Source organism: Haliotis cracherodii, unplaced genomic scaffold, assembly GCF_022045235.1.
Source record: "Haliotis cracherodii isolate W230 unplaced genomic scaffold, xgHalCrac1.p SCAF_2, whole genome shotgun sequence".
NCBI classification, from domain to species: domain Eukaryota; kingdom Metazoa; phylum Mollusca; class Gastropoda; order Lepetellida; family Haliotidae; genus Haliotis; species Haliotis cracherodii.
In genome coordinates this window covers 5,415,265-5,487,353 of record NW_027266275.1, presented here as the reverse complement: position 1 = coordinate 5,487,353, position 72,089 = coordinate 5,415,265, and the positions used below count along the sequence as shown (strand labels likewise).

General features: G+C 38.8%; 1 protein-coding gene across 1 annotated transcript; it reads right to left on the bottom strand.

The window, feature by feature from the left end:
* Positions 1–27,809: 27,809 nt before the first annotated feature.
* Positions 27,810–70,169, bottom strand: LOC139468669 (voltage-dependent calcium channel gamma-7 subunit-like). Its single transcript, XM_071250795.1, has 5 exons — positions 70,082–70,169; positions 68,500–69,373; positions 54,368–54,457; positions 40,617–40,751; positions 27,810–29,755 (listed from the first exon to the last, which is right to left on the bottom strand). The coding sequence occupies exons 2-5, from the start codon at positions 68,723–68,725 to the stop codon at positions 29,448–29,450; spliced, it is 759 nt and encodes a 252-aa protein (XP_071106896.1). The 5' UTR covers positions 68,726–69,373; positions 70,082–70,169; the 3' UTR covers positions 27,810–29,447.
* Between the last annotated feature and the right edge of the window lie 1,920 nt (positions 70,170–72,089).

Here is a 72,089-nt window from a genome sequence, read left to right as displayed (position 1 = left end):
AGGAAGCTTATTGCCGGGAAGCGTGTTTTCAACCATCTAACTAATACCCTACACCACTGACATGTTCCCCAGCTACACAACCTGACATAAACCAAACATCCGCGTCATATGTCAACACTATAACCTCCCTGGAATCATTCCACCATCTGCCAAATCACATTGATGTTTCCAATGGATTACTATCACAGCTTTACTTAACGTTACAGTCTGACGTTAGGATCTTGTCGCATGCTAAACACGTCTCGGGGGTTTGCTGATGTCTACAGCACACAGGAGGTCATGATCGCAGTGATGGATGTAGCCTGATCTGTCACAAACCTTGACAGGGGAGGAATGTTGCAGATTCTGTGCAGCTTACAAATGCAACGCACTCATAGCTGTGGTGGGCTGATGTGTCTCGTTGAAATAGGATCTCAGGAAAAAGTGTGATACATTTTACCATTGTAAGAACCCCTGGGTCTTTTTGAGTGATATCAGTTGTCCGCCTTCCCGACTACTCAGTTAACAGAAGAGGGAAGAGATTCATTAACCTGTTTATAATCTTAATCAATAATGAAAGTATGCGTGTGTATGGATTCAAAAAGGAACTTCAACAGCTGTTATATTAATATTTAGAATGTAGTGTTTCGTGCCATAGGCCTGTGCCCATTTACGCAATAAACATTTTCAACTTCGTCGGGCAGTTAATGGAAGACCTCGGGCTTCTGCTAATGATAATGCCCTGAAAAATAGCGTTACCCTTATATTTACTTTACACATACTCGTGGGTGGGTGTTCTGGAGAGTACCGCTTACTGTTAGGTCTGTTACTTCTTGATAGGAACACAAATATACCTAAGGCGGGTCTAAATGATTGTCAGTAACATACCAATATGTTTCGTTGAAATATATCTCTATTTTTCTGGGCGCTGATAAGCTTATATAATGACAATGCCATGTGGGGATATCAGATTTTGCCACTTCGCACAACCACTGACCGCACTTGAAATGTAAACTGTTATAATGTCATCAAATGAGAGCTTGCATTTGTTTCATGAAAAGGGTAATAGAGGTCCTAAATTTACTGTTTCCTAGCATTAATATTCAAATACATGGGTTGTGCAATCACAGCGGTCAGACACGTTGAGGCAGCGTATATCAAATTCTCTATTTTTGTTAGATCATCATCGAAGTATTTGGTGAACGTGCAACATAATATTGCCAAACACGTGCAATCAGAAACCTTAGTTCTTTATTTTCATGTCATCTTCTTTGTTTTCTTTTAATCGAAATTCACGAACTTGCTGCTGTTTACCACAGTCGTCATTCTACAAATCAAACATCTCTATAAGACTTAAACAGTCAGCGCTCACACAGATCGGGAGGTTCATTATCGACAGTCAAGCACTGGGTAAAATGTAGGCTACAGTGGTTGCTTCTAAATATACTTCCCTATAGTCTCCTTATTTCATTGTGTCGACATGTGGGACTTTAGTCAAGTTGTTAGTGTCCTATACGACGAATTAATTCCCTGTATTAGAATACACAGATATATACACACCGCCAAAAGAAACATATTGAGAAGTATGTACATTAAGAAAAGATGTTTCCAATGTGTTCCACTTACTGACAAAACTAACGATCAAGCAAGTGTTACTACACAGTGACTTTATTCTTATCACGATGTGTTGCACGATATTTCAAAACTATACAAGCTATCCTGCACGGGAGAAATGGTTCATCTCGAGTCATGGATCTGTGACTTCACATGTGATTCGTTCATAAGCGTCCTTTATGTTCGAACCAATCTAATGTCGCTTGAATCTGAGTAATTTTTCATAGAATAACCAATAAGTATGGTATTCGCGTTTGTTTAGTCGGTGATTATATATAGCGTAACGAGATAACTATAACTGAAAATCACATGCGTGAAACCGGTTGAGTAAATTATACAGCCCATATTTGGACTTTTGTATATATAATATACAGACATATGGACAGATAGATAAATGTTTCGATATACAAGCTATATCATTTTTATATCTTCCATTTCTCTCAAAAAAGCAAGGTGTACAAAGGAAAGCACTTTCTCAACACTGTAAAGCCTAGGAAAACAGTAGGGAGTGTGTAATAACTCGAAAATAAATAGTAGATGACATCTAAACGTGTGTCTGTTTGCGTATTGCTTATTTCAATCAACAGTTGCACCCTTCAGTCGTCAGTCATGCTGCACAAATAGCTACAAACATACATTATCATGCGGCAGGACATATGATCAACAGTGCAGGTATCTACATGTGTGATAAAGAATTATAGATACAATTATTGTAATAGTTCACACTTTGTAGAAGGAAACTTTCTTGGGTGGAAAATTGATTATACTGCCATCTCTTTTATAAGGTTATTGTATGAAAGCACAACATTTCCTATTAAGCACAACATTTGAAAGCATTACTGAGGTATTGCATATGTTAACCCTGATCAAACAATTTAGGAGCAAGAGTCGTATGACGCTCTGTGAAATCTTCGAAGGAGAAGCGTACCTCAAAAGTTGTGAAATGTAGACATTAAAGGTTGGAGCGGCTGGAATATTGCTCGACATGAAGGTTGGTTGGTTGGTCTGTTGTTTTACGCCGCACTCAGCAATATTCCAGCTATACGACGGCGGTCTGTAAATAATCGAGTCTGGACCAGACAATCCAGTGATTAATATCATGAGCATCGATCCACGCAATTGGGATTGATGGCATGACCACGAGCCTGACCACCCGATCCCGTGAGTCGCCTTTTACGACAAGTATGGGTTGCTGAAGACCTATTCTACCCTGGAACGACATGAAGGGAAAGTTCACTTTTGGAAAGTTGAAAAAATACCCCTTGTCATTCAGTTTTGTGGAGAGTCAAATCAAAATAAGGGACGAATTCCTGTTATTCTAAAGCAACATTAATAAAATACATTACATATAAACATCATAAAATTTAAAAAATGTGCGAGTGAGTAAGTGAGTGAGTGATTGAGTGACCCTCGCCTATACTATTTGTCAGGATGTGTCCAGCTAATATCATGTCCATGGTGTATCATGGAACCAGAACAACGGGCTATTGTATCGTCATACACTGTGCGACCTCATTAATCGAATATCGTTTACCTTGAAAACGTCAGATTCCGTTCAGTCACAGTTGAGAACCAGGTGTTCAATTTCAGATGATACTGCCAGAAATCTGTTAGTCTCGGATATATTTGACACATATTTGATCAATAAGTTGGAGAAAGTCACATCCTAACACTCGCGATGTCGTGTCCTAATCACCATTATTTCTGGGAAAGATATTGGGCGATGACCACAGAAAACGATGAAATTGTGTCTGTTATTCTTACTTCACGAGCATAATAATACTGTAACAGTAAACTACGGTTATAACGAACTCAAAAGGACCACTTATTTTAGTTCTTAATAACCGTAGTCCGTTATAAGCTTATATACAGCATATACACAACAAATAGTCGGGACTACAAATAAGTTCGTTATATCGTTCAGTTCGTTATAAGCGTGTTCGTTATAAACGTAGTTTACTGTAATTGAATAAAGCAAGAATCTGATCGAACTAAGATTGGTCTTCACTCGAAATGAAAATCTCATCGTAAAGTCGAAAGATGTTTACCTGTTCACATCAACATCAAAACAGATTCTGATCTGGAATCCTATCAGCCAAAACTTCCTGGAAAATACTAACACGACCATACCAGGAAAGAAGCGAAATGTTATATTGTAACGATAACACGACTTTCAACTTGCATCCATTGTAGATTGCAGTTTGTCGTCCACTGTACATTACAGTTTCATACTTCAGTGGCGTCCACTTAATACTTAATTATCATAAATGGCATCAAATGTAAATTACAGTATACAAGAAAGTTTATATTACGTCGGTTAGTACCGGTAAATATATAACATTTGTTCTTTATTATTATATTATTCCGACATTGCTCCGTATTTTTCCCTTGGCAGAAATGGTATCGTCTGTACCCGTGTACATATATTTGCCTTTCGCTCCCAATTCTGCCTTTGCCGGTCTGTTGCAAGTTAACGTTGAAATATCATCAGGCGAAGAGGAGCTCATTTATCACCCAGAGTCGCACCTCTATCCACCGACCCCCACCCCCACCCCCTCCCCCACCCCCTCCCGTGCACATTTCAAATTTGTGAGAATTATATTAGGGTAAAGTGATAACGGTGCTTTCTACAGTCACACGTTACACCCCCAATACCTTGTCAGCTCACTAACTGTCCTGAATGACATCGATGTACTTGGGTGCAGAATGTTTTTGTTTACAGTGCCATGGCTAATATTGGATGGTCAGTTAAGAGTTTTAAGATACGACCCGTGATGAAATGAACTACGAGTACATGTTCTTGGTCTCCCGTTTTATATTTTAGGTGAAGAAGCTAAACGTTTCGGATTATCCTCCAGATACACCCTATAGTCTTGTCATCTGCATCCAGCTGAACTTGGATACGCTGGACAAGTGTACTCAACTACCGACTCGCTTTCCCAGATAAGGACTACTGTGGATAATGTGATGAAAATCAGTAGCAACACCTGCAAGCAGAAGAAACAAGCGCAGATTATTACGCTGGAAGTGATTGGTGCACTATGTGGTGGACAGACACATCGACACTGGCGTAAAGGACCATCTTCACAATTTGATGTCTGAAAGGCAACATGGATGTCATTATGTACAGTGAGCAAACTTCGAAAACAATGGAGCACTGAAAAATCGCAAACTGTACAACAAACGTGTTGTTGCGTACTCGAATGTGGACAATCCTAGATGAGGTGATATCTTGTTTGAAAGGTTTTGCTCACTGTGCAAATCGTCTTCGAAAACTGATAACTATATTATGAGGAATGGACGAACAGTTAAGACGGGTAGTGATCTGTTCATAGATCAACGTCTGTGCGTAACGATAAGCGTAGAAAAGAATCTCAGAAGAAAGGAGTGTGTCATTCAGGATTCGACGGAGATGGCTACCAGCAGGGTTCTTACTGGTAGAGTCTGTCTTGAAAGGAAAGATTGAACATTGCCATAAATGGGAATGTGCATTAAACTATAATGTATCGGGAGTGTAGGTGTCCAGAAAACACTTTCAGTCTTTAGAGGTTGTTGTTTTGTTCCTAATCTTCTCTTCAGGTGTTTTTTCGTTTTCAAAGATTTTGCAATCGAATCCCACTATATAATAATCCAAGAGTACTGGAATCTAGATACTGATAGGACACGTGAAGATCCGGGTAGAGGATAGGTCTTCAGCAACCAATGCTTGCCGTAAGAGGCGACAAACGGGTTCGGGTGGTCAGGCTAGCTGACGTGGTTGATGCATGTCATCGTATCCCAATTCCGCAGATCGATGCTCATGATGTCAATGACTAAATTGTCTGGTCCAGACTTGATTATTAACAGATCTCCGTCATAGAGCTGAAATATTGCCGAGTGCGCCGTTAAACAAAAAAACAAACGCACGAACAAGATGTTGACAGCTTTGTTGTATCGAAATCTGTTCGTTTCACATACTGGAGTGCTCAAACATCAGATTGACGTCACGAATGTAATTAATGATTGTGTCGTGGATCTGTAACTCAATTATTACATACACGTGCCTAAGACACATGTGACAAATTCCATACCTGCTCGTGAAAAAATGTTTTTGAAAATAGTCTTACATGAGCGATTCTGTAGTTTTGATAGTATAAAGACATGTATATCGTATTTTATCATATAATGGGTAGGTTTCTCGACAGGATAAAGCCAACGGATAAAAACGATATCCGTTGGGGTCATATGCGGATAGAGATGCAAATATCAAAGGTCAAGTAGGGACTACTTTCACTGTTTATAAACAAACATGGCGTCGCCCTCGTCATTTGGCGATCGAGTCAAAATTAACCATCGGGAATCTGGATAAACTACAGGGATAATTGCTATCATTATCAAAAGAACAGTCTAATATACTGAAAATCAGTGTCTAAGTGTGACGTAGCTAAGGCATTTTATAAGTTTTGGCAACTTTCGAGATATAAATTTCGAAACAATTTTGCGAGGGCACGAGGCCTAGCCAAGTGGGATCAGTATCCATATCTGTGCTTGTAGACCTCTGCGGCTTGAAACCTTCTCCACAAATTAAAATAGTTTGATTTGGAACCAAATATGTTTGAATTGTTACCTTGTTTCGTTTTGTCGCTGTGTGTACATCTGACTACACTTCTCAACGTTATGACAGACCGACGGTCAACAACGTCTGACCGTGGCCGTAACGTTTCATAGACTAGGGTTAGAGTAACTTCCCTTTGACAAAGGGCAGTTACTCTAACGGACAGACCGATGGATTGCCGCGAAAGGCAAATAAAAACAATAGTTGTTTTGCGTATATGTTGCTTCGCCACTGTATAAGAAACAGATTTCAGTTGGAACTATATTGGCTACTGTCACTGTCCGACTGACACATCACTTACCCTGTGACGTAATAAATATTAATGCGCGCATTCCAGGAAAACTCGCAATGTTTCGGTAATGTTTGTGAAAGAGGGAAAGTGATTTTGAAGCACAGAATTAAAGAATGACATTATATGATAAAGAGGTTATCACGCTTGTGTGTTTGGGGATGGTAAATATCCTGTATTAGGAATAAACACTATGTATTTAGCTCGCCAAGGCTCGCTAAATACAATGTTTATTCCTAATGCAGGATATTTACCATCCCCAAACACACTCGCGTGATAACCTCTATGTATTAATCTAATATCAAATGATGTCTCTGGTACCGAATAGGGACTTTTAGTTTCTGCATGATTGTGCATTAAGGTTTTCAAAATATATGCTTTATAAGTTCATTTACCATCTATGTCACCTTAAATACAACCAGTGACTCACCAACAAGTTCAAACATTTGATTCTTCGTAATGCAGCATTTTGAGAATATGTCATCAGTGCAGACACGTATATTCATATTCCCATTAGTTTCCCTGTACAATTCGTGATGGCCCTCCATAACAGTTCAGTGTTCAAGTTAGCATTATGCATATGAGATGAAACCATGCATCTGAAACCTACACATACAGTTGCATCTGTCCACGATATATCCCCATCATCCCACCGCATCACATTGACGTATCTAATTGATTACTATTACAGCTTTACTTCACATTACGAACTGATGTTAAGATCTTGTCACAAGCTAATAAAAGCAACAACTCCATTTCAATAATCATGCGAAAACTCTTCTACGAGTTGTGTCTGTCGTACGATTCCGAGTATATAACAAGCATGTGTGTATGAATGATTATCAAATTGTGTTCGCAAAAAGGTGAGCGTATCCTGCCACGTCCCGGTGGCACCCGTAACAAATACATGCAAAGGCAAGTCAACTGTTCAAATGTAACAACACGGGAACAGATGGTACAAGTCGAAATAGGAACATTTGGAAATACCTTCCACATGTCTACCATAACCCCGATAAAAATACTTTGAAAAATATTCTTCGAAGAAACGGTATGCCTGATTGTACATCCAAAGTTGTGAAATGTGCACAACAATGGTTAGAGCTGCTAGACAGATTGCTCGTTATATGTGAAAGGTGACGTTTATAAATAGTCAACACCAGAGAATATCAAGTCTCGATTATCCCACGAAACAAATTTCATTGGACACAACGGGCAAAATTGCAGAGAACATTAGATGAATGGATCATTGACAATCAGTGATGACACCAGGTGCGACAAGGGTGAGCATGTTCTTCCTTCCCGGCACAACTTGTATAAAACCGTATGTGTTAGTTGTCTGACATCGCACAGCAGTACTCCTGCCATCCCTCGTGCCATACAATCTTGTGGAGAGTATTTTGGAAGTTGTATGCATAGATCTAAACAGGAAACAGATGAGGCGTCCGCACAGATCTCATTTATTTCTAAGATGGATAAATCAGGGAATGTGCTTGTCATAAGAGGCGGCAAACGGGATAGGGTGGTCAGGCTCGCTGACTTGGTTGATGTATGTCATCGTGTCCCAATTGCGTGGATCGATGCTCATAACGTCAATAACTAGATTGTCTGGTCCAGACTCGATTATTGACAGACTACCGTCATATAGCTGGAATATTGCTGAATGCGACGTTAAATAACAAACAAACAAAAAAACATGAAGCTTAAGTTAATCTTCTTGACCAAAATACCTTCTAAGCCTTTGCCATTCCAATCAGAAATTCCGACTGAAATACATAAAGAAAACAGATCAGGTAAAAGAGCAGCACAATTTGTGCCAATGGGAATACCTACTTCTTGCCTAAACATCTTTATCCTAAATTTTAAATATATGTTATCAAACTATATCTATGGTCACAACTTTTAGTACGGAATGCCCCATGGATCAGGGAATTAAGTTTTGTCCTCTAGTTTGATATGTGGGATAGTGGTGTACAAAGTTACAATAACAAATGTTTTGACAGACTGGACTTTAATTCGTTCTTGAGATTGCAAAAAAAACAAGCAAATACTTTGATTTCTTTAGAAGCCACATGGTATTAATTTATCTTGTCTCAAATACTTTCTGTGAATATACACAACGTCCTTCCTAGATTGTATTGAGAAGTATGGTTTATCTTTGTGACAAGGATTTGGTAGTACATTTGCTGGAAGTCCGGATTTTTATTGAGCTTTGGAATTCAGTACATAAGAGGAAGGGTCTTCAGGTTTTATGATCAAGCCAAACGTTGATAGTACTGATGCATGGTTTGGGCATTAATTGATTTGACACTTTTTCCAAGTTCTTTGGTGCTTCCATATAATGTTTATGTTATACAAGGCCTTGTCAGTAGGAACAGCAACCATGTCGGACAGCCAAACTTTGAATGACAACTGGATGGGACAGAATGGGTTTACTCTAATTCAGTTTCCTTCTTTTCATTTTGGGCATTTTACATCACCCACTGACATAACCCACCTCTTTTTGGCATATGCCTCGAAGGCATCCATTATGATTTACAAGTTGTCATTCCATTTGGTAAGAGGTTGGTGCCACGGGTGGGGCAGGATACGCTCACCTTTTCGTGAACACCTGGTATTATTACTTTTCGATAGTGATTCATTTACACATGCACATGATATTGTCGGAATCGTACAATTGACTGCTTTATGCTGAGATTTATATTGGATGTGGAAAGAGGGCCTACATTTAGAATACAGTACTACAAACTGTTCAAACACGTGATCATACCCTATGACGTAATTTGTAGTATTTTGTTGCCAGTCACACCGGCAAAACAATGCCCTGTGACGTCAGGGGTCATCGAGTGTGCATAAGCTCCTCCCAGTGATTAATCATCTCTCCACGCAATGTCATTGAATACGCTCTGCGGTGTTGAGAGTTTTGAGTATTTGTTTACTAATTATAGCCTGCAGCGGCGCATTTTAGAGCAAGCGCTAGTTTACGAAAGCACTTTTATTTTCTATATATTTTATTTTACGTTTTTCTCGTAATTGAAGTGGATAAAATGGTTATGAATGGGAACTAATATATATATAATTATTATTTTTTCGGTTCATTAATTTTCATTATTATGCACAAGAATGCAGTTTATTGGGGATATTATATTGGCGCTGAACACATCCAAATGTCGCCAGTGTTAGGGTAGGTTACCCCAAACTCTATCCTTAGCCCTTGCATCCCTTTACGATCAATCACCCCTTTACGATAATTAGGAACCCGTTTAGTGGCTATTAGATTACCCGAACTCTATCCTTAGCCCTTGGATCCCCTTTACGATCATTAGGGTTAGGTACTCGTTTAGTGGCTATTTTAGATTATATAGCGGCTCCTTATAATCTTCACACAAAAACGTCGAGTAAAAAGGATGAAATGGTTTTGTGTCGAATATTTTGGCTACTTGAAACTGTCCTGGAACATTCACACAAGCCACTTTAACCGGCTACATTTTTTCAGTACTGATTCAAAAGCGAACTCACCGTTGTGTCGTCACTATAGTCATGCTTATTCCTCCATCGTTCCTTACTATTATCATCATCATCCTTACAGTGTTCCCTACCACACTTTTCTGTCACAAAAATCACCCGACGAATGATTAAATACCATATCATTCATGCGTACTCGCGAGTTCGACGTCTGGCGTCTGACGCCTGGAGCCGTTTTCAGTTCGCCGCATATGGGCTCATCCCTCACCACTCGGTATCTTGTAGATTACGGAATGGGACGAGTGTGCCAAATGGCATCGGGATCATTCGTAAGTGTCCGTGGGCTAAAGTCACGAGACACCATGCCTACACGTAACCTTCGTGAGTGTCCGTCACCTATTCGACCTATTCTTTCAGTTCCGTAACGTCATAAGCATGACTACGTTTAACAGTGTGGACGTAGCTCAGTCGGTTAGCTGTCGGGCTAACAATTCGAAGGTCGCGGGTTCGCACAAAAACTGGTTGCTTGTCTTGAGACTTATGACCTACGGCAGAGATCGTCCTCACGAGAAGTTGTGGTACTGTATTCCAAAGGTGCTCCGGAAAGGGTTTTGTTTTACTTTATTAGCAATATTTTTGTTCATACTTGAATAACTGACGAAGCTATAGATGACGTTGTCAGTTTGATCTACACACGGATTTATGCAGTAGGATTAAGCTGTAAAGTTAGATTTGAATACAACAATATATCAAGATTGGATAATATTTTGGAACAAATACTGCAACTTTACTTTAAATTGGGTGATGATGTTAGTAAATGATTCTTTGTTTTTGAAATAGAAGTTGTAATTCTATCATGCTGTACGTAAGTAGAGTTCATGATATCCCGGAGGACCACCTATGGACTGCAATTCAAACCACATGTTGCGGCAGTCCCGTCTGCCACATAGTCTCCGGGGTCATCAGAGCACAGGGAATCATGATGTCAATGATGGCCGTAGTCATATGTGCCACAATCCTTGACAGGGAAAGAATGTTGCTCCACTCAACTTTCAAATGAAGTTGTGACTTTCGCTGGCATGATGGACTAATGTGTCTTGTTGAAATTGCGTTTCAGGAACTGGTGTGATGCCTTTTTCGGTTAAATAATTAGAATCCCCAAGTGGTTTGTGAGTGATGCCAGTTGTCTATATTCCTGACTAGCCACTTAAGAGAAAAGGGAAGAGATTCATTAACAAGTCTAGATCTAATATTTCAGAATAAAGCACAGAGTATATATGTGCGTAGATGAAAAAATGCTTTATTCAACGTTTTCTGTTATTTAGCAGTTACATATTACTTTGTTTGCACGACGGGGCATGGGTCCAGATTTAATTAAGCCTACCAAGAGCCACACATTAAGGAAGTCACCATTAACAAATCGCTTGAACATTTTAAATGGTCAACTCAATGTCGACATCGACCTTCACAGACGACAGGTACTACCGGGATTGAAGGACATGCTCACCCGTTTTCCAAACATCTAATGTAATTATTTGTTTTTAATTTTTCAACCAAGAGTAGGTTCTGGAAACTACCGTTCTGACTTTGTTTCCTGCAACCAACAATACATTTTGTAAATCTATTGTTGGAAGAATGGACAATTGTTTGTCATTTATTTATGACTATTTAATCTAACCCACATTTCTAACCCACATTTCAATTCACGTACACTGACCGGATTATGATAGCAAACTTTGTCAGAAACAAGTATCCCCAGTGGGGCTTAACGATTTGCTTATTTGTTGATGTGTAATAGTTGTAATTAACCATTAATCAGACTTAAATTTTGTCCTTAGAGGCTTAGAAAATAATGTATTTAGTGTGATATGATGCTACTTATATATATGTTCATGTTCAAGTCATCAGATAACCCTTTTCTAAGAATAACGGAAGAACAGGAGCAACATATCCATCCTTCTTCTTAATTAATAATAATCTCGGGCAGCATGTTCTCAAACTGTGCACGTTTAGGGCCCTAAGAAATTGTAAAGAGCATTGTACAATGCATTGTAAAGATAAACCCTCGACAGAGCCCGCGCACATGCATCAGCAGCAGTAAACACGCCCCATGTGTAACACGCTGGCGCAACTCACATAGTAAACAGTGTACAAAGATTTCATGGTTACTTTTCAAATATTATCTCCAACCCCACCTCCCCCAAAAAGCTTTATCAAAGTCCCAAAGTCCCAATTCGTTGTAACTTAAAGAAGATATGACTAATCATCAGCTCCAGAAACACGAAGGCCAAATCGTAGTCAATGTTGATAAGGCTGGTTTACAATCGCCAATTGATATTCAAATACATAGGTTGTGCAATCATGTCATTCCGTTTTATCCCGTCAGACGTGATGGTGCATGTTATACGTTCTTCCTTGCTATCCAATCTTTTCTGTCCTTTTTTTCTGCTGTAAGCATTCCGAAAATATCTATTTGATGAACGTGCTACATAAGATTGCTCTACACTTCCAACCCGTGATATACCTTTCACACAGACATGACATCTCGGTGTTTCTTTGAAACCAAATCTCGTGAACCCGCCGCTGTTTACCACAGTCTACAGATCAAAGATGCTTTATATTACAGAAACAGTTATCGCTCACATAGATCGACAAGTTCCCTATCCTCGGTCTAGCACCGAATTACAGTCCAATTCACAGTCACGTGGCATGTTGTAAGCATTAGGGAGGCAGTGCGGTCATGATGTAGGATCATACGGGGGCTGCAGTTATTGCTTCTAAATCGGTTGCCCTGTGGTCTCCTAATGTCATTGTGTCGAGACTCTCACAGCATGTGATATTAAGTAGCATCGATTTTAGACGTGGATGAGGTTTTCGGCAAATAGATCGTGTCCGATACGATAGATTAATCCACTGCATTAGGACAAGAGCTTCGGGATATCGAACTTGGACTATCGACTATTGAATGATGGTGACAGTCTTCCTAAATTAGTTTCGCATCGAGTTTAGGATTCCTTTAGTAGTATTGATCGCGAAAAACTTTAAAATCAATTACAGCCTGCGGGATTTCTTTTTCTTGAAACGCCTTCCCTGCCCGCGAACATGCGTTTATTGAAACTGAAAACACGCTACATTTTTGAATTAACATCTCCTGTTCGCCGGTAGGAAACTATTCTGCTTAATATTAGTGTATATGAAATGCTGAAAGCACAATATAGTCTACATCAAAATAGTAATGGATTTCAAGAAATTACAGTTACCTTTGTCTAAAGAGTGTCTAATGAATGAATCAATATCAAATATTGATAATACCGATAAGATCAACTGAGTTTACACTTCTTGGCCAAAGTACCTTCTTTTGACTTTGCCATCCGAGCATGAATTCCGATTAATTATGCATAACGAAACAGATCCGCAGGAAGAGGAGCTCAATTGGTGCCCATGGGGATGCTTACGTTGTGCCTAAATGTCTTACCCCAACGTTGTACATAGATATTATCCAAGTAGGTCCGGCATTTCACATATTGTTTAAGGTAAATCTTCTTTCCTTGATCCATGGGTCTTTTGTTACAAAAGGCGGTGACCATAAATACCGTTTCATATCTATCTCCTTATTCGTCAAAATTTGAAAGCCAATGCCATCTGCAGTCATCTCATTGATAACATCTGTATAAAATGTGGGAGGAAAATACGAGTAGGCATCCCGCTGGGCACATATTATGTCTCCTTCTTGCTGTTCTGTTTCTTTATGCAATAAGAGTCGGAGTTACTGCTCGGAATGGCAAAGTCACACCAAGGTAATTTGGCAAAGACATTTAACTAAAACTTCAGGTATATTGATGATTTGACATCGTTCAATAATCATCACATAGCCAATTCCCTTCCACTGATTTACCCACCTGAACTAGACACAAAGGAGTCCAGTGAGACCGCCTAATCTGTTTGATATTTAGATCTATGCATAAAGATTCAGAGTGACAAAACACTCTCCACAGGACTGTATGACACAAGGGATGACTTCAACTTTCCAATAGTCAAACTCTCCTTTTATGTCGAGCAATATTAGTGCAGCTTTGGTGGTAATATTTCACAACTATTAAGGTACAATCGAGCATCATCTTTCCACCAAGATTCTAAAGAGCGTTAAAAGACTCTTGCTCAGAAGTTGTTTGATCAAGGTTACAATATTCAAGGACTAAATAAAGCTTTCAAAACGCTTTATGGTAGACATGTGGAGGACACTGCCAAATTTGATGCTTCACTGACAATAATGATATCCGATGAAGTTCCCTATTTTAACTAGTTCCCGTGCTTTTCTTATGTGAACAAGTGACATGCCTTTGTACGTGTTTGTGACGGGTGTCACCGGCGGGGCAGGATACGTTCACCTTTTTGCGAACACCTGGTATCATCACCATTGGATAGTGATTCATAAACGCATGTTCATGATATATTCGGAATCGTATAATGGACACTGCTTCGGGCAGACCTTTCTTATCAATATGGTACAGATTTTCTCGCTTTTAATTATCAGTAAACTTCAAAGGGCATTTGCTTTCATTTTTGACAAATTGTCCTGAATCTCAGAAGATAAAGGTGTAGCTATATATCTCAGGCGTACAAAGTTGAAAAATCAAAATGTTTTGACAGAATTGAACTTGTTCTTTTCTGAGATTGCAAAACCTGAAGCAAATCCTTTTGGAAATCAATATACAGAAAAAGAAAGTCCTACCTTGTTAGTATTTAAGATTATGGTAAATCACTGAGACAGAGGCTTGGCGGTACGTTTCCTGGGTCCAGATATCTATCTCTGCAATAAGGACCAAAATTATCTACAATAATAATAATATAATACATATCCTGCCCCACCGGGGGTACCCGTCATAAACACATGAAAGGGCAAGTCAATTGTGCACCTGAAAAACACGGAACATTATGGTACAAGTCAAGATAGGGGATTGCATCGGACAAATGTTTTGACACTAATGCGCCACATTTGGACATGTCCTCTAAATGTAATGAGAGCTCTACTAAGGCCTTGAATGGTGTAACCCTAAAAACAACAACTTTTGAGCAATTGCTGAATGACGTGTGAAGGCATTCAGCCATACTCAGCCAGATCTGATATTTACAGTTTCAACACAACAGCAAGCCTGGCATGGAAACCGACATATTCCCCCAAGCGTGCAAACACAATCATCCTATGATTGTGTGCAAACGTATTCTATGGATGCAGAACGAAAACGATGCTGGAGCTTCCTTAGTTTTACCGAACAATACAGAGTGAAGTCATTGTCAGTTCAAATAACGAAATTTGATCTAATGCTAGGAACAAACACACTTCTGAAATGAACAGAAATTAGCCCCACTGTGAAGAGTTTTCAGTCTGTAAGGCCGTCAAAACGAATAAAAACACCTGACTATCAAACAACCCTGGCAATTATAATATTTCTTGACACCATTTCTGAAGCCTTTTGTGCCTGTTAACCCGAGTTATATATATAATGTCAACGCCAGTCTCGACTATCTGCCGAAACGGATCCATCGGGCGTAAATAAGTGTGAGGAACAGTATATAAATGGATCACTAAAAATCAGTGTTGACACCAGGTGTTTGGGAAAGGGTAAGCACTACCTGCTCTACCACTTGCACCCTCAATTCACACATGTAACAAGCATGTGTTTTTGATAGTAATACCTAACGCCGCACCAAGCAATACTCCTGCAATAGAACGGCAGGCCGCAGACAATCGAGTCCGGACCAGGCAATCCAGTGACGAGACGTGGTGATGTGAGAACAACGTCATCTAGTCACAGCTGAGAGGATCCATGTAGTCTGCTCCTTATAATTATAGAGAACCTTATGTTCACCATTGTCACGCCATGAGGGGTATCTTTAGGATTATTATTTATCGGTTCTACAATCCTGTGATAGTGGGGCCCTTTAACTCTAGAAATCATATTTTCACTGTTGAATAAATAATATATCACAATGTATAATCAAATATAACAATGTATGCACGTTTAATAAAACAAGGGGTTCCATGCTCGTTATCGCGTCACAAAATCACACCCAACACTCGATTTCCCATGCAATTCCATAATTTGGCTTGATCTTATGATAATGGATATAGTATTTTCGTTTCAATTTTCGTGAACCATTGGAAAATTACAAATATTACACTGAGGGACATTAATGGCCCATCATGTTACACCAGTAGTACCCGTTGCGCATGAAGGTCAATGTCGCTATAGAGATAACCATTCAAGATAAGTAAGTGAGTCTTTTTACGCCGCTTTAAACAGTTTGTGAGTCATGTCATGGTGTGTCATGTCATGGTGTGTCATGTCATGGTGTGTCATGTCATGGTGTGTCATGTCATGGTGTGTCATGTCATGGTGTGTCACGTACATGTGGCAGGAAATCCTTGAGTGATGTTTAGCACTCTTGCGAATCCCAGGACCTCGGCTGTGGTGCTTACAAACCAACCTTCACAGTTAAGGCGTATCTGACATTCGAAATAACATCATAGCTTCCCGGAAACTTTGCACAGCAAATTTCGGCTTCTCGGATGACAGGGCAACAGTGTTCCCAATTACCCTCGTAATAAAGCAAAATTACATAATTCTCAAATGATACGCAGGTGACGGCATCTTAAAGTGATGCAAGTTGCCGAGTGGTTAAAGCGTTCGCTCGTCACGCCGAAGACCCGGGTTCGATTCCCGACATCGGTACAATGTGTGAAGCCCATTTCTGGTGTCCCCTGCCGTAATATTGCTGGAATTTTGCTAAAACCGGCATCAAACCATACTCACTCCCTCACTTTTTGGGAGGGTGTTGATTGTTGCCATTGAGAAAAATGTAGGGTTGAAGCTCACAAGGAGCAATTTCATTGTATCATTATTTCAATGGCACGACGTATAAAAGCTTGCTTTCCCATGGTGACTGTATGTTGTGAAATCATCGACAGCGTTTTGCATGAGGTTTTAAAGGTTGTGTTTGGGTGACCCGCATCCCTTTAATGTACACTGAACTCTTTTGGGGTTTTAATGCACTCTCATTGGGATCTAGGTATGTAAAACAAAACAAATGAGTGCTTCCAATGTATCATGTATACATGAGGCCATGATCAAATTCTACAGTATTCATGTCTACATAATAATAAATAAAAAGGACACAAAACATTTCCATAATAAGAAATCTGTACGAAAATGAGTCTCTTGTACATGTCATAAGAATCTCCATTCATGAATTTAATCCCCGTGGGGATTCCTTGGCTAGAATATTTACCCAGCAACCTAATAATGCTGGTCGTAAGAGGCGACAAATTGGATCCTATGGTTAGAATCGGCTACTTGGTTGGTTGCGTGTCAGCGAACGTCGGCGGCGTCGCTGACAATATCAATGGTGTAAACAACACGGAAACAATAAATTAATATCAGTGTGATCATCTTTATATCACTCTTCATTTATCGATTTTTCCATCTTTGGCTTTTAAGATCAAGAACAGGCACGCTTTTTTCAGTTTTCAATTTTGTCAACTCTCACTCTGAACCATAAGCACAATCCACTTTGCTGCTTGGTGCAACAGGAGGTCGAGATAACTGTATCCAATGATTCGTGCTGTTTACCAGAATCATCATCCAGCATGACGAAAACAAGGGATTGAATTGGAACAATGGCATTTACAGTTAATTATTGTCATTTTGAAGAAAGACGTTATATTCACCAAACTCAAAATGGAAATTACAATAAATACTGATCTGCTTTAAATCAGTCTGTATCAACGGAATCCTAAAACAATGTCTGTAAATGCAAGAAATACTATCAGTTCTCTTCGATACTTGGTGTAACCACTTTGCAGACGGAAGACTGCCGTCAGGCGCCTCCCCATTCCATGAATCAAACGTTGCACTTGACGTTGATGTATTCTATCCCATTCCGCATGCAAAGCAGCAAGTTTACGTCAATGTGAGGTCTAGCATTATCATCCATGAAGACATGTCTGGAGGCCAAAGCATGATTGTCAAAATAGGGGATAACTGCTGTCTTCAGGATGTCATGCTGATATTGAGGTTATGTCAGATTACCCTGCACAGTAGTCCAGTCAAGGTTGCAACTGAATGAAACATATGCCCATATCACTACCGATATCCCACCAAATGGATGGGTTTTTATAATGCTGCGTGTAGCCACGACTGTATTTGCCTACCTCTAGACACGTCTACCATGTGTTACAAACCGTTTTTCATCAGAAGAATGGACATCCGTCATGATTGACTTTTCCAGTTTCGATGTTGATTAGACCATTCCATACGAGCCCCTTTATGGGGATGAGTTATTGCTCTTCTGGCTCTGTTTCCAGCTTTTCAGAAGGTTTGTTATGCTTCTGGTTGAAATCGCTGTGGCTGGTAGCCACTGTGCTTTTAAAACTGTACTGTTGTCAAATGGACTTCGTCCAACGAGCGTTGGTAATGCTGCATCTTCTTTGCCGGATGTCTTGCGATGCTGACCTGGGCGTGACCTGTCCTTAACTTCATTTGTCGTTCGGGATTTCTGCACTAACCTTGAAATTACAGTATGGTAACGTCCAAGTTTACGTCCTGGATTTTTCATTACAATAATGTGTCGTCTTAAGGTTTCAGACAATCTACCACGTGCCATGCTTTGTAATGAGCAAGCATACTATGTTGAGAAAGGTGTACCTGCAATTGTCACGACCAGTATAATATGTTCTTAGACATTTCATTGATAATGTGCTCCACGTGCAGTGTGTGCAACATCAAGCGCGTTGCCACTGGTATTGGCAATGGTATGGTGTGGGAAATGGCCCACAATATCTAATATATGAATACAACTAACACATTTTCAAAACGGATCATTCTCAGTCATTTTGATTTTGGTGGTGTTTAATTAATTTCCACGTGAATATATGCACAATTTTCGAATGATACCTGACTGACGTGTTATACACATAGAGAAAGTGATCTCTGAGGGATTCTGCGTGGAAGCAATGAAAGGAAAAGCAGCGTATGCTTCCTCCAGTCAAACAGTGCAACAAGTTCGCGTGAAGATGAAATCAATACGTCACGCTATCAAACCATTTGCCACGCACCTGTTGCGCATCAAATTGCAACATGGGTCAACAGTTTTCCAAATTGTGCTGTAGTTTTTTTTTGGCTTCATTAATAATTCATTTATTCATATCTGAAGGGTATCCTATCAAAGCCATGTTAAATGTGTCTGTGAATGACCATTTAGTCAATATAATCGTGATCTCGTTGGCAATAGATTGATGGTTTCTAAAATGGAACTTTCTTATTGAATAAGAATATATACGTTTAAGGATATAGAAGTTATTTACATCACAACATTGAAACATACAGATTACCTTTCTGAAAATAACGTTTATATATTCACATCATAATTCTCTCCAGGGACTTCAACAGTATCTTCTTACATACGGAAGGTATATTTTTGTATCAATCACACGTTAACCTTTTCATCTGGAGTAACGATGTATAAATAAAACCATGCAGGTGTCACAAATATCCATTCAGTCGGGAATCAAATCGGTAAATCCGATAGCACGTTTGTTATTATGATACTCATTTCCATTTTCAGAATATTTTCAGACTTACATGTATCCGATGTGTCACAAGCTGATGCCTCTCCTTTCACCGGACCCGGCCACAGATTGGCGGATACTGCCTTCGGCTGCAAACCGTGTAATGACCCCGTGGGGAGCGCGGGGCCCCCAGAATAGGACCCCAGTACGTTGATCGTGCTGTCAGCCTCAGGCTTGGAAGGCTAAGGCTTAAACAATTTAGTCAATATCTTCTTCTTCTCTACATCTTCATATTCTTCTTATTGTGTACAGATTAAACAGTGCAGCAAAGAGGGTTTGGGTGATCCTGGCACAGTCAGGCTGGTTAGGCTCATCATCAGCTCGGGGCCCTTGTGCCCTCTACACTCACCCTAGACAGCAAATGGGACTTCCCCCAGGAAGCGCTGGCTAGTCAAACCCACCCAGAACTTTTCGAAGAATGTGATGACTCCCCAACACTACAGCCTTCTGCATTACACAGATTGTCAGAAGCCTGTATTCCTGGTAGCAAAACCGGGTACTCCCAATGTCAGTCAACAGATTGGGGGGTACCAAACCTAAGGCACCGAGAACAATGGTGAGTCGGACAACTTGATACTTGGGATGCAAACGTGACATTTCGAAAGCGAGGTCTGCATATTTGCCATATTTATGCTGAATCTTGTCAATCGCATTGGTGCCAAAGGGGACAGAAACGTCAATGATATAAATGATTTCATTGGATTTATCAAAAAGGACAAAATCAGGTTTGTTGGCCTGGATACGCCTGAGGCTGTAAATGGGCCTATTCCAAAAACAATATCATTACTATTTATCATTTCCCATGAGACCCTCTACATATTCCGGGTCGTACCATGGGACGACCTCTGTTTGAAAACCACAAGCATGACGAAGACGGTAATAAAATGATCGAGCTACACCATCATGTCGCTTAAGATACTGTGTTTGTGCCAAAGCTGGGCATCAACTGACCATGTGTTGGGCAGTCTCATTAAATTCATTACATAATCTACATTTCATATTTACATTTTGGTGTAAACTCACGCATTGACGATTTCGAGTGGTAAGTGACTAGTCCTGAGCACCAAACAGAAAGCCTTCTGTTTCACTTTTCAGGCCAGACGACTTCATCCAAGTGAAGGACTCTGCAGGATTGCTGATCTGCTCAACACACTGCACATAAACTTGATGCAGTTGTAGTTCAGATAGCCTCTCCTTTAAAAACTGAGTCTGGGCCGTCTTGATATGGCACTTCGATGGGTTAACACTCATTACCGTCCAGCAGATCAGAACCATTATTATAATTTATTGTTGTTTGTATTTATTATTATTGTTGTTGTTGCTGTTGTTATTATTATTATTGTTGTTATTATTATCATTATTGTTGTTGTTGTTGTTGTTTTATTGTTGTTTGTATTTTTTATTATTATTGTTGTTGTTGTTGCTGTTATTATTATTGTTGTTATAATTATTTAATATTATTATTACGTGTACAATTACGTTCGAGTGAATATATAAACATCCTGTTTTGGAATATATGTGTATATAGACTTATGAAAATTATTGTCAAATAGCTAGTTCTTCTGATCTTGTAATCTGATAAAGTTGACAATTTCAATTTAACGGGATTAATCGATGAAATAAACATGATATAAACATGATATGAAAATAGTAAATATGTTGCATGTATTCAATAACCTCAGACGTTATATTCTGTCTGAAATGACAGAATATATTAATCAATCGGAGCCGAGCCGAATAGTGATGACGAGTTCGAGTCCCTATGGCAGTCCGGATCCATTGGAATTAATAATTCAATGGGCATGTCACCCTGTGTGATCATTATATTAAGGGGCAGGGTGTCCCACAAGGCAGCATTTTGTATGTCATTCTGTTTGGTACAAAGATCGATAGTCTTTCTAAGGTTTTAAATGATCAATAGACGTATCCCTTTTTGGGAATGATTTTAATGTTTCATGTCGTGGCACAAATATGTATCCCATCGAGAGACAGTTGCAGATATGTCTCAACAAAATCCAAAACCGGTCCAAGACCAAATGCATTCATTTTTGCAGGAAGTACACGCGCCATAAAAGATCCTGAACTATTTTGAAATGGCACTCCTGTCGAGGTTGTAGAGAAGGCCAAGATCCCAATACTCATTTTCGATAACCATTTGACTTTTCGGACACATATAATTATCATCTTAAAACTAAATGCCTGAAGGCTCTGGATTTTGTGAAAGTGGTTGCTAATACAGAGTGGGGTGGTGATCAGACAACCCTGCTCCACTTGTATTGGTCTCAGATTCGCTCTAAATTAGACTATGGCTCCGTCGTTTATGGTTGAGCCTGAAAGAGCAATTTACAAAAATTAGATTCCATTCACCACCAGTGCCTAAGACTATATCTTGGCGCATTTCGATCATCTCCTGTTGATAGACTATATTTTGAAGCTGAAGAACCTTCTTTGAAGCAACGACGTATCAAATTACCGCTACAATGCATTACTTAATTACATTCTAAGCCATTAAACCCTGCATACAACTGTGTTTTCCAACCCCTTTACGAAGAACTGTTTCACAGTAAGCCTAAGCTGGTCCCACCATTAGGCATTCGGATTAAACCTCACATTACAGCAGCCAATATTGATTTAGATAAAACTTCTCCTTTCAGGCTTTTGTCTTCCCCCCATGGCAGTTGGCAAAGCCAGAGGTAAACCTAACATTAACTAGAAAGAAATTTGAAACAAATCAACTAAGTTATCAACAAGAATATAATCAGTTAAGAAGCACATATGGCATTTACAATTCTATAATTACAGACGAATACAAGGATGATGACACAGTTGCCAGCGCCTACAGACCCAGGACTATATCTTCACGATTACCAGACAATAGTCCAATTTTTACAGCCGAATTAACATACCATTTCATTAGCTCTAAAGTATATTTGTTAACAATATAAGCAATTTATATTATTCTCAAACTCTCTGTCGTGTCTTCAGGCTATCAAAAATATATCACGTAAGCGTCCACTTTTAATCGAAATTATTGAATTATAAAATGAACTTGCTTCTGGCCAATACGATATCGGTTTTTTGGGGTTACCCAGTCATGTTGGAATCACTGGTAACATAATGGCTGATGCTGCTGCTGCTGCTAAAGCAGCGCTCAACAATTCTGTGACACCTCTTCTGATTACAAACAGTGATTATAAACCTGACATTAGATTTGAGATCTCACGCAAACGAAGTTGGACACTCAAATAGGTATGCATAAATTAAATCCAATAAAACCTACTTCGGTTTCACAAACTTGGGTTGTCAGTCCAGATTTGAAGAGGACATTATGCGACGATGTCGTATTGACCATTGCAGATATACTCATATGTGAAGTGAAGATCCTCCAATCTGTGTCCCTTGTGATGAAAGAATCACGGGTCAAGCATGTCCTGCTCAACTGCATTGATTTTTCCATCACAAGGGATACTTATTTCCAGGTTTCATCCGTAAAGGATCTTTTTAATGTAAGTTGTCGTTAAATATTTGTTAAATGATAAATAATGTTAACCTTTATGGTAAAAAGTGAGTTTAATTTGGTAGAATGAATTAATAACCGAGTTTCTTAGCGGCTGGACCTTCAAAGAGGTTGGAGTGAGTGAGTGTGTTTGGTTTAGCGCCACTCTTAACAGTATTCTAGTCATATCACGGCCTGATGCAGGTCTTAGACGTTTACCACTTCGGTGAAACCCACGGGCACGGGTATATGGTGCTGGCAAACCTAGAAACATAATCGGAGCGAATCGGAATTCGAACCAACAATCATAGGTTAAGGTCACTTAAGCCCCGACATTGCCTTCAAACTTTTTCACTGCCAATCTGCTTTTTACTCATATTGAAATGGAAAAATGCAGAATTGTATAGGCAAAGGTTTGCCAAAACTATTAATTTTGTTTCAGTATTTTGCATTTTGCACCATTTTCGAAAATGACTAAATGCCTTGACAGTGGTCCTGTAATGTATGTCCTCAGTAACAGTTTCTTCTAGTTTCTGATGTAGTTCGGAAAGTTCGGAATCACTAGCAGAGAAATCCTCATCAAAATCCAACAAATCGCTTTTATTCAAATGAAAAAATGGCAAATCGATCTCACTGAAGCTAACGTCAGATCTAATCAGCGTTTCAAAATCGGAGTTTATTTCGAAATGAAACGGATAAAACATCCTTGTTGGGGTCTGCCATACCGACCGCTCAGCTCTGCACGTGCGTTCGCGTTCTTATAAGAGAACACCACCTATAGTTTTACTGGGACTCAGTTACTATTAGTTTTCAGTGACGAGAACAGCCCTCCAGCACATGTACACGTGCATATGTGAACGACATTGTTATGATTGGATATGGTCTTCAAAGTCACGATTAAATTTGTACGGGGCTCGAACTCGAAGGAGCCCAGAGTACAAAACTATTCGTGACTCTATGGACCAAAATTATCCCACACTTATTTGCCAACTTTACTGGAAACGTTTTCGGACTGAAATAGTTTATCACAGAACTTAACGAATTCATGTTTATATTAACACAAAAAAGTACGTCAGCAACTTAAAGATATTTAAACATAAAGATATTTTACGATGCAGGCAGCATCCTGTCAATAATCGGGTCAGACAAACCATAATAGTCGTCGGGTAATATGACACATTATTCTATCTTTCACACGAATATATAAATTTTTAGATTGCATTTATGTTCACACATTGTATTTAACTACACTCTTCTGTTTGACAAAACATTCTGTCTTACATCAAGTGGGTTTTCACCACTCACACATCAATGCCAAGCGGCCAATGCACAGTTCCCAATCCTACAGTTCCCTGTCAAGTCCACTCTAACAAGCAGGCTGCATGGAGTAACGCTTCTGCTACGGAAACTTGACAGGGTTCCATTTCTACCAGACAGAAATATTAATTCGATGTCGTCAAGCTGTCGTGGTATTTTTCGAAAACCTCAAGACATGTTCATTCCTTTTTTGGACTGGATTCCTAAGCTTCATAAACAAAACGTACAAGAGATTCTTTTCAGGGCCACCAAATCCTGTCCTGTATTCAGTTAGGATAAGATTTATGGATGAACAACTTCTTTATTACAATTAGGAGCGACGTTTTGGTGCAGGTTATAACGCCGTTATCAGTGCAAGTCACTTGCTTGATAACGATGTTATAAGCTATATCGAAACGTCGCTCCTAATTGTAATAAAAAAGCTGTTCATCCATAAATCTTACTCAGTACTTCAACCTCTAAATGCCTATCAAAGGAGTCATAATCCTTATGTTTTTGAAAAAAAGTTGATATCAACTGAGAGCTAGGTTGCACCTGAAACTACTGCTATATGATCCAGCTAATAGATCCACCAATATATATATATATATCACTGATGTAGACTGAGACTTGAAAACAGAAATATCTGGCATAATTATGCCAATTACAAAGCATATATAGAATTTAGAGAATAAATAATAATATTATGATTATAATGATAATGATGGTGTTTTTAAATAACATTAAGATTTATGGGCATTTATGATGTTGTCAGTCAATTTCGCACATTTATTGGAAAGTTAAACTATTTAGCCACGTGCAATAGTGTATTTTTTTCTATTTTCGTTGTAGAGGTGCGCGCGAACGCAGGAAAGATGCCCGTAGCAAGGGGGCAGTCATTGTATTACAGTGTAAGGTATCATGTTATTGCTGTGTTGCAATTTCATTATAACAGGGTATTTGTACATGTTTAATTACATGTTTTGTCGTAAGTAAATTATGGATACATTCAATTACATCACCTTACCTGGAAAAGTAAACTCTTGTTAGAAGAAATCTCAGCTTTGTGATTTCTGTATACAAACACATTATGGCAGACATGTAGAGGACACAATCCAAATTTCACATCACTACATGGCTGAACTATTGCCGTTGTGACGTCAAATATTAACTCACTCACTCATTCATTTAAAAATTAGACTCATCAGAGACCGAAATCGAGTCCGATGCAGTTCCCAGACTTTTTTCAGGTGTTTGTCTTTGCGTGTGTTTGTATCGGGTACAACCGGTGGTGCAGGATACGCTCCCATCACTTGACACAAATAACACGAATGTCAAGAAAATTGAAAACATGTTTAATAATTGCACTTCTATAGATAAGAAGCATTTAAGTCAACAATGTAGCAAAAATCGAAAAATGCTCTATAAAATTTCTAATAGTCCTACAAACAGCTTAACTAGTGCATACAACAAAGTTTGTTAACATTTGAACATGTCTACACATCGCAATTAAGGTACTACTACTATACTTTAAACCTCATTCCTGTTATTGTAATGGTTGTTCAATAATATGGAAATGTATTGGTAAACAATTTTTTTAGAACCTGCTCTGCAACACCGCTGTAACCGTTTTACTATGGAAACTACACTTCAAAGAACTTTAGCAGCAAATCAAAAAGCATGGGACGGAACGTACATTGTATCATAACTAAATACATTATTTAACATTGAATAACAGTGTACCAAACAATCACAGAATATCCACAACTAAACCATTTAAAACATAGTACAAGTGGTAACTTTCATCTTTACATTGTTTCATATATACATAATACACACGCCTTTCGTAGCCTTGCAGGCTGTTTCTTCAATAATATACACACGAGCTTTCAATTTCAGCTAAGACGTTTTCATAGGATGCAGAAATGGACATAAATCGCTATTTCATTTAGTAATTAAATATTATTTATTCTTTTACTTCGTTTGTTTCTACTCAGTAATATTACTAAAGAATGAGAATTTTACTGAATGTATTAGTCATGTTACAAAGTGGTAATACTACTAAATAAATTAGTAGCTGAAATGGTCGCTGGAGAACAAAACAATCCATTAGGCGCTCAATTACTTTCTCTACACTTTCGTTGGGACATGTCTTGTGCATAATCTGTGTCGAAACAGTCAAAATCAATCAGAAATGGTTTTCGAAAACATTGCGTTCACTGGTTTAGCAACAATGCTACTTAAGGATAGACGTTTTGAAGTTTTTGAACTCATTACGGTTTACCACGTAGTGATGTGCAAACAACATCTTTGTGTACAGACCGCCTCCGTGGTCTAGTGGTAGAGCGTCCGCCCGGAGAGCGGAAGGTCCGGGGTCCGTCATACTAAAAGACGTTAAATGAGGTAAGGTGAAATTGGGTTTAACGTCGCGTCAAGATTATTGCACTTAAATAGCGACGTGCATGCACGTGTGTGTGTGTGTGTGTGTGTGTGTGTACTAGTCCGGACTGATGCCGATTTATAGTGCTAGCTCACTGAGATACCATGCCGCAGTTTACCGAGCCGACCACTGCTTGTTTTAGCCCCTTAATGCCGAGCGCCAGACAGGGTAACAAAAAGTACCATCTTTCAACGTCTTTGGGTACGACGCGGTCGGGGATCGAACCCCGGACCTTCCGCTCTCCGGGCGGACGCTCTACCTCTAGACCACGGAGACGGTCTGAATATGTAGGAGGTCGAACACTAGGTTTAGTAATATGTAATGTAAGGTTTAATAATACGCGTGTGTTGCTAATTATACAACTCAAAACAAGTTAAAGAACGCCAACAATTGAAAGTCTGGGCTTTACAATACCCACAAGCTGTGAGAGTTTAACTATGGCAATATGAAAACGTCGGATGTTCTTTAACTTCTTTTGAGTAGTATATATTAAAGAAGTTACTTTTGTAAGTCAGGAACTTTACCAAGCAATGTACCATCATATTCTCATTCAAATGTCAACGCAGTTACAATTAGTAATTGATTATATGAGTGAGGGATTTAAGCAATATTCCAGCAATATCACGGGGGGTGGGGGAGAGAGGAGGAATAACGCTTATATTATCAGTGTAATATTTTTATAAAATGCCCCATGTTGTATGTGGCCATCGTACATTCTAGAAAGCCGTTCATTTCTGTGTAATTGCCTTCGTTCACCTCGCGCGTTCGTCCTATGTGGACTAAATGACAGACTTCTTCTTATTATAGAAATGGTGTTGTCTACCAAATACAATACATCAGAAGTTGTCATTCCACATACAGTGTACCTCTGGACAGTAACGTCTCCAGTCATATCGCAGGATTGATAATTATCCCAGTTAACGAATCCCGGGTGTGGATTATTTTATCATTGGAGTGAGTGAGTGAGTGAGTGAGTGAGTGAGTGAGTGAGTGAGTGAGTGAGTGAGTGAGTGAGTGAGTGAGTGAGTGAGTGAGTGAGTGAGTGAGTGAGTGAGTGAGTGAGTTGGGTTTCACGCCGTTTGAACAGCATTCCAGTTGGCGGGTCAGCTTAATGGGAGAGGAAAGCCCGATGTGACACGCGTCACAGATACCTATTAGCATGGGTACGGAGCTGACAAGCGTAGAAACATAAACGGGGCGAAACGGGATTCGAACCCACGATCATAGATTTCTAGCGTGGCCAAGGGACACAACTCTAGATCTGTACAGAGAATTGTGACGCCTGGTCACGCATGCACCTACATATTTGTATATACATATATGTAGAGCATCATTGTTTGTTTGCAATAGTAATTCAATTATGACGTGAAAGATTTGAATAAATCTCATTCAATAGTCTGACATCGTATAACAGAGTACATGGAATCAATACAAGATCATATATATATAGGTGAGATAGAAGTATATGTACATATATAAAATCATGTGTATTGCATGAAAATTCATGTAGGTGGTAGGCAATATTATTACTTACAATATAAAATATACTACCAAAATATATCAAGTGGTTTTCTGTACATGCCGTTTTTGCATTGAAATGATAATACATACATTTATCTTAACAACATATTTAAACCAAACGGTGATACCTTTAACAGTAAAAGCTGATAATGAGGTGCTTTTTAATCTGACTTTTCACTTTGTACTTGGGATATTTAGTTGGACCTTTCTACGAAATAGCCCAGCAGTTTCAGAGACGAGGAAATCTTTTAAATGTCTCTTACCAAACTGGATATGTCACATGGATACAAATATACATTTTACAAAACCGTTTCAAACCACCAATAAAAATAGTGTAGAATAGTTATTGTCATACCATCCAAAAAACTTGATAAAACACGCAATCTGCCAACTTCGTAAAGTTGCGAAAAACATCTTGTCACCAGGTACAAGACATTTATAAAACATCTATACCAAATACACTATAACAATGGTAACTGGTTCAAATAGTTATCAAGTTTAAAAATAAACTAATCTGGCTAACAAAAACAAACACACAATTACGCGTGCTAAATGTAGTTCACGTGCTAGCTTAAATTTGACTATCTATTTCATATATCTATTTACTTATTTGTTTACTTTAATTCAATTCTACACAAGAGTAGAGATTATTACTGCAGCAATTCAATCAAATTCAATCTTTTGAATCTCTCATATAGTTTTCTAACGCAGAAACATGCCGTTTTAGGTAAATATTAATGTAATATATTTACTTTTTAAGAATATTACATACATTTTATATGACTACCTTAAGTATCACATAAATCTGTTTAGTATACCAGGCAATGCAAGCATTTTCAACATTATCTCAGATATCTAATCGCATATGAATAATATGTTTCTATCATGAAAGTGAAACAGAAATTGAACCCAATAAATGCACTATTTAAACGTTTAACTTATCACACCAGTATCCGTCTCTATCTCCATCAAGGAACAAAACATATTTCACTACTAAATGAAAACATTTCTTATTTTCAAAATGCAAACCTTTTCTTTCCGCAAAATGCATTCCAAGTCAACGCTAACATACACGTCTTATTAAACGGCGCCACCATCTCATTCACAGATGCAGACCAATTTCAAGCATCATCCCATATACAACATCGTACGGTCCTCCTGCCCAGAGCATTTCTGCTCTGTCTTCTCATAATCCTTGTCTAGCTTTTCTTCCAATCCAGGAATTATTTTGATCATATCCGATATTTTCGAATGCCTGCGTAAGAAAATTGTAACGCACACAACAGCGGCCAGTTCCGAGGCAATAAACGATAGCCCTGCTATATAGAAGGACCATCCATACTTGTAGGAAAACGAGAAACTCTTTGTTGGTCTATGTCCAACTTCGTCATTGATTGCAGATATGAACAGTATTATCCCAACGGCCAAAACGAGACCTGAAATATAGAAAATTGACATTAAAAGGAATGCATGTGACGTCCACTTTACCAAGTCTGAAATAAAACATTGCCAGAGACATGCTAAGGAAATATGATGCATGAATAAGAGAGCCCTGTTTTATAGTCCGGCGGCGACTTTTAAATAATCAGTCGGACAAAACGGTGATTTGCAGTATGAGAAACGACCTGCAAGGACTCGTCAGCTGATCTCTGATTCTCATTAGATATTTTCACGTCAATCACGGTCAACTGGCAAACTTGCTCCAGACGAAATATGCCAACTGGCTTCCTCTACAGATATACGCATAAAGATTACGTATTTTCTTTACCCACTGTGTTCAGTCGGAGAGTCAGTCCGTATTTCATCCTGTATATATACACGGATCGAACACTAATACATCTTTAACAAACCCACAATTCAAAGGATGTTGTTCTGGACATCAATTCTGGCACCTGTCATTTAAAGAAACACTACTGGTATAAGTGTCAATGCTGTCTTTTGAAATACACTTATTTAGTTTGTTTCACTGTTAAATTCAGTGTATGAGAGATAATATTTACCTGTATCATGATACAAAACATGGTATTTTCATACAATGTTACTGCTGCCCTAACAACAGTTTCATGTAGAATATAAGAAAGCCGATGCACCGATCGTGGCCAATAGCCTATACAAATACAAGTTTTAGTATCCCGAGTTCCTACATTATATGTATACGACAGAAGGTTGTGGATTGCAAACATCATAAAATCCTGAATGACACTTTACCTGCAAAAACAATTATCATTAATATCGAGATGCTCTTTATATAGTCCAAATAATGGTAGACAGTTTCAGGAACTATGTATCACGTTATCATATTGCAAGCCATCATCGAGGTCATATGATCAATTGTTATAATATCGTGTGAGAAACGGTCGAGACCTAGCCAATTTGCCTAAACTAATATCGCCCCCCTAAGATAGACGGGAGACTAATATGACAGGCGGAATCTACTAATTTAGCGGTTGGAATCAAGTTGATAGATGGGATGCAAACTGTTGATCATGGTTATGACAGTGAGCAAGAGATATAGTCGCTTAGGTTCTTGCAAGAATTCGGTTGATGCATGCATCTATTTGGGAGATGGAAAACCCCATGCATACCGCTATGTCAGTGCGTTTCACGTTTGTAACGATGTAAGACTATTTGTTCGTGTAATTCCATAATTAGTTGTGTAGCAGCAAGTGTGTTAATCTCAACACGAGTGAGTGAGTCAGTCAGTTTTGTTATTCGCCGAAACACTATTTTACGTATAACACGACAGTCTATATATGATCGATTCTGGACATGGCAAACCAGTACTGGACAGCGTAAGATACAGGACACGTCTTGCGAAAGAGAGTATACATCCATGTGCATGTAGATGTACGTGTGTGTGTTTGTGTGGCTGCTTGTACTAGTCCGGACTGATGCCGATTTATAATGCTAGCACACTGAGATACCATGCCGCAGTTTAACATGAATACCCCATTCAGACACAATACACTGACTCCGAACCGACCAGTCCTTGTTTTAGCCCCTTAATGCCGAGCGCCAGACAGGGTAACAACAAGTACCATATTTTAACGTCTTTTGGTATGACGCTCTCGAGGCGGACGCTCTACCTCTAGACCACGGAGGCGGTCTGCCCGTTAGTGTATCAACAAGGTGGACACAGTTACCAGCCGATCACCATCAGTTGGTGCTATCCACGAGTATGAAAAAAAGTGGCCAGTCCTGACCCGGAATCTGAACGGCGTCGTTATCTCGAAGCCCAGAGGTCCATCCAGTACATATAGTGTTATCTGTTGTTGCAGATAACCTGTGTAGGCATAACGGTTAGTAGTAGTAGTAGTAGTAGTAGTAGTAGTAGTAGTAGTAGTAGTATTGGTGATTGTAGTAGTGGTGGTGGTGGTAGGGAGTAGTAGTAGTAGTAGTAGTAGTAGTAGTAGTAGTAGTAGTAGTATTGGTGATTGTGGTAGTGGTGGTGGTGGTAGGAAGTAGTAGTAGTAGTTTCAATAAATAGACTACTCTTTCATTGCTTCCCCTGTCCAAGACGTATAGGTGGCATCTTGGACATTTATCACAATGAGATCAATGGCATATTCCCAAAGGATACGTTCAGGTTATTTGAAACAAAGATGAGACAGTGCTCAACTATGTTTTTTAGGCACATGTATGAAGCAGGCGTCCAAATGTTTCAGGAGATCCTTTTGAAACGCCACGGACAAGTGTATAATATTTTACGTCTGGGAAAAGGATCACATCCGTGTAAGGTTTCTTACCAAACAGTCGTTGCAACAGTAGAACGTGATCAGATAATTTTGCTTCCATCCTTTGTCTGGAATAATTGCAATCACTTAGTATAAGAATCCTGTGTGGAATTTTAACTGTCATTATCATTTCAACACAAAGCAGAATCGTTGGCTTTGTGCCTGATCGGAGTTGTATATTTTAATATTTTCCCTAAAGTCCACAAATGACAAACTATTACCGCTTTTGCTACTCTTTGTTGTTGTGTGCCGATGGGAATGTTTTCCCTCAAAGGGTTTTACGAACACGATCTTTGAAAGAAGCAAAACTTGCCTAGCAGCGGTCTTTTGTCATAGGGAGGAGAAATGTGGCGTTATAAATACGTCTGGGCATCATCTCCAACGCCACCGACACATTTTATTGACTAAATATTAAAGTTACGCAAAGACAAGGAGGTTTTGGTGTATTTCTCTTTGTTCTTTCTGTAAGTGCGGTGATACTGTTTCAGAAGTAACATGTCTCCTAGAAGTGTGAGACAACTGTGTCTCCTCCAGAGACGCATCTTAGAAGTGTGAGACAACCGTGTCTCCTCCAGTAGACGCATCTTAGAAGTGTGAGACAACCATGTCTCCTCCAGTAGACGCATCTTAGAAGTGTGAGACAACCGTGTCTCCTCCAGTAGACGCATCTTAGAAGTGTGAGACAACCGTGTCTCCTCCAGTAGACGCATCTTAGAAGTGTGAGACAACCATGTCTCCTCCAGTAGACGCATCTTAGAAGTGTGAGACAACCATGTCTCCTCCAGTAGACGCATCTTAGAAGTGTGAGACAACCATGTCTCCTCCAGTAGACGCATCTTAGAAGTGTGAGACAACCGTGTCTCCTCCAGTAGACGCATCTTAGAAGTGTGAGACAACCATGTCTCCTCCAGTAGACGCATCTTAGAAGTGTGAGACAACCGTGGGCAGAAATAGTATTATGGACTTATTGAAAGCTGTATGTTTAATGTTGTCGTAAAGTGCACAATGTTTTGAGAACGCAAATTGTATTTAATACTATCGATAGACAGTGAAATCCCTTTTAGTAACACACTACCGTTCTCGAAACTCTTCTCAGATTTAACAAACTTCAAGGTTAACCAATCATGTAGCAATGTCGTTTTAATTATGTATGGAAGTCCCCAGCAATATCAGATCAATGGTCTGGAATGCGGATTTCTGTATTAACGAGGTTCAGCATAAAGGAGGTTCGCTGTTTGAAGGGAATACCTGGTGTCATCACTGATTTTGAGTGATGTTTTCATATACAGTTCATCACTGTTTAGCCTTTTATGCACAATGAGATCTGTTTCGACAGATCATCAAGACATATTATTCGAGGTCATTATTCTCTGGCGTTGACGTTTGTTATTGATACGTTGATATTATTATCTGCTGTGGACTACGGTCAGAGCAAGCCATACTGATATTTCGTTTCAACTTTATTCACTGGGTGAAAACCGTCCCTCTATACAATAAATAATAACTCACTCAGGTATCGAGACAGCAATAGATCGACACTTCTTGGTATAAAGAGTTAAGACGTAAGTTTTATCCGTATTGAAGACGTAGAACCACCCCAAGAACGTAAATCATCGGCTACATGGAATATATACCCATGATATTTATAGATATTCATTTATTTATCAATTTACAAAAATATATGTTCTATTTTCTACCTCGTCTCTATATACACATTGGCCTTGACCGCCTGGAATTATATCAATTTCGCCGAAATGAAAGGCCTGTGTCTGAGTTTAAATAGCAAACATCTTAATGCTGCATACACGTGCTTGTATATTGCAAGAACGTAAAACGCCATTATAAGTTAATTTCATCCGCAGTAAGACATACAAGTCAACAGCGTAGATTAATTATTTCCCAGTTAAAAGTCCAACCTCAAAATGGAAACACAAAAGATGGCGAGATTTATTAGAAGGTGGCGCAGTCCAATTTACTAATCCCCTTTCACTTAATAGAGGTATTGATTGGGTTGGTGCCACATGAAATCGGTTTGACAGAAAGTACAGAAGCACTTCAAAATACCGCCTCCACGTTTGAAACACTCCGCAATGCTCATTGTCTTGGTAGGCCATCGTGACTGTACGTTGAAGTGATACTGAAATTGAAGGTGACACTGAAGGGTTTGACTAGGAGACGAAGGATGTGTGGAAAGAAAGGCTGTTGCGGAAGCTCCTTTGTGCCACAGTTAAAAAGTGTCGATTTTCCTCGCCATATTATAGCGTTCTCGCGCTAAACTACCTCGTTCCATCTCAGTACTATAGCGTGCGCTCGCTGAAACATATCACTATACCAGAAGTACCCTGACCATGTTATTGTTGTTGACCATATCCTCCCTATAGTTTTATATTCTCTCGCCATAACACATCATGCTGCCCTCGCTATAATGTCGCGTCTCCCCACAAGGTTATATACCATTCACTCCCTACAGGTTGTTATACCAAACAAGAGAAGAATATTCAGATCTTGTGATCTCCAACGGGAGAGATTTCATCACCTTTTCTCTGCTTTATCCTTAAATATTGACAATGCTCGTCTTGTCATAATGTACTGATAACATGACTTTCAAAAGGAAATTTTTTCAATGAGCTATCACAGGTGAGGTCAGGTGAAATGAGGATTAACGCCGTCGTGCGTGCGTGCGTGCGTGCGTGCGTGTGTCCGGACTAAACTGACGGCCAAAAGAAACGTTACCAACGATATTTCTAGGAAAAATATTATCAACACAATTTGAAGCAGCAATAACAATTGTATTGTAGAAAATAATCATTCAGAACAGTAAAATGCGAATTTACTAATTCAACAACAAAGTCCTTGGCCTCCAACAGGGACATTTCTTGACAAGGGGTCATTCGTCCAGTAACCGATCAACAACATTGGTTACAACTTTAAGGTGACGACGGCCCAGACCGGGATATGACCTCCATGACCTCCATCTTCGAATGCGGCGTCGAACTGAGTAGACAAGCGTCCTCACATCGACTGCAGGTATCCCTCACGGAGGGCAACCATCAACGCTTGTCTCGTAAAGGGAGGATGTTGACGTTTCCGAAGACGACGCCCAAGCTGGTCCCAGAGATGTTCTATGGGTGACAGATTGGTGATCGAGCTGGCCACGGCAGGACAGTCACGTTGTTGGCGTTGAGGTAATCTCTGGAAATACGGGCTTTATGGGGTGTGGCGTTATCTTGTTGGAACACCGTCCGTTTTTGACGCTGGATGAAAGGAAGAACCACTGGCCGTAAGATATTGTCAATGTAGCGTTGTGCTGTCAGACCATCACACCTCCGTCCCCGTAAGGTTCCACCTCCTGGACACAACAAGGAGCCTTAAGTTCACCACGTCGTCGATAAACTCGCGTCCGCCCATCAGGTTGGAAGAGTTGGAACCTGCTCTCGTCACTAAACAGCACTCGCCGCCATTCCCTTTGTTGCCATCGCTGAGTTTGCCTGCACCACGTCAATCTGGCACGTCGATGTTGACGAGTCAAGGTCATGCCCTTGAAAGGGCGATAAGCCCGGAGACCATAATGTCGTAGTCGTCTGGTCACTGTTTGTCTGCTGACCGGATGTCCTAAGCTGTTGGCAGCTGATGACGTCACAGTAGGAAATCTGTTCCTCAGATGAAGTACCCGTGAAAAGCGGTCATCCTGCGGGGTCGTGACCTTTGGTCTGCCACTCCGTGGTCTGTCTGCAGTTCTGCCAGTCTGTCGGAGACGTACGACCAGTCAGGTAATGGTCATCTTGGAGCAGCTCTCTGTGTTGCTCCCATCTGCAGCATACCTATGGCTCTCTCCCTCTCGACAGCGGTCAGTCTTGGCATCTTCGTTGGTGTTAATTATCGCAACCAATGATAGGGAACAGATCCGTGTGTAATTTATACCCGGAAATTTCACGATGATTTGGGAAAGAATGTTTTTAGAAAATTGCTGAAAAACGCTAATATCTCCCCAAATCCGCAAAGCACGTGCAAAGAACGACAGAGAACATGAAGACTGTATTCGTGAGATGTGTTCTTTTCTGTTTTTGAACAGGTTGGCATTTTTGTTTCAAAGTGGCAAATCAGTTAATGTTGGTAACGTTTTTTTTGGCCCTCAGTTTAGTTTAATAGTACTCCGCTGAGACACAATGCGCTGACCCGAGCTGACGTTGTAACGTCTATTAATATGACCCGTTCGGGGACCACCAACCATTCGCTCTCTGGGCAGACGCTCTGTCTATTAGGCCACGGAGATAGTCGAGTTATCATGAGGTGTGCATACCAATATACAAATATACTATAACCAAACACAATAGTATATAATATGTAGTTATGTCTTGCCATCAGTTTGTGAATACCTGTTTGGTTAGTTTATGTCTTGGTAAGGTGATTCTTTTTCAGAAGTTGTTTAATTATATCAAAATTATTGGGTTTCTATTTCATCAACAATTCAGACTGATCAGACTTTGTTTATATTATCGATTTCGTTCTCTTGACATTCAAACATATTGAGACGGTTCTCGAGTTGGACATGCATGTTTCATGATAATCTTCATTGCATTGTCTATGATAACAATAGAACATTGAAGGGTTATCTCCCAAAACGCTTGAAGTGTGCAAGGGGATAAGAAGAGCTGCTGGACTGCCTCTGCTTCCTCAAGCAGTTATTCAAGACACCTGGATCGAAGCCATGGATGACACCCCCAACGGTCCAAGAGCTGTTGAATTCAATGACTATGTGGTTGTCAACTGGGTTGACGACGGAGCACGATTCCTGCTCTAATTGTGGAACCATCACTCAACGGTCGGTCCGAGAACAAACAACAATCTGCAAGGAATCCAGAGCAGACTGAACCGTGGACTACCTCATCGACATCCCAGCATCTACAACTTCATTGAAGTCATCACGAAGGTAGAACATGCAGATCGGGCCAAGATTTAGCAGATCGACTTTGGTGCTGCCCCCAGGTGTAGAAAACGAGTCTACCGAGAGGTAGAGAATCACTTGTGCCGCTTAAAAGAACATTTGGCCCAGAATTAAAAACACCCATCCCATACTTGGATGCTGTTGGTCATCTTTTGAAACTTGGTTAGTAACTTATTGTTATTATCATTTGACTGATTACTTCTAAACTAATTTGATTATTGAGATTATCATCTGACTGATTAGTAAAATAAAGTGTATATAAATATGTTTGGGGTTATTCCATTAACATGACAAAGGTAACAGGCATGGGATTAGGTGTGTATTCAACTGTGAACTTTGTTGTTATAAACTGTAGGTGTTTTGGGTGGACACCCACTGAAGTGAGGGAAAATATATAATTAGTTTTGGATAAATAACCGCTCTGCTACTTTTTATTACAATAGAATAACAAAATATCTACATCAATAACAAAGTCGTTATCTCGTCAAACAATTCAGATGACATTAGGTCTGCACATTGTCATATCCTGTTCATAGTTGTTGTGTACATGCATATGTACGTATATATAAGTATATCATCCTGATGTGTTCAAACAGAGCAAATATACGTAAAATGATAGACGTCTTCTGCATTTGGTTGAGATGGCTGTAAGGACAAACAGGTTCATGTTTCGGAATAATTTATTGTTACAGATTCGATCATTAAGCCATACAGAGAACTTTCAAATGTCAGAGTTCTTCAAGGTGTCATTATGTAAGAAAAACGTGTACAACCACACATACATAGTTTAAGTGGTGGGTGTGACCCAAGGTTAAACTGGCTTATTGAAAAGACACCTGACCATAGTTGGTTGCATTTTCACTGGCAGTTTGCGATAAACAGTATTTATCATCAGGGAAGAGGATTTTTCATTTCGAACCTTAAACATAGACTAGGATCTGGCCAACTGGCAGTCCCAGTATGTTTAATTCAAGTCATTCAAAACCCAGTTTGTACGTCTGTAAATTAAAATTTGTTTCCATACGCCAATCTATCGGTTTCTTATTACTCGAATAATCAAAAGTATTGTCTCAGTTAGTATACATACATGGCATTATTTACAATGTCTATATCTCGCCTTGGCACCAGGCGATGCATCCAACTGGCCACATTACAGCCCTTGCAACTTCTTTGAAGACTTTCAATACCCAATTCTAAGTTATCTTTTGTAGATTTAATGGACATCGTTTATGATCAACCTAGGACACAGACATGTAGCCCCTGGTTCACTCGTAGCACTGTCTACAATGACTAAGCATAAAAATGAAGTAGTAACAGGATCGTTAGCCTTAGTTAGTATAGCAGCGATAGGCCTACAGTCGATGTTGAGGAGAACAATTGTTTGCCTTTGCATGTGATTGTGGTCACGCTACTGGCGGGGATACAATCACCTTTTAGTTAACACCTGGTATCATCACTATTTGATAGTGATTCATAAACACATGCTCATCATATAGTCAGAATCATGCAATGGACTCTGTCATCGGTGGGGCAGGATACTCTTACCTTTACGCGAACACCTGATGCCATCAGTACTTGAAACTTGAATTATTATGATTGTGGAAAGAGTTTTGTCAATATTATTTATGGTTAAAGTTACTGATTACTGGATATCTAGAAATCTAAACCAGGCTGATACATTGTATTTAAGTATAAAATTACTTATTTCGGTTGACAGAGGTGTACTTTCTTCATATTACTCTGGAAAGTTAGGCCCGTTTTTCATCACTCCGATTTATCATCATTGCTTCACCTCCTTAATAATTGTGGAAATTAAATTTATTGTATTATAGTCTGTGTATTTAAATGTATAATTAATGGTACTTGACTACTTGAAAATATTTATTGATATCAAATATATGATTGTTTTGCCCTACTTTGTCAATTGTATTAATACTGATGTCATGTCGTATAACCTCATAGATTGTCTTTGCATCACAGAACTAAAGTTCGACGTCACACGTAAATTGTCTATGCATCACAGAGCTAAAGTTCGACATCGATTGTAGATTGTTTATGTATCACAGTCAAACACTGCACTGTGGTTTATGCCTACCCAAAATTATCATATATTATTGCCCATCTAAGGAATTTCATGATGAAAGCAAAATGCATTCGAGACATAAACATTTTATCTCATATGAATTGAATCTATGCGCATGATGCCAGAGAGGGGCTACTTTTATACCATTAATTAAGTCTAAACCGGTCATCTGTCTCGGCGTAAAACCCGGGGATCACTACGAACAATTCACATTGAGACTCCGACCTATGTCACGGAGGGCGGATTGTTTGTCCTTAAGCTAATACACTCTAGAATGAGATGGGATTTCAAGTCTCAGCTTGGATTACCGTTCATTTCCGAATTGTGTCCAGATCCATATTGCGTGTCTTAGTCACCTTACTCTGGAGGTCATATGCAGACTGTTTTGCTGACAAACATTGGTTTTTTTCTAAAATACAATAGCACCTACCTCCATCCCACGTTAATGATGTACCAATATGAATGTGGACTAAAAAAAGATACAAAAAACTCCTTTGTTCATGGACTTTGCACGAAAATGGATGCTGCTATAGAAATGAAGCAGTAATAAGTACTCGGTAGATTAAGCGTGTGACATGTGCAAGCAGTGTGTTTGTATATCTCTTTTAATGATTAATATCTGAATATAAATTTACATAAGATTGAAAATAAACTTATATGTCTGTAACTGAAAAAAGTTTAGCATGGTATTTGGCGTTTATAAAATGACAGTCGTGCCCTGCCCTACTGGAAGCAGCTGTGTTTGCAGGTTTAAACATAATTCTTGGAACAAATCATGGATATTTCATAATTAGCGGTCACCTACATACGAAGAGTTGGCATCCAAAGCTCCCAGCTCCCTGTGTGAGTTTGTACACAGGCATTGGATTATTCCTGATTTGAAGAATATATTTCATATAACCTTTCAGTATTCTTTTAGGCGTAAGCTGTAGAGAGTTCCAAACTCAGATACTTGAAGATAAGAATGCTACATTTGCAAGCACCAATTTAAAACTCGCCTATTTTTATCTCAGGGACACGCATCATGATGGTGTCTGATTGAAACATAGGTAATCAGTTCTGTTCCATTTTTCGGATGACAACGGTACAAATGTGAATATATGCACGGAAATATAAGATAAGGATTTTTTTCATGTTATCTACCGCTGATTTAGCTGGTTCAGATTTGATGACTGACATGCAGTTGTGATAAAGTCGTCGTGCTGCTGATGGAGACGTACAACGGGATTCATAATGATTTTTTTGATTGGTTTGTTGTTTTACGCCGCACTCAGTAATATTCCAGCTATATGACGGCGGTCTGTAAATAATCCAGTCTGGACCAGACAATCCAGTGGTTAATATCAAGAGCATCGATCCACGCGATTGGGATCGATGACATGCATCAACCAATTCAGCGAGTCTGACCACCCGATCCCGTTAGTCGCATTTTACGACAAGCATAGTTGCCTTTTCGGCAAGCATGGGTTGCTGAAGACCTATTCTACCCGCATCTTCACGGGTCGATTCATAATGAAGCAATGACAACATCTTACCTGACATTATATAAAGCACACCAGCTACTAATGTTTTTGAGTTCCTCCTGATTGTCCCCGTGACGTGGAATATGATGGCAGTGAATCCTAAGATCAACGCCACGACGGGGCAGGGTGTAGATATGCGATAGGCACCTGAAAATGGGATTGATATTAGCATTGGTTATATAAGCATTACAAGAAGACAGGTGGTGTTTAGTTACAATATTCTTTCATACGATTAGAGTGAGTGAGTGAGTTGGGTTTAACGCCGCTTTTAACAGTATTCTTCATACGATTAGAATATGTGATAATTGGATCAATACCCACAAAACAAACTGTGTAGGTTTTCTTAATTATATTTATTCTACACTATCATAGTAACTAACTCTTAAATGGTTCAATTCCCGTTTGCGTCATATCAAAGGACGTTTAAAGTTGTTGTTTCCTTGCCTCGATCTCGGCATCAAGGACCGGCGAGCTCGGAACAATATGCTGTGTATCATTAAGGTATCCATCCATACATCCATACATCCATACTCACTCACTCACTCACTCACTCACTCACTCACTCACTCACACACATGCAAGTCACCATAAAAGAGCAATAACGTTCAATGGCATCAACAGATGGTTAAACTTAGTTACATTTATTACACAATCGTGTCGGCGTGAGGTTACACAACGTTCAAACCAACATGCAATATTCTGTTCCAAAATCACATGCAGTTTGGATAAAAGCAATATTGAGTTATGAGTTTGAAACTGTGCTGACACGGAGCATTTTATCAAGCAAAGATATATTGCCTCCACGGACACCGAATGCTGCTAATTGTCACTTAAAGATAGTGTGTGTATTGGTTTGCTTTATCAGCGGAATCAACTTGCTCCTTTGAATGACAAATTGATTCCATTTGCAGTATTGTTTTCTTTAAAGTCGTTTATATAAACATCAACATTTTGACAACCCCCCTGCAGTGTTGTATTTTACGACCACGGGTCGTTTATTTATGATAAACTGTAAAACCTGTAAAAAATATTTACTCGTATTTTAATAATATTGACTCACTCAATAGAATCCGACCTCGGATGTTATTCAAAGGTGGGTATTTCTCACATATTCTCACAATCCTCAAGTCGATTACCTGTACCTTTTCTCCCAATACCGATTGTCATATCCCTCCCACTTTGGGATGCGATCGTTCGGCCATCGCGTTTATATGCGTTGTCCAGCTTCATCTAATGGGAACAACTCACTGGACACTCCCCTCTCAAAAATAACATCGATGATCCAATATACGACGTCATATATTTGAATCTTGATTCGAATCAATGTTTTATCGTGAAATAGACCTCATTTCGTTCTTCATTATTGTTTGCGATTTATCGTGTAGCTATCTTATATTTGTACTTCTTGCAACGGATCATATAGGCATGTGTCGCCCTCGCGTTTACCTCGTTAAAGTTTGGGTCCTGATGTACTGGTCCTTGTTCAAAGGATGAGCTCAAGAACACTTGAATCCAAACGTCACTCCGATGGTTTATGTCTCAATAAACAAAGATTTCGCTGACTCTAAGAATTTTTTTTTTTTTCAAATGGACGCACGTACACAAACAGATGTGTTAACAATTTCAAATTTCCAAGTCAGTGTTTATTTCTAAGAACAAAACACAAAGAATATATTGTTTACGAGAAAAATTATATTCTTTTTCACTTGCATACATGAGTATAAAATATATACGTTGTTTGTCTATTAGACTCAAGTCTCCGCTGAAACAAGATATATGGATACGGCTGTTTCTCAGATCGGTCGTCTTGATTCAGTTCATATGAAATAGATTAAGAGAACATTTATGGATATCAACTTCTTTTTAAGAGGAACAGAACGTTTCGGAGTAGATGCTTACGCCTTCATCAGGTGAATCAATGCTAGGATGCAGACAGCATATATATGTACTTGTAAAGAACAACAAAAGTAATAAGATAACAATGGTGGAAACTTAACAAGGAAACCAACAGTTAATTAGAGCTGATTGTGGATTAGCAAAGGACAAAATGTAACCAGGTCTTAAATTAGCACTGATTTGCAACAAGCAATGGGCAAATGGAAGGCAGGAGTTAAGTAGCACTGATTGGTAATTAGCAATGGACAAATAGAATCCCTGCTTCCATGTGTCCTTCAATCAATCTAACGGGCTTCCATTTGTCCATTGCTAGTTACAAGCCAGTGCTGATTAACCCCTGTCCATTTGTTCATTGTTTTTTTATCAAATTAAAACTTCTGACTTCTAGGTTTATAGGTCGTTGCTAGCAAACATAGTTTTGGCAAAGATAGCAGAGCATCTCGTTAACAGTCGAGCTACAAGAATGTGATGTGGTTATGGACATGGTTTTTGTCGCTTTCATTTACGGGGATAGATATTTTGAGGGTACTTAAACAGTGATGTACAAAAGTTAATTTCCAAATACAACGGAAAAACATGTTGTTAAATATGGTGCATTACTACAAGTAATATCATAATTCTTCGTAATTTTTAAACTACATCATGACAAAAAGACATTTCAGAATGACTCGCAATAAAGCAACATCATTAGCGATAATTCCAAAAATATAATTTTGGCATAATTGTCGAATGCATTCCTTGTCTCTTACGATACAATGAAATACCTCCAATAATTACACAGATCTGTGCTCATACCGCCGCAATTCGCGTAAATAGTTCTCACATATTTTAATAACAATTTTGATAACAGTTTTAAGATTGCTCGAAACTAAGAGAGACAGTTTGATATATTTCCCAGATCTCGTCTCCACTCATGTTGCTAGTTCTCAGTTACTTAAATATCTGTCTTTCTTATTAATCTATTTGTATTGATCGTCTGGTGAAATATATATGTTATAATAGCATGATACAAGTTTCATGTACACAATATCATTGTCAATATATTAGTATTTGTAACGTTTGAAAAATAATCATGAAACTTATAGCTTAATAAAACAAATTAAGGTATACATTTGATACATGTCTGTGTTATTAATAAATGATAGCTATACGTTATCTCATTAGTAGCTTTGATATAACCCAAATGTTTACAAATGCAGTTAGAATTATTTCCATTTCCGGTTTAACGTCATCGCACTGAGAATAGACATTGGTTCCGCAAAGCGACTTTCGTGATAAGTAATGGATATTTAGTCTCAGAGATCAAACACATCATTGCCAAATTTCGGTCCCTTGGGCTTACAGATGCACCAGAGTGAATTTATAGCATTTCAGTCTGAAGCAAGATGAGAGACATGTACACCTCATGCTCAGACCAGTTGGACTAAGAGAATGTCATCCAAATGGAGCGTTAATGCATCATCGCCAACAAATATACCACGTTGAGTAAACACAAATCGATTATATGTCATATCGTAATAAAATCAATAGATTAACGGCTGCATTCCACAGCGGGGAAAATACTACCAAGCTATCGTCTAGACAGGAAGAAAGAATCATATAGTGATTCATATCAAATGTCTTTCTCCACGCATTGCTGCTGGTGTCCACACAAATATTCTGTGAAATATGATCATTTTTTAGGGTTCCATCAACTCTGGGAGTTATGGAAGAGAAAAACTACCGATTATGCAGCCTACCTATGATAAATAACAACTATTATGAAATGTCACGACCTATATGTACGTATATTGGCGGATGTGCTTCATCGTTTTCGACTGTATTTGAATTATTATGTAAATGTTTCAAGCAATTTAATTGTCAAAACTTGACGGTTTTTTATATGTGAATCCGTATCGCCAAAGAACATCAGAACAAAGCGGTGTTAAACCAAACTAACACTCACGCATCTACTTTTATTTTATTTCACCTACAAGTTTGCCACAATTTACTAATCTAAGTTGGAATAGTGTTAGTTTAGAAAGTTTAGGTTTGCGTCGCTATGTACGTTACAAATTTTCAGTTGTATCACGACGTGTAATGTTAATGTGGAAGGGAACAAGACATAACGCAAATCATGATCCTAAATTCAAAACCCTCAACGCCAGAGAATAATCAGTCTCGAATATCTACCGAAAAATATTCCTTCGGGCGTTGAAGGCAAACAAGTGATGGACATTGTATGAATGGATCAATGAAAATAAGTGATGACACCAGTTGTTCGTGAAAAGGGTAAGCATGACCTGCTATACCGGAAGTATTTAAACCAATTAGGAGAGGACAAGATTAATTTCATCTTATCTATCTAAAGTAAACACATACACTGGACAAGAAGCATGGTTGCATGGGGGCATCTCAGTGTATCATATGCATATTCATCCACTTAACTTAAAGATTAAATATAGCGACAAAACCCTTTCCATATCCAATATAAATCTCTGCCTAAAGCACAGTAGGTGGTACGGTTCCGACTGTATCATTAGCATGTGTTTATGTATCACTATTAAATATAGTAATGATACCAGGTCACCCGTAAATAGACATATCCACCAAAATCGTAGAAAATAAAGTCCAGTGAATTAAAAGGGGCATTTTCCAACAAAATGTCACAGAAACAAAATTCAGCCCTGATAAGACACACGAGTATGTAACTATAGGGTTGCATTAATTTACTAAAACTGCGGTACTGCAGTGACTGAAATAGTTCGCTCGTACTGCAACTAACTAACCCGGGCTGAATACTATGATGTGTTCAAGGCATTGGCTATACAGTATTGGTATGATTTCAAATATATTACTACGCTAGTGGTTCTGTAGTGACGGGAGTCTTGGGGTGTATTAAAAAAAAGACGTCAGTTTGGACAGCAAATTGTTGTGTAGGAGTGTATCCGCGATGGAACACGTATGCCATTAGACCGCAGAAAGCCGAAGGAACCAGTGAAGACTTCACTCCAGTGTTATTAGTTTATGTCCCCGTTTGCCGCAAGCCATGTTATGCCAAGTTCAACACTACCAAAGCGTCACCAACTCACTCTGAGTAATAGGCCCTAGATTCGACGAGTAACCTGGGGACGTGTGTGAGGAAAAATCCATTTTCAGAAATGTGATGTTGTTTGGTTAGATGAACAATTCTAGCAAGTCAGTCGGATCGGTAACCAACTTTTCTCAAATTTCGCCAGGGCAATGCTTCTGCATGACTTTCCGCTCTCTGAGAAATCACTCGGACGCCAACAGTTAACAACAAGGTAAACTTGTTAGAACGCTATAAATACATTTAGGCGTTCGGTGTACAAGGCTTGCTCGTATGGTACTGAAACATCGACATAATATGCAGGTACTTGCGGTCGTAGCAATGAACAGTTGTCCACTGATAAAAATCATGCATTGACGATATTTTAGTATTCTTTCATGTACCTATGTCTGTCTCCGGGAGTAACAGGTACATGTATACACTATTCGGTTCTTGCTTTATGCTTCTACAAGTAATGTGATTCATTTTTCGATATATACAGTTTCCTATGATGCGAACTTGGTGCATGAGAAACCAGAATTCAAGAGGTTTTATTTTGTTTAAAATGAAAAGATTCGGTGTGATAAGGCACTTTTTGTGCCATAGGATCTGATCTTCCTAAACAGTCTTTATGGGTGTTATAAGATGTTCATATGAATGACAGTTTGACTTTGTGTATTTAATCTCATGCATGTTGTGAACTTGTACCAACCCTAAATGTCTCAGTAAGGCTTTAATATGTGTAAAAGATTGATTTTAACGTTGTTTCTTCAATTTGAACATCACATGAAGTAAAAGCAGTACAAACATATGGTAAACAATTCCTCATGGGTCACAGACCTGCTCATTGTTAGATTCCATTTTAACTTTAAGGAAATTGCCCTCTTTTCTCCTTTTATCCATTCTTATGTAGTATTTAATGTCAGAAGTCCAAACGTTGCAAGCATATGAAAGGAAACGGACTAGCTGTCAGCATTTCATCATGCCTCATATTTCTCATTTCAATATTTGAAAGGATTCCGGAACTTTCAAATTGGACATTTCCAGTAGGCCAAAAAGGGATCTTATCCTACCTTCTTCCGGGGCTATAAACTTGGTAACCACATGATCATAATCTGTATATTGGTTTAGTGCTAAGTTGTTTAGTTTAAGTTTTTGTAGTTTCGAACTTTCTACGTTACGTCAGCCTCCTTTGTCTGTTTTAATGGCATACACTATTAGTTGAAAGCACAACCACTTTTGGGCCAAATGGGCTTTCGTAAGCCCGTAAGTGATTAGATACAACTTTTGTGATATTTTATATTCTCTGAAAGCAATTACTACTCAGAAAGTCAGTAAAATATTACAGGATTCGCTGCGAAATTTAAATTGATTTTTAATGAAGAAAGGGACCCAAAGATCAATTTAATGATTCACGATCGTAGTGTCTCCTCTATGTCTGATAGCAATGTGCGCTTCTCACGTTTATCATTGTCGAATATTCTCGTCAGTTCAGTTTTTAAACAAGAGTGGTTACTGGTGACTCTTGAAATAGTTTCCTGCCATCCAAGGAATCACAACAATCTACGTCTTAAAGCCGAGAGCATTAACTAAACTTAAGCGTTATTCCTGGGTTATATGACCTAGCATTCTATCCTGCGCTGATGAATGCATAGTGATCAATCTTGCAACAAAACAAATGCTGCATCATCAAATGTGATTACAAGATATAAACTTAAATGTACAACTATCTCTTATTTAAAACGTGTATCGTCCCTGCATTTAGATGATGAATATTTAGAAGTGAAAATAGCCAAGAAGCAAATATAAAACGTCAACGCCAGTCTCGGTTTTCCATCGAAACAGATTCCATTGGGCATAAAAGGCAAAATCCCGGTGAAAATTATTTAAATGGATCACTGAAAGTCCTGACATACCTCTCCAATACGTTTAACTAGTCATATCACAACCATGCCTTTGGAAATAAACTTCATTAATCCAACACAATGCAAATATGATATTTAAGGCATCGAGAATACTTTTATCCAGTTTTATATGATATCAAATCAGAAGACCACTGTCTTACCCCTCACCTCTCTCACCATGATGTACAAAGACGCTCTTGTCATGGATTAATGTCATTCAGTGATCATTCAAAAATAGAACAGTTATCATTGTGTAGACAGCATGCCAATGAACCATTGTGACTACATAACTCTTGTATATGAACCTTGTATACAATTAAACACTTGGAACACATGTATCAACATGTGTATCAGGTACTAATGGGTTTATAAGGAATTTTACGAATTCGGTATACACACTGTGTCTGTTTACATGATTATACATTCATGGGCACTAGAACAAAGGGGATACAGTCCTATCAGACATTCAGTAAATTGAGTTAAAGCCCCTGCACTTACGATGTATCCTTTCCACAAAAAACATCCAAGTGTTTTACGTTAGTCTAATAAGTGAGAATCCGACTGGACTTAACCTGCGGGAGGCCATAGTTAATCACATTAACTTAATTTTCATCGCACACCAGACTGGCTTGTTTGGTTTCCAGGCATCACTTTGTCACTCGCAGGGAACGTGAGAAACAGAGTAGAGAACGCAATCCCATCTATAAAAGTCCAGTTTCCACCCTTGCCGAACAGGGCTGAAATTCCTGGGCTCGATCGTAGCGCCACCAGTGGTTATTACGAGTCATGTCCCTTCTAAGCCTCTCCTATGGACCAATCAGATTCCACCTCTCGTATCACTTGCATTTGTATCAAACAAAATGGCGGCGCCCTGTCAAGTCGATCTGATCGATAATCAAGTTCTATATTGTGATAAAACAGGTCTTACATCGAGAAGTGCATCCAATACCTTCATTAAAAACATGAAAGGATTTGGAAAATATCTGTTGGCAACCAGTTGGCGGTGCACACGTACATGTTTTGCAAATCCTGCAATCGACCGACAGTTTACTAACCGGATTTTGATTGGACTATGCATAGACTCGTTAGTCCAGCCAAAATGTAACTCCACAATACGAGCCTATTTCGGCAAGGGTGGAAACTGAACTTTTATAGTCAGTTAACTCTCTTGCCTCGGGAAGATGACGCAATCCCTACATACACATTGACTGACACAGAAACGTATCTCGACCTGTCGAGAGAAAAGGCTCACGACTAGAACATTTACATATTGTGAATAATATATCATTTAGTAAACCTACAAGGGCTCATCACGTTAATTAGAACCAGCATCAAATATCCTTAAACATTGATTTTTCAAGTTAGTCACATATGATAAGGCACGTCATTTGGCGGTAACTTTCTAACATCGTGTTATAGATGATTGTGTTTATTCGGCTTAAGACTCGCTGGAGCATAATACATTAGGATGTAATTATTGATTCAATGAATACTATGTGAATTGCTTAATCTACTATAAACGGGCTCTTTATAACGCACAATGCATATGTATATATACTGCTTGCACGTTTCCTTTCATGAACTATGCCATATGGACAATTAAGGTAACGTTGTGACGTTAACTGTCGAAAAAAAATCTGATATATTTTCACGAAGCAAACATAATTTTAATGGTTGATGCTTTTGTATTAATGTATGGGATTTGGTGGGTAAGAATTGTTGAGTCTGTTCCCTTCGTTGCTAATCACGACACGATGATGACAGATGATATTTTCCACAGAATGCTACAAACAGTATTCTCCGTCTTACCGGAGGATATATAGGCTCATGTTCTTTATTATGTCTCCCGATCGTATTGCCATCCTGGTGAAGTTTCCTAGCTGTATTTATAACACAGGTCGCTAAATATGACACGTTGCAACAAGGCACAAGCACGGCTAAGTATGGAAGCAACAGAAGTCAGCTACCTAATATTGATCTGCATTGTCCCTGGAAACCTATTGAAAACTAAATTGTCTCAACATAAAATTCGCACTTTGCTAACCAAAGAAATTAAAATTTGAGATAGTTAGCTTTGAACATGTTCCGTTTTATTACACATTCAACAGATCTTCGCTTCATTTTTTTATGAATAGATCCTACGGGGACAGCTAATGTGCTTGATTAATTCTTTTGAGGCGGAAGCGGAATGGTAGTAGTTAAACTTTTAGTGCATCAAGTCTCATCGTGTCTTTTTTGTTCTACTTCCCATGTTAACCAGTAACCTGAAACCGCTTGGATGTTCTTCATTCGTATCACTAAACGCAAGTGAAAAGAAGCAGCGTACATTTTGAAGACACCAATTTTACAATTGAGAGGTTCCAAACGAAGACCACTAGTACAATTGGAGGATCAAAGCTGCTTCAACGCCTTTTCCTTCACTTCGTTTATTTGTTTTCAAGATATTTGTCATACTCTAATTATAGACGAAAGGAAGTAAAGGTTACGTTTCAGCTTAGAAATGTTTTGTCATATAAACCTTACAAAGGGCAGTAGGGGGTTTATCGGAAGTATTTAGATGACTGATACTACCTTTTCCATTGTGCAACTTGCCAGTATTGACCTGTAGCGTATATCAACACCAAGAAGAACAAGTATGCACTGAAGGCCCATTCCTCATACCTTTGATCCATGATCTGAGACAACCTATCCATATATATATGCAAACAATTAGTTACCATTGTCACTCAGACATGGTCGTGAGCGGACGCATATTGTTTTCTTTGAACAAAACGCCCACAGCCACTTTGTTCAACATATTTAAAATGCGTTGAACGGTTATGTGCCATTCGCATGTTGCCGGTTGACACACGTCAGAATACTGTTGCCCAAACGCTGCATGTTTCTCAATCTGTAATCAGCAGATTGTGGCCCCGATACCAACAAACACAAAACGTCGATGATCGACGTCGCTCTGGACTCCCAAGGGCAACAACTCCAGCCCAGGACAGATTAGTCAGAACGATGGCATGAAGAAATCGGTTGCATACAGCAAAGCGGATAAGGGACCGGCTGCAACAGGCAACTGGTGTAACAGTACATGCCCAGGCGCTGCGAAATCGTCTGCAAGTCTGGCATTTGCGTGCACGACATAAACGTGTCGTTCCTCAACTTACTACACGTCATTTGAATCAGAGCCGTCACTGGTGTAGGGAACGTCAGCACTGGGAAATCGACGTTAGACAAATGTATTGTTTTCTGACGAATCGACGTTCACTTTCGACTTCCAGTCGAGTTTGGAGACATCCTAATGAGCGTCTCATGGACGTTAACGTCGTACAGCATGATCGTTTTGGGGGCGGATCTACAATGGTATATGGTATCACAATGCCTGCGCTTCATATTCTCCATGGCAGAGTCACAGATCGGGAAAACACAACGTTTTAGGCAACGTTTTATCTTTCAGGATGATAATACGCGTGCTAATCGTGCTAGGATCGCGACCAAATCCTTCCAAGAGCAAACCATCTATGAATGTTTCGCCAGCACTCTCCCAGGGAACACGTCTGGAACGTCAGTGGCAGACGTGTACATCAACGTCAAAATCCACCCACCACTCTCAATGACCTCGGTGTTGCTCTCACTGATGAGTGGAACAATAGGCGTCAAGCTGACATTAGTCGACTCATCAGAAGCATGCCTCTACGTATCCGTGCATGTCTGGTGTTTTTACCTGATGTTAGTGACGTTTGCTGCAAACTGCAAATTTCGATTTTGTACCCTGAACTGCTTACTGATTTAGAGGGCCACCAATTCATCACACGAACCACGAGAAACCATTAGGTCTGATCGCCCACTCCCACGCAGATATGATCATATCATTTCCATTTGTCAATACCATACAGATCCGAAGATATGCCTACTATCCCCTACCTTTTTGCATTGTATACTTTATAAATGCAACTTTGATCATGTGTTCCTCTACATAACGTTACCGCAGTAAAATGATTTTCCCCATACCTGAAACCTTTAACACTGATTTTCTGTTACACATTTCAGTCAAAGTCAATGAGTTTCGTGTTGAACTTTGTGTATATACATCACTGACAAACGTTGAGATATGAACACGCTGGTACTCGATTTGGAGCCAAACTGGTCGTCGACAATGATCAGGAGTAAATATGGTGGTCAGGTTTCCAGATGATAACGAATGCAAATACCATGACACCAACTGTCACATGAGAGTCGGTCTCATATTCATGCTTAAAAATCATGACTGGCTCCAGGACACGGTGTCATACAGTTAGGTTTTTGGAATGCTACGAGTGTCTTCAGTAAGCATTCCTTCATACTGATAATGAAATGAAGTTCTTGAGATAAAATGTAATATTGAATAAATATACCACGGTAAAAATAACATCGACAGAATATTCATGTTGAATTTACATTTAATATCAACAAAACCTATTTCTGTCAGTTTCATTGCTCTATTCTGTCTGATATTGAATTAACTTAAGCCGGAACATTAAGCTATCAAAACGTAAACACAACGGCTGATAGTAGTTGATTGTTCACTTAAAAGTTCATGAAAATGTATGCAATCGCGTGTGTACAAAAGTTAGCATGGATCTTACTATTACCGATGCGATAAAACAACCCAAAAGCTTTGTGTTACGTTCCGGTACATATGCGAAAAAGGGTCACCAATCAGGAACTACTATTAATAAGCTATTAACAAATATCGATTTGTTGCCTATTTTTGCTCGGAGAAATATCCCCAATTGGTCCAAAAACGTTTAGATAGAGATTTTCCGATGTGTAAGTGCAAACATGACTGCAACGCATTTGGCAACATATTAAATATTGGGCGGTTTACTTAGATACTATGTTTTACACTGCGTTTGAGCTTATGGAAACAAACATGGCAGCAATTCATTTGGCATTATGTTATATACTGGGCGGTTCATTCAGGCATTGTATTCCTATGCGATTTCTAACGTTACTTCAGTGAATGAAAAAAATGAAAACATGACTCAGCTTCCATTACTGTAACAATGACTTAATATGATAACCATCGTAGGTTTTCTTGTTGCAAAGGCTCGTATTAGATATTTTTTGCATTCCTAATATATGACAATAAGGATACGAAAACACAGTCGGGAAATTACCTCGAAGATATTTCCTTTTTTTAAGACCAAGAAAAGCTTTCAAGAATAAAAAATTAGTGGCGCCATATAGTTCGAAAAACAAGTGTGAACGATGCAGCATACCGACCTAAAGCTTTCGCCACAAGGCTCCTCGAATCGCCCGTACGTACATACATGTATTATCACCTGTCAAGGGTAACCATGGTTCTGAATACCAATGGACCTTTGTCTGTAAAACATGAAGTATGTTATCTCTTCCAGACACTAATTATTGGCGCATCGAGTCGAGGAAATCCCTAACAGACCAAGCCGACCTAAATATAGCATCTGTCCTCACATAATGTAATAATAGAGTCATATGATAGTTCGACTTCGATTGATTCTGCTTCGTTTTCTGCTTGCAAATTGTTTCCTTTATGTGTGTTCTTACATGCCTGTGTTCACCATAAACCAAGATTAAAGATGAAGCCGCTAGTCCTTACATGACACTGTACAAAAACAATAGAGAGATTTTGCTGAGGCCGATTCGTTTTTCATCCGATATAAAAGGACATATCACCCTGGAACTCGGGAAGCTGTACATAGCTCACTACAGCACTACATTTTTATGTAAACCATTTGGAGAGATCAAATGAACAAGGCTGAGATAGCGTAATGTTATGGCTTAAGTTAATTCAATATCATCAATATCAGCCAGAATGGAGCAATAAAACTGACAGAAATAGGTTTTGTTGATATGACATGAAAATTCCACTGGAATATTCTGTCGGTGTTATTTTTACCGTGGTATATTTACTCGATATTATAGTTTATCTCAAGAACTTCATTTTATTATCAGTATGAAGGAATGCTTACTGAAGACACACATAGCATTGCAAAAACCTCACTGAATGATGACGTGTCCGGGAGACAGTCATGATTTTTAAGCCTGTGTATGAGTGAGATAGACCTTTGAAAAAATACTATTTGTTTCTGTACAGTGGAAACTCCTTAATCTACACGGCAGTGTTCCGTTGACGGGTTGACAGGCTTAAAATGTATGTCTGAAACAAAGGAAAAGTTGGAAGACCCTTTGAATAGACATATGAATATGTACAGACGTTCATTTCGCCCCAGGCCGCCAAAAGACCAAAAGACGTTAAAAGATTGTATTTGTTGTTACCCTGCCTGGCGCTAGGCATTAAGGGGCTAAAACAACGACTGGTCGGCTCGGAATCAGTATACTGTGTCTGAGTGGGGTATTCATGTTAAACTTCGGCATGGTATCTCAGTGGGCTGGCACTATAAAATCGGCATTAGTCCCGACAAGCACAAGCAGCCACATATACACACATGCATGTACATCGCTATGTAAGTGCAATAATCTTGGACGCCACGATAAATTTACAATTTTCACCTCACCCCACCCCCTTCCACCCCAAGGTTGAAACTATGCGTTTTATCATCCAATATTTTAAATCCATGGCAAGGTACCCATTCATGCCGAGCGCTTATTAATTCCTACCACCGGTGTGTAAATCACACACTTGAAGAAAACACCACCATCACAAAGTTTACAAGGTTGTAATTTTAGTCATTACATTATGTTCATGCGTGTATCTTCAGACAATATTTTACGTACTTGTATCAGGCATAATTCATGTAAATGTGTGTTTATGCTTGTAAATGTAATTTTTACATCATTTTTTCCCCTTGAAAGACATTATGTACAAGTATTTACAAGTAAAGGTGTAACATTTCTTCCAGTGAAATGGTCACTGTGCCGATTGTGCTGTATAAATGGCTGACCTACTATTGACATGCTAGTCTGGGCTCCCTCCCCTCGGCCTGAGCCCTTTTGTTTGTAGTCAATGCTGATGCATTGGTCAGGGGTTGTTCCTGAAAACGAGAAAACAGAGATATAAGCACAGTATAGAAAATAAAACGGTATTGAATTTCATGAAACGTTTAAGTACGAATGCAATTGAAAAGATGCAGAGTCAACGTTTATGCTTGAATACGCGTTTTTAGAAAGGGTTGAACTTCATCAAATGAATAGTCTGGAATGTTTCAGTTGCCTCCTGCGTCGATACATCTATCCATTTTGACGTGGATATAAAAAGAACCATTACATTCTTGTAGAACATGATATAATACAAAAGAAATTCAAAGACCACTTGTTGGTATTTACATATGTAACGAGTTAGAAAGAAATATGGATGAGCTATCCTGAAAGAATATATTTTTTAATTGAAAAGACATTAACGTTATGTCAAGGGGCGAATAATTTGATATTCCTAGTCAGTTATTCAATTCATTGCCTATACTTTGTTTTGTGTAAGAACATATAGTAATTGCCTCTGTATCGATCTCATAAAGACACAACTTTGGAATTAATTGTCCTCACTCATGGGACTTCATTGGTAATGAATGACTTCACCCACAGAAAGCATGGCCATTTTCTGTAGTGTCTCTCAACCAAAAGAAGCGAATTGTAGTCACATTAACGTATCCTCCACTTACTCAAACATATCGCGTGAAACTATAAACTTTATAGCTGACACAGAATTATTATCAACAGTACGGCCTCACATCATCATTCCGCTTGTATCGGACTATGTGTATCACCTAAACAAGAAGAATGAGTTGGGTTTAACGCCGCTTTTAACAGTATTCTAGTTATATCGCGGCGTGTCAGCTTAATGTGGGAGGAAAGCCCGAAGTGATGCAGGTCTCAGACGTTTACCACTTCGGTGAAACCCACGAGCACGGGTATGGTGCGGACAAACCTAGAAACATAATCGGGGTGAACCGGGATTCGAACCCACAATCATAGGTTTCTGGCGTACCCAAGGGACGCAACTCTGCACAACGAATCGCGGCGCCTTAGACGACTGGGCCACCCGTGCACCCTGAACAAGAAGATAATGGATATGGATAATAGCATAGTTTTTCGAAAGCACTCTGTAAAATCTACAATTGTACCTTCTCACGCCCATCTGGGAAAGGGAAATTCGTTCCACAGTCTGATGTCCATTGCCAATGAAGGTCTAGACGTTGTAATTAGTGCCATTGTGTGGAACTGAGACATTGTCACTATGTGAAATGGGTAATACTTTATTGCTAGACTGAACCAGATAATGAAACCAGCAGACCAGTAAAGTGTTGTTTGAATGACTTGTTTCAAATTTGCTTTGACATTTGGCCTGCGGTTGTCTAATGCTGTCTAGCAGTAAACAGGGTCATGTGTAGCTATGTCAGAGGATCAGGTTGTTTTTGACGATATAAGTCATACTCGGCGTGCAAAAAAATAATATACATATGCACATAAAAGACACTCTATATATACCACTCTACTATTAAACAACTGAGTAATTACAATGGAAATATTTTTGAAAATGAGGGCGAAGTTTGTGATAGCAAGTTAATAAACTGTCAACGTGGATATCGCGTGAGTGAGTATGGTTTTACTCCACTTTTGGCGATATTGCAGCAATATTATGGTGGGGATATCGAGGGGATATTTAACTAATAATACGACGGAGAATAAGATGAGTTTAAACTGCGCTTAAGTCGGTAACTAAATAAATAGATGCAATTAATAAGAGACATATTCAAGCGGGGATTCCAACTCTTCTACAAGTCAAGCAAGCATGTGTATCCTACTTGCGGCTGTACAGACATGTGCAGTCGGAATACCGTACTGACTGACAGTATAGATGTACACATATATATAATGATGGACAATAAAGGACAGAGGATATAGATGAGGTGAGGTGAGGTGAAACTGGGTTTAACGTCGCGTCCAAGAATATTGCACTTATATAGCGACGTGCATGCACGCGTGTGTGTGTTTGTGTGGCTGCTTATACTAGTTCGGGTTGATGCCGGTTTATAGTGCTAGCACACTGAGATACCATGCCGCAGTTTAACATGAATACCCCACTCAGACACAGTATACTGACTCCGAGCAGTCCTTGTTTCAGCCCCTTAATGCCGAGCGCCAGACAGGGTAACAACAAGTACCATCTTTTAACGTCTTTTGGTATGACGCGGCCGGGGATCGAACCCGGGACCTTCCGCTCTCCGGGCGGATGCTCTACCACTAGACCACAGAGGCGGTGGATATAGATGTAAACACATATATAGTGATGGACAACAAAGGACAGAGGATTACACATATACTAGTGAGTGAGTGAATATGGTTTTACGCCGCCTTTAGCAATATTCCAGCAATATCACGGCGGGGGACACCAGAAATGGCCTTCACACATTGTACCCATGTCGGGAATCGAACCCGGGTCTTCGGCGTGACGAGCGAACGCTTTAACTACTAGGCTACCCGACCGCCCCTCATATACTAGTATATAGTGATAGAGAACAAAGGACAGGGGATATAGATGTAAACATATATAATGTAATGAACAACAAAGGACAGAGGATATAAAATACACACACACATATATATATATATATATATATATATATATATATATATATATATATATATATATATATATATATATATATATATATATATATATATATATATATATATATAGTGATGGACTACAAAGGACAGAGGATATAGATGTAAACATATATAATATATAGTGATGGACAACAAAGGACAGAGGATATAGATTACACATATATATATATAGTGATGGACTACAAAGGACAGAGGATATAGATTACACATATATATTGTAATGGACAACAAAGGACAGAAGATAAAGATTACATATATATATATATATATATATATATATATATATAGTGATGGACAACAAAGGACAGATGATATAGATGTAAGCGTATATATAGTGATGGACAACAAAGGACAGAGGATATAGATGTAAGCGTATATATAGTGATGGACAACAAAGGACAGAGGATATAGATGTAAGCGTATATATAGTGATGGACAACAAAGGACAGAGGATATAGATTACACATATATATATATAGTGATGGACTACAAAGGACAGAGGATATAGATTACACATATATATTGTAATGGACAACAAAGGACAGAAGATAAAGATTACATATATATATATATATATATAGTGTTGGACAACAAAGGACAGATGATATAGATGTAAGCGTATATATAGTGATGGACAACAAAGGACAGAGGATATAGATTACACACATATATATATATATATAGTGATGGACTACAAAGGACAGAGGATATAGATGTAAACATATATAATATATAGTGATGGACAACAAAGGACAGAGGATATAGATTACACATATATATATATAGTGATGGACTACAAAGGACAGAGGATATAGATTACACATATATATTGTAATGGACAACAAAGGACAGAAGATAAAGATTACATATATATATATATATATATATATATATATATATATAGTGATGGACAACAAAGGACAGATGATATAGATGTAAGCGTATATATAGTGATGGACAACAAAGGACAGAGGATATAGATGTAAGCGTATATATAGTGATGGACAACAAAGGACAGAGGATATAGATGTAAGCGTATATATAGTGATGGACAACAAAGGACAGAGGATATAGATTACACATATATATATATAGTGATGGACTACAAAGGACAGAGGATATAGATTACACATATATATTGTAATGGACAACAAAGGACAGAAGATAAAGATTACATATATATATATATATAGTGTTGGACAACAAAGGACAGATGATATAGATGTAAGCGTATATATAGTGATGGACAACAAAGGACAGAGGATATAGATTACACATATATATATATATATATAGTGATGGACTACAAAGGACAGAGGATATAGATGTAAACATGTATGTAGAAATGGACGTTGGACAATGGACAATGACGTTGCCATCTGGTTAAGAGACATGTGGCCATAATTACTCACACGGCCCAGGTAATAATTCATAAAATACTGTCATAATGTTAACTAATGACTTTATGAATGAAATAGTTAGCTGAGCAATTAGCCCTATTTCACTCATGTTATTCTTGTCAGAAACCTACATTCAAATAAATGCATCTACGATTTGGCAGCTATTCACAGTGAGTTGATGCGGTAATATGGAAGTTAACGGGGGTTTTAAGATTATGTCCCTCACGTAGAGAAATGGATGCACTTGTAAGTACTAGTAAGTGTTCGTGGTTTCTTGCACTAGTCCGGACTTACAGTCACTGTTCACGCCCACTGAGATACCATGCAGTGTGTTAACATGGAATCCCCACTCATACACATTGTGCTGACTCCGAGCCGTTCAGTCTTTGTATTATTCCCTTGAGGTTGAGCGTCAGGTAACAACAAATACCATCTTTTAATGTCTGTTGGTATGACGCGGACAGGGGATCGAACCTTTTTGGGAAAGTTGATCGACATTTTGTTGTCTGATCAGACGCTCTATCCACTTCATCGCGTAGGCGGTTTATTTGCCGTGATGTGCACTGACAAGTTAGTTATAGGACTACATTCTTTTCCTGGTCACCTTTCAATCTTTCAAATGTGCACATATAGGATGCGCACCCAATAAGTCTCCCTCAATATCCGACATCTGCGATCAGTGTGAACCATCTCATATCCCTATTCAAAGACGGACAGTATGTTACATGTATCTGTATCTACGTGTCTTCATCGTCATCTATTCTTCTCCACTTCAAGCTTCAAGCTTCAATGTTTGATTCTGGGAAATTGCGATATTATTCCAAGTTTAAAACTACTTTCCGTACTGAATATTATATCACTGCGTTTAGGAGTAGAGACAAAAGACGATATTTATGCTTATTACGGTTAAGTGAGTTACTATTAAGATGTAATACAGGAAGACGAGATGGATTAGATTATTCCTTAAGAATTTGTAAACATTGTAATACTGGTGAAATAGATTATGTACTACATTTTCTGTTTAGCTGTCCTATCTTTTATGATTTACTAAGTGATCATTTATGTTTTTTACAAACTAAATATGAAAATGAACGTATTTACGCCAATTTTATGAACACAATAAATATCACATGTTTAAAAGTTTAAAACTACTTTCCGTACTGAATATTATATCACTGCGTTTAGGAGTAGAGACAAAAGACGATATTTATGCTTATTACGGTTAAGTGAGTTACTATTAAGATGTAATACAGGAAGACGAGATGGATTAGATTATTCCTTAAGAATTTGTAAACATTGTAATACTGGTGAAATAGATTATGTACTACATTTTCTGTTTAGCTGTCCTATCTTTTATGATTTACTAAGTGATCATTTATGTTTTTTACAAACTAAATATGAAAATGAACGTATTTACGCCAATTTTATGAACACAATAAATATCACATGGTTAAAGAAGCTTGTAACATTTATGAAGAAAAGTTTTTATTCTGACCAATTTTATTATATAACATTTGTCTCTTCTCACAATGTGAATCTACCTTTTATATGTATATGTACTTAGGACTCCGGCCTTAATACTGTAAATAAACCAATGTATTCTTCTCCTCAAATTGTAGATTGTTCAAAGCAGTGCACACAATCAAAGCCAGTGTTGACGTATATTACATGTCCCTATGTACCTGTGTGAAAGCATGGAACTTGTACCTATGAACCTATGTCCCTATGTACCTGTGTGAAAGCATGGAACTTGTACCTATGAACCTATGTATTATTACATGTCCCTATGTACCTGTGTGAAAGCATGGAACTTGGACCTATGAACCTATGTATTAGAACATGTCCCTATGTACCTGTGTGAAAGCATGGAACTTGTACCTATGAACCTATGTATTATTACATGTCCCTATGTACCTGTGTGAAAGCATGGAACTTGTACCTATGAACCTATGTATTATTACATGTCCCTATGTACCTGTGTGAAAGCATGGAACTTGTACCTATGAACCTATGTCCCTATGTACCTGTGTGAAAGCATAGAACTTGTACCTATGAACCTATGTATTATTACATGTCCCTATGTACCTGTGTGAAAGCATGGAACTTGTACCTATGAACCTATGTATTATTACATGTCCCTATGTACCTGTGTGAAAGCATAGAACTTGTACCTATGAACCTATGTATTATTACATGTCCCTATGTACCTGTGTGAAAGCATGGAACTTGTACCTATGAACCTATGTATTATTACATGTCCCTATGTACCTGTGTGAAAGCATGGAACTTGTACCTATGAACCTATGTATTAGTACATGTCCCTATGTACCTGTGTGAAAGCATGTAGCATTCCCTTCCTCCCTCTTTCCCTCAACCACCACCCCCAACCATCCAACCCTATCTCCCCAACCCCCACTCCTTCCTCCCTCGATTCTTCGTCATTTCAGCCATTGTACGATTCCGACTATATCATGGGCATTGGTTTATGAACCAGTATCAAATAGTGAAGACACCAGATGTGATACCGCGAAGAGGTGCCACCCGACACAATCGCGATACAGACACACGCATCGTCAAGTCAGTCGTACACCTTTAAAAAAACATATGGAACAAAAAAAAAGGATTTGCATCATTTTGGTTACAGATGAGTCCAATTGGAAATGTCCTCTACCCGTCCACCATAAAACTTATTGTAAGCTTTATTAAGGCACTACATGTTGTAATCATGACCAAACAACTTTTGAGCATGAGTCGCATGACAATCTTTGAAATCATTGTAGAAAGAGCATGCTCGAGTGAACCTCAAACTGTTCATAAGAAGCGGACGGATTGTACGGCTAGTCGTGGCGTCAGGTACGGCTAGTCGTGGCGTCAGGTACGGGTAGTCGTGGCGTCAGGTATGGCCGTCGTCTCAGTAACGACAACACCCACGAGCAGAATCACCGTCCGACCTCCTGCCTATGTGCGAGTGACAGAGCGGGTCTCCGCACCCGGGAACATATTGACCACTCGGACTCTGCGTTCTGCCACGTGATTACCAGTACTTGTACCATTTCGATCTATTTCAACCTGCAACAATCAAACACGTCTGCTGTCTTCTACCCTTCAACCCTGAGTTCTGTCTGCCGTCACCACACTGAGCTACCATGCGAGGGCAAAGTCTACACTCTTGGACACATTCTTGTGGATAAGTTTATTACTCTGAATCTTTATGTATTGATATAAATAGATCTCAAACAGTATTCGCTCGATTTGGCAATGCATTTCTGTAGTCGGCTGCTTGATCGTTTCCTACGTTATGGCACATCATATATTGTCTGTTGCTTTATTGACGTCGATCCCATTGGAAACAGAGTAATGGAGATCTATGTACATGGCTAGACACCAAACTTCGACTTATTACATAAGCAGAGCCACACATGGCTCCTTAAGTGGAAACACATTATCTCCTCTTACTTGGCTAAATGTCATGTTGCACCTTTTTCCCTGTTTTATATATTGCTTAGCCTTAACTGCTGAATTTTGGAGTCATGTATTTCCAACAATCACGGACACGTGGAGGTTGCAGTAAAGACGGTAAAGGGCGTCTGCGGGTTGATTAAGTCATGGTGGGACGGGGTCCAATTTGACCTCTATTCCCTCGGGGATGGATTGACAGTAAGTAGTACATGAGATTGCATGTGGTAGAGTATGTCAGTTATCAACTGTAAATTGCGTTATTATTCACAGTTTGTAGGTAGATAAGTACGTTAAGCTGCCCCTGGGTCAACGTGACTAATAGCATGTATGCAGGGTTGTGCATATAACACTAGTGTATTGACCTCTCCTGCACATATCACTGAGTGTATATTAACCTCTACTGCATATAACACTGAGTGTATGTTAACCCCTACTGGATACAACACTGAGAATATATTAACCACTACTGCACATAGCCCTGAGTATATGGTACCATCTACTGCACATTACACTGAGTGTATATTAACCACTACTGCACATAGCCCTGAGTATATGGTACCATCTACTGCACATTACACTGAGTGTATATATACCTCTACTGCATATAACACTGTGTATATATTAACCTCTACTGCATATAGCACTGTGTATATATTAACCTCTACTGCATATAACACTGAGTGTATTTTAACCTCTACTGCATATAACACTGAGAATATATTAACCTCCACTGCATATAACACTGTGTATATATTAACCTCTACTGCATATAACACTGAGTGTATGTTAACCTCTACTGGATACAACACTGAGTGTATGTTAACCTCTCCTGCATATAACACTGAGTATATATTAACCTCTACTGCATACAAAACTGAGTGTATGTTAACCTCTACTGCATACAACACTGAGTGTATGTTAACCTCTACTGTATATAACACGGAGTGTATATTAACTTCTACTCCATACAACACTGAGTGTATATTAACCTCTCCTGCACATATCACTGAGTGTATATAAAATTCTACTTCATACAACACTGAGTATATATCAACCTCTACTGCATTCAACACTGAGTGTATATTAACCACTACTGCACATAGCCCTGAGTATATGGTACCATCTACTTCATATAACACTGAGTGTATATATACCTCTACTGTATATAACACGCTGTATATATACCTCTACTGCATATAATACAGTGTATATATTAACCTCTACTGCATATAACACTGAGTGTATGTTAACCTCTACTGGATACAACACTGAGAATATATTAACCACTACTGCACATAGCCCTGAGTATATGTTACCATCTACTGGATATAGCACTGTGTATATATTAACCTCTACTGCATACAACACTGAGTGTATATTAACCACTACTGCACATAGGCCTGAGTATATGGTACCATCTACTGCACATTACGCTGAGTGTATATTAACCACTACTGCACATAGCCCTGAGTATATGGTACCATCTACTGCACATTACACTGAGTGTATATTAACCACTACTGCATATAACACTGTGTATATATTAACCTCTACTGCATATAGCACTGTGTATATATTAACCTCTACTGCATATAACACGGAGTGTATATTAACCTCTACTGCATATAACACTGAGAATATATTAACCTCCACTGCATATAACACTGTGTATATATTAACCTCTACTGCATATAACACTGAGTGTATGTTAACCTCTACTGGATACAACACTGAGTGTATGTTAACCTCTCCTGCATATAACACTGAGTATATATTAACCTCTACTGCATACAAAACTGAGTGTATGTTAACCTCTACTGCATACAACACTGAGTGTATGTTAACCTCTACTGTATATAACACGGAGTATATATCAACCTCTACTGCATTCAACACTCAGTGTATATTAACCTCTCCTGCACATAGCCCTGAGTATATGTTACCATCTACTTCATATAACACTTAATATTAACTTCTACTCCATACAACACTGAGTGTATATTAACCTCTCCTGCACATATCACTGAGTGTATATAAAATTCTACTTCATACAACACTGAGTATATATCAACCTCTACTGCATTCAACACTCAGTGTATATTAACCTCTCCTGCACATAGCCCTGAGTATATGTTACCATCTACTTCATATAACACTGTGTAAATATTAACCTCTACTGTATATAACACGCTGTATATATACCTCTACTGCATATAATACAGTGTATATATTAACCTCTACTGCATATAACACTGAGTGTATGTTAACCTCTACTGGATACAACACTGAGAATATATTAACCACTACTGCACATAGCCCTGAGTATATGTTACCATCTACTGCATATAGCACTGTGTATATATTAACCTCTACTGCATACAACACTGAGTGTATATTAACCACTACTGCACATAGGCCTGAGTATATGGTACCATCTACTGCACATTACACTGAGTGTATATTAACCTCTCCTGCACATAGCCCTGAGTATATGGTACCATCTACTGCACATTACACTGAGTGTATATTAACCACTACTGCACATAGCCCTGAGTATATGGTACCATCTACTGCACATTACACTGAGTGTATATTAACCACTACTGCACATAGCCCTGAGTATATGTTACCATCTACTTCACATTACACTGAGTGTATATTAACCTCTACTGCACTGCGCTGTATTGAGTCTTATCATAACTATTTCCTATTAGATACGTGTAAGAACGTACCAGATATCAACATTCTATTTCAAGCAAGTAGCCCAACAGGATGATTACTGGCAAAATGTGCAGACTACAGTGGTGTTATGTTCATCTGTTCCAATTCCACTTTCAGAAACGTGTAACACGAGCTTTCATTTTAAGGATAACTGTAATTCTTTAAAAATGCTGCTTTAATAACACAGTTTCATTCTTTTATAAAGAACTTTTTTTATTTTCGTCACTGAAATATGTTCCAACAATCAATCTCTCCGCTGTACGGATCTCATAAATAGGGAGTGGTGTCATTTTTATCGTGCTCATTTCGCTTTTATTTCGTGGTTAGGGGACTTCGACACACGTCTTCAATTTGGCTCGGACTTAATTCAAGATTCGTGTGACCATTTTCGTTTGAACAAAATCAGTTTATTCAGGTGTAGTATTCAGAATTGTGAAGTCAACCGGATAAAACATAACCTTAACGCGGTGGATCCGGTTAGTTTGTGTTAAACCACTACTGTTTTAACTTTGCCATGGCGCTTAAATGTATTCAGTCATATTTTGACATGTAAACTGACCGCAAAAGAAAGTGAATTGGACACTTCAAAACAATGCGTTACAAACACTTCGAAACGTTACTAGGCTGAACACATTCGCCGAAACAATGCAGACTTAAAGTCCAAAACACAATGATATTTGTATCAAATACATAATCAATGACTAACCATTTATTTATATTTTTATTTTTAACCTTTACCAAAAATGGGCGTATGTCGTTTCTCTAGCACGGTAGTTAATTAATGCATTTTATAGGTTACATTTCATTTAAATCATATAATTTCGTACTTCGTGATATAGTACATGTCATGTTAACCTTTAATAAGATCCATATTTTGGTATACAGTACCGTATATTTTCACTCTATCATGTTTCACTTAATGTCACTCGTGTATTATCTTTTAGCTGTATAACAGGAGATATGTCGCATGTTACACTTTGGGTATCATTGGAATCAATACTATTTTGCAGTTTATATCATAACCAATGAAATACACTTTGTAGAAAGATCCATATTATTTCGATTTTGTTCCTGTAGGTGGCTGATGTTCTGGTCTAACTGCAGAGAGGCACAGGTTAGACTTGTGTGACATGCATCCCACTATGTTTACTTGTTTATTGACTCAACAGTCAGAGATGAATCAGGGGTCTGTAAATATGCCAAAAAAACAGTGATTGATATTATGAACACGTACCATGCCGTCGGTGATACGCAATTCACCAACTCCCTGAGCCAGACAGCGCGATCCAGTTTAGTCGTCTCTTACGACCGGCATAGGTTACTGGAGGCCAGTTATATCCATGAATTTCACACAGGCTTATCGTGCATGTAAAGAGAAGCACCTTTGACAGTATATTTTCTTCCGGCAGCGTTTTTTAACATATCTCATTTCAACTAGACACTTTTTTCCTTTCAATTTATATGTTCCTGGTTTCCCGACCAAAATTGCTTCTTCTTTTTTATATTTCGACAGATCACCCCGTGCTGTGGATAGGAGTGAGTGAACGAGTTTGGTTTAACGCCGCTTTGAACAACATTTCAGTCATATCACGGCGTTTTAACTTGAAGTGGGAGAAATCCCAAATGCAGATCATGAACATGGATATATGTATGGTGCTGACAAACCAAGAGCATAATCAGGGAGAATATGGGATTCGAACCCACGACCATAGGTATCAGACACACTAAAGGGAATCAACTGTGCACCGCCACATACAACTAGGCCACCTGTGTCCCTGCTTGGAATCGAAATCTGCAAACTGAATAATTATAAATAGGGGCGTTATCAGAGGCGGATACACTTTCAATAACTTATGTAACCTTGAGTCATTTCCCAGATTATTTCCAAGTCACCTGTTCATGATACACAATTGTTGTGTCATCCCCATGGGATCAGTATAAGACCTGAACGGGCTTCTTCACTATAAAACAACGTGTTTGAACCTTCCCTTACACAAAGGGTCTCATAAATACAAGTGAGTGAGTTGGGTTTAACGCCGCTTTCAACTGTATTCCAGTTATATCACGGCGTGTCAGCTTAATGTGGGAGGAAAGCCCGAAGTGATGCGGGTCTCGGACGTTTACCACTTCGGTGAAACCCACGAGCACGGGTATGGTGCTGACAAACCTAGAAACATAACCGGGATTCAAACCCACAATCATAGGTTTCTGGCGTGCCCAAGGGACGCAACTCTGCACAGCGAATCGCGGCGCCTTAGACGAGTGGGCCACCCGTGCCCCCCTCATAAATACAAAAGCATGTGTCTTTCAACCCTTTTACTTCATACCCGTTTTCTTAAACAGGAGGAGTGCATGGCAACCAGTAATCGAACATGGCAGAACTTTCAATTAGACTGAGTAATTGAACGATATAAATACACCCAAAGAGAGAAATACCGATTACGTTGCTGTTATGTTACCTCAATGAGGGCACGATGTCTCCTCCATGTGCTGATAAATGATGTCACGGGTAATATACATGGTTTATGAAACTACTCGAGTGCACGTGTATTAATTACCCAGCCATAGAGACGCTATGTTGTAATAAGAACAGACACACAATGTCATCGCTTCTATCATGTTTGATTGATGTTAATACCAGTAAATATGAAACTTCAACGTCAGAGAATAAGCAGTCTCGAACAGATTCTATTACTTCATCAGTAAACTAGTAAACTACAATTAGACAACGGATGACTTCGTGAGTTACCATCTTGGTGCGATATGTTGAACAAGTCACATGTGTTAACAAGATGAACATAAAGTAGACACAATTTATGGAAAACTGCTTCTTCAAAACTGTAAAGGCGACGTTTCGGTATAGATCCTTATACCGTCGTCTTGATTGACAACGGGTATATGGATCTACATTTATACCGAAACGTCGCCTTTACAGTATTAAAGAAGTTGTTACTTTGCCATTGTCAACTTCTAAGTTATGCCTATCAAACAATTCATGGTGATCACACTTAAACAATTTGGAGGATAACATCATATAATCATCATAAGTGGCAATTCACAATATTAATTCAATACGTAATTAACCATAATGTATCCCTTGCGATCTATATCTAATAAAGTTATCATTAATGTTTCCATGAGTAAATGATTTAATTATTGTCAAACGTCGCGTGAAACCAAAACAAAGAAAGAGTGACAAGGCTTTTGACATGTGCTTTGAATCATTCACTATTTCAGCAGCTTAACATGAATTACATATATCTCGTACACATTATTATTGAGCGTGATGGGCGAGGGAGGTTGGTTTTTCTATTTCTTAGAGAACATGTCACGAGTGATAAGAACTTTGTATTCCGCAAATGTCATCAAACGAGTCAGGTCAAGCGTTTTGAGCTTTTTTTACTGGCTGAAACACAACTTGTCTACAACACAAGACAGATGACAGAAACACTGATTGCACCATCCACGAAATGAAAGTTTCTAAAGGGGAGGTTTAAATTGACGCGCCGATCCCTAGCAGACATTTCCAAAATTGAACCAAATAATCGAGTATTGTTTTACGCTGCTTTTAGCAATGTTCCATCAAAATCACGACGGAGGACACCAGAAATATACCCATGAGGTGAAATGAACTCGGGTCGTGACGAGCAAACGTTTAAGTCATGTACTGCCCCACCTCCTTTTTAAGCTAACAATAAAGGGCAAACGTAAACACATCACAACTGAAGTTGAAAGGTTTACACCCTTTAACCTTACATTGGGTCAGGTGGCTACTGAGCTACATTTGACTGAGCCTAAGTAAATAATCTATCAAACTGCAAACTGTCGTAAGCCAGTATGAAATTATCGTATAAGCAATACATACTTACCATTTGCTAAATTGATTGTGCAAACCCTCCATAAGCCCGACCGTAATTCCATTGGTACATGAATGTCTTCAGTAGTGTTATCCGGTTTCATTATCCGGAGTGACATCCGATCCTTCGTGAACAGCCATGCATCAGTCGCAACGGCCAAAGATAAGGTTATTCCAGCAAGAGACCCAAAGGCAAATGACAGGCATGTCAACACGTACATGCTACATGCAACCTTCATTGTGCCAGGATTGTCGCTCCCAGTTGGTCACGTCAGAGCATTCATTACATGGCGATGTCCAAGAAACACTTAGCTTCCTTAGCGTAATACTTGGTTTTGAGTAGCACGATCATTGTAATGCTATTTCGACTCAAACGAGATTTCCGTTGTTCAATGGAGATTGGTCTCCTCGTATTTGATTAATCACTGTTGAAATCTGATAGGTGAAATGTCATACCTAAAAAGGGTAGAGTAATTGCCTTACTTAATCTACATTGGACGGAAATAGTACTTCGCTATATTAACTCATTATAACATTTTTGAAAACACTGCGAATAATGTTATACACACATTTTGTCGTTGTTCATTAAGTTACATTTGTCCGCAGATTTCAAGTTTTCTGAAACCACGAACTCCGTTATCACATCTTTAAGAGTAATCTGAATGTTCGGTATCCTTCGTTACATAGCGATTTCGCCGTGACCATATATACACAGTCGACTATCCCTGAGACATAGGCCCATCCTATGAGATAGAGACACAGATGGAAGCCGACACTTGTTGAATTCCCACGGCAATGCTCCTCTTTTCGAAACAGACTATACGCCTCGGTCCAATCGTCAAAGGACCAATCTCCTGCCTTGTCACTGTTTAGTCAGGTACCACAATCTGTGAGGAATAGATACGTCACCGTTAGATTTCAGGGTCTAGACAAGGGTTGCATCAAAGGGGTTGGCTAGATAATAACTTCTTTGTGCCTGCATAGAAAGATTGCTTCATACTGACAAGACATAATTTTCCTGATGGGCACAAAGGCTTCTGCGTAGAGCGAATGAAAAAGCTTTGGTAATATCTGAAATTGAGGGCCAGAAATAAAGAATCGATTTATCTTTGATTTGTCTTGATAATGGGTCACCGCTGATGGCTCATTGGCTCCGCTCTGGACGTTTATCAAGTGATCGGGTTGACATCACTTATAAGTCTTTCTTCAATTTTTGATTGGTGATGGAAAGCCAAATTGGATGAAGATTTTCTGTGACCCAAAAGCTGCGAAATATGTGCTAGGAATCTAGCCATCATTTCTTTGGATTACATACACGTATCATATTTACATAGATTTGTTACTATTTTTGTATGATGTGTTAATTGTGTTATGTAGAACCAAGGTTAAGTTCACAGTATTAAATGTCACCCAATATTTCACACAGCAAGTGTGTATTGAGTAAGGAGAAATTGGTCATAGTTAAATAGAAAATGTCTACTAAATATAATTACTTTTTAGGATTCTTCATTTATTTCAGTGTTTGCTTAAAATGAATTTGTTTCATAATTATAATTCAATAGTTGCATACAAACACTACAACAGTTTATACTTACAGTTATGTGAAGCATATGAAATCTATTGAACATAAAGCATCTCCGGTACTATCCATCAACAGGTGACTCTAAATAGAAACGATCGCTCTTGTTTACACACGATGCCTATCGATCATTCCTGAAACTCATAAAACGCTCGTTTTCACGATAACTTCATTTTATATACTCCATAACATCGTCTGTCACGTGCTTTGTTAACTTCCTGAGGCGAAACCACACCCCTTTTACCATGTGCCAATCACAGCTGTAACATACAACGCATTCTAACTCTCCATCTCCATCAACCCCAGTCAAAAATAAAATCAATAGGTGTCATCCCAACCTGGGCTCGCGCCAAAGGGTTTCTGTAGATTATACGGGCGTATGGTACATAGGAACAACGTATTGTAACACCATGCAGAGGCCTCTTAGCAAATTGTATCTGGATGAACCAAACGAAACCTCACGGGGCAGCCTCTCGGCAAGACGCCATGAACAAGAAAATGATACCACACGAAATACGTTTGAAACGTCTTGGACACAATACCATCCTCTGCTTAGGAATACTATACTACCAGTTACCAATGTGAGGAAGCGAGTATGCGCTCCATACCATTATATGGTAAAGACATCGATCATGATAAGAAAGCTTGGAGCTTCAAAGACCTTATTACCACGATCGTGCTCAATTGGCAGGTATATGTGCGAACAAGTCCTTTCTTTTCTCTCGAATAAGCAGCCCGGGGCTTGGTATTAAATTGTTAGACTTGTGATGAGGTGGTTGTTACGTGGCCAGAGCTGAAACACGGTTATAACATGAACTGTCCAGTCAAGGAGACGCTTTGCTGTATAAAGTGACTTGGGAAGATTGTTAATACGTGGGCAGGAATATTTGATTTGCGCAGTAAACAGGCGAAAGTATCCTCGAGGACCAGATCTTTAGGCAGAACATGCTGTTTAAGCGTAAAGAATATTGCTCAATAAAAGTATTCAAGTTGATTTACTTGGGGCAATGATTATAGAAGTCGCGACATAACATGATTGTATGGTAGATATTGAATAATTCATAAGACCATCAGTAGAATGTAAAGACGGGAAAAGAAACAGGCTTCGTAGAACTCTATATTTTGTGTTTTGTGGAATGAACTATCCTTCGAATGTTCATCAGATGTCTGTTGTTGTGAAGAGGGGATATATTAGTAAAATCATACCATGACCTCCACAACTCCACGACGCTCGTCATAAAGTAATGACAAGGTACTTTTCGTGTCACTTGTCTGTGATATTGCTTACTCTTTTCAGTGATCCATGCATACAGTTGTCATCCCTATGTTGTCCTTTACGCTCTCTGGCGTTGACGTTTTGATTCGAATAATATCTCGTTATCTATCATTGACAATCGGTCGTAGAGATTCATGTACCCTGATATATATATACGTTTTAATAAGAAAGTGGCCTATATAGATGAATACAGCTGGGAATTATTACACAGTGTGATCGATCACCACGGCTCGTGGTGGAATAACAATGACACACAATCCCTGTGTCTTGGGCTATGTACAGGCGTGGTTCAGAGAGCTTTCTTCTCAGCAGTTAATGGTCTACCCAAGCTATGTAATGCCATGACCAGATACATTACAGGCTGGTGCTATATATAGGTGACTGCTAAATAATTGTAGTGTCACATCAATATTTTATATAAACTTCTCATATATATATCGCGATATATTTGTGCTTGTCAAAACTTCTTTATGCAAACAAGATCTTTCGCAGATCAGCTGCTCTTAAGGTGTAATGTAAACTTTAACGTAGTCATAGGCGATGCACAACAGCAGTATTTGTGAAGTCATAATGCCTATGACGTATGAACTTGTGTGCATAAAGGATTTTGGACAAGCACAAATACAAGTGAGAGACACACAAAGAGAGCGACTTTCAAACACAAGCAATGAAAACATACAACCAATACAAATATTGTCGTGATAGGTGTATTGTATTTCGAGTGTATTCCATTCCCATATAGAACAGT

Bases quoted from the DNA above. Each gene is read 5' to 3' on its own strand.
- LOC139468669 (XM_071250795.1), bottom strand. From the start codon at position 68,725: ATGAAGGTTGCATGTAGCATGTACGTGTTGACATGCCTGTCATTTGCC. The intron at 54,458-68,499 runs GTAAGTATGTAT...TCTCGTTTTCAG, and splicing joins CACAATCAATTTAGCAAATG to GAACAACCCCTGACCAATGC. The intron at 40,752-54,367 runs GTCAGCCATTTA...TCCCATTTTCAG, and splicing joins GACTAGCATGTCAATAGTAG to GTGCCTATCGCATATCTACA.